Below are 72,089 nucleotides of genomic sequence, written 5' to 3' on the forward strand. Positions count from 1 at the left end.
AGGTCTAATTCATTAGATTAATAGATCAAAAGTGAAAATAAGCTTCAAAAATTCAGAGAAAGCTTATTAAAAATCAGCAACCTTTCTTGACAAAAGGTCTTAATAATAGTGGATATTAATGGCTTACATTTATTAAGCTCTTAATACATGCCACCCACCATTCTAAGTGCTTTCTGTGTATTAACTCATTTAATCATTTATGACCTCAATTTTGCAGAGGAGGAAATGGCTGTAGACCTCCTGAACGTGGACATATATATTCTTCGCTGCAAAGAGCTAACTATGAGCCCCAGCACTGTTCTAAGAGCTTTACATAGGTTATGTTTTTTAATCCTGATAGCACCCCATGAGGTGGGTATTCATAGCCCCACTTTACACACATGTGAGTATGTAAACACACTTAATGTCTCAGCTCCAAAGCTCCCCCAGTGCTCTAATGGGGAAGTATCAGAAGTCTTTCCATTAGAGGCAGAAGATGTGGCTTTCCATTACTACTACTGCTATTTCACCTGGTTCTGCAACTACCACCCAAGAAAGAAAGAATACATATGGAAATTAGAAAAGCAAAGGCAGAATAAGCACTGTGTGCAAAACTTTAACTTTACACGTTAAACACCTGCCAGTTCAATTAAGAAAATTCATTAAACAATTAAAAATACCTCAGGAAAATTGCTATACCTTAATGTGCAGAAATTAATAGGTTTCTCAGCAACTGTATGGAAGGAATGTTGGAAGTAATGACAACATTTACATCATGCCTAACAATGATGACGAGGTAGAGGGGAACCAGAAATAAATGAGGATTCTAAAAGGTCTGACAACAGTTGAAGATGTCACTGAGGGTCAGAAACACAGACACCAGGACTTCGATAAATAGAATGCCTTGCCATATTGATAGAAATTGATCAATTTTAATGATCTCTGTTAACATATATATGTAGTGCTTCTGCAATAAAATGAGCAACACATTTTTTTTTCAAGTAAATCTTTTATCTCAAAATTCCTACAGAAAAGCTGAAAGGCAAGAATGTCTTGACAAATTCTGAAAAAAAAAAGTTATAAGAGAAGACCAACCCTAGAGGATATTACACGTCATATACATCTTCAAAAATGAAAACAGTGTGATTCTTGCAGGAAGAAACAGGTAAATGAGAGAAAACAGAGAGTTTACAAGAAAGCGAAAATATTGTTATCATTTTCAGGTGGCATGGGGTAGCTTGCTTGTCCTCATTGCACCTCCTTACCTTGCCTGGAGAATAAAATTAAGAATAGTAACTGCCTCAAAATTTTGATATTAGTGTAAATTGAGATAATAAATGAAAATCTCTAAGAAGGAAATCTGGCCAAATGCAAATGTTTGATATATGTTACTTGTTATTATTATTGTCCACCTCATTATCACCATTGTCATTTCAATATTCTGAGAAATTTCAGTAGTGTGGGAAATTTTAAATTATTCATTAAATTGTTTTGAGACAACATATCTGGAAACTAACAACAAACAAAAAAATAAGCAGGGTCCTTACCTCTCTCCTCAATCCAGTGTTCTAGGGTTAAAAGAAATCTAAATCTCCATCAACTGGTAATTAAATAAATTTTAATTAAACCATTTCATGGGGTACTATGCAATGTAAAAAGACAGGCAGTCTATATGTATTGATCTGCAAACCATCCAAAATTAAAACAAAGATCATACATTTGTGGAATTTATTTTTATATATGTGTTACTGGTTTTCTCCAAATATATATTTTTCAAATATTTTATCCCAGTCTGTGACTTGTATTTTTACCTGTTTAAAAGTGTCTTTTAGTGAGAAGTTTAAATTGTGATCAAGTTGAATGAATCTACTTGTTTTCTTTTTAGTTCACTACCATGTGTGTCTTCTCTAAGAAATCTTCGCCAACTCCAACATAATAAATGTATTCTAAGTTTCTCCATAAAATCTCAATAGTTTTATGTTTTCATATTTCATTCCATGATCCATCTCAAATTAAATTTTGTATATGGTGGAAGGTAATAGCAAAGTTATTTATAAAAGAGATATCTGGTTGCTCTAGCACCATGTGAGACTTCCCCATTAAAAGTCAAACAACTCAATTGATTAAAAAGATTTTAAAATGGGCATATAAAAACAAAAAAAAAAAAGAAAGAAAAGAAACAAAAATAAAATGGGCAAAAACCCTAAACAAATTAAATACATATTGTTAATAATGTACGACAAGATGCCCCTCAGGGAAATGCAAATCAAAATCAAAATTAGATGAAGTTCAAGAGGAGAAGTTCATCTCTTATAATAGACTCAGAATAATGTTTACCTGCAGAGGGGGAAAAGGAAACTTGATATATTATTTCTTGATCTAGGTGACAGTCACATGAGTTTATATATGTGTAAAATTTCATTGAGCTACACAATTAAAATTTGTGCATTTTATTATATTGAAATTGTAGCTCTGTAAAATAATATTTAATAAACTGTTTATAATACTGCACAACATGTGTTACCATGAAGGGAAAATGAAGAGACCATTAAAAGTCATTGCCTCAAGTCCCCTTGAGGGCCTGGGGAAATATTAAACTTCCTTATGTGGGGAATTCCTGATATTCCTGCAAGCATTAAGTATCCCAATTTAAAAAGTCAAGCCCTTGATCTTGGGGCTTGCCCTTAAGAAACTTATTCTTGCAAAGGAGAAGATAAACCTACTTATAATTGTGCCCCAGAGAACCTCTGTTTTGCTCAGATGTGGCCTCTTTCTGTCAGCCAACTCTGCAAATAAACTCACTCCCTGCCCCTCTATGTGGGACATGACTCCCAGGGGTGTAAATCTCCCTGACAACATGGCACATGGCTCCCAGGGATGAACCTGGCCCTGGCATCATGTGATTGAGAATGTCATCTTGACCAAAAGAGGGAAAAGGAATGAAGCAAAATAAAGTTTTAGTGGCTGAGAGACCTCAAATAAGATGAGAGGCCAATTTGGAGGTTATTCTTATGCATTATATAGATATTGATTTTTAGTTTCTAGTGTATTAGAACAGCTATAAGAAAATATCTGAATCTGTTGAACGAAAATTCAGTAGACTTGATTCTTGATGATAATTGTATAACTATATAGCTTGTATCTTGTGACCATGTGATGGTGAAAACCTTGTGACTGGCATTCCCTTTAACCAGCGTATGATCAGATAAGTAATAAAATAATGACATAAATATATATAAATAATAGGGAGGATAAAGGGTATGGGATGGTTTGGGTGTTCTTTTTTATTTCTTTTTTTTTTCCTTTTTAAATTTTGTTATATTTTTGTTGTTTTTTTCTTTATTTTGGAGTAATGAAAATGCTTGAAAATTGAGGCAATGAATGCACAACTATATGATGATAATGTGTACCACTGATTGTATACTTTGGATGATTTATATGGTGTGTGAATTTATCTCAATAAAATTGCATTTAAAAAAAAAAAACAAGTGGTATGCTCAGGAAAAATCAGCTGTGGAGCCAGGGAGGCAAAAGAGGTCGCGCGATTTCCCAGGGTAGATACTCTGCCTACAGCCACAGCAGTGCATTTCTGCCTTCCTACCAAGCAAACTCTGTGATTTGAGTGTGCTTGTATGTGGACATTTGTGGATGCACGGGCATTGTGCGTGCGTGCTTGAGTGTATGTGTGTGTTTTTGAAGGTATGCTTTCACAAATTCAGAGAAAATATGCTTGTGCAATGCAGTCCTTGTTCTCTCTTGCCCCATGACTCAATAAGGCACGCCCATGTGACTAGTTTTGACCAATGAGATGTAAAGGAAAAACTACTGGGGGCTTCTGGAAGGACATTATTCCCACATAAAAAGACACACATGAAGGAAAAAACAATTCTTGTTTGGACTATGCTTCCTTCCTTTGGTGAACGTGATTCTAGAAGGGCATGAGAACGTGGTGGTCAGATTGCCATCATGAAGGAAAAGCCCAGGAGATTTCAGGGAAATCAACTTAAAACACTGACAGCATTAAGCTCTGAATTCAACCCTAGAATTCTTGTTAGGTGACACCAAAAATCTCCTGAATGCACTAAACACTTGTTCACAAGCAGCATCATTGTATTTTGATATGTGACCATTTCTTCTGTATAATTTGTATATCTCCTGCGTATTTTGAAATAGTAAAGTAACTACTTTGCAAACAATAATGTGCACTAGAAAGGAAAAACCCAGTCTACCAGTTGAAAACATGGTCTCTGGCACCGAAATAATTAGCTGAGTAATTTTGAGCAAGTGAGTTTTCTCATTGTAACACAGAGATAATTGTATTATCTAAGTGTTGTCTGGAGAAGTAAATGAAATAATATATGTTAGGCATAGTTCCAGGAATATAGTTGACATTTAGTAAATTGTGCTTACGGGGAAATTAGCCATAATCAAGTGATCTTATTTCATATACATATTTTAACTTAATTGTATTCAAATGGTAATTGATTTTTATCTCTTGCTTTGGGTGCTTGCTATTATGTTTCAAGCTTTTTCTGATATTGTTATATAGGAGTAATCACCATAGTTTATAAGGCTATATAATATTTCATCTAATGGATTTAGCACAACTTGTTTATTTTCTGTTTGGCATTTAATTTGTGTCCAGTTTTCCACTGTTTTAAATAACATCGGGAATTTTGAGCAAGAATCCACACTGGTTTTTATTTTTATTATTACTCTTTATATAACACTTAAACTCACTCCCCAACACACACACATATTTTGGTCTAATGCTTTTATTTTGTATACAGATTCTAACCTTACATATAAAAGCCCAAATTCAAAATATAACTCAAATTCATGTCTTCCCAGTACAATAGGTAAGACAGGTAAGACACATTTCCTTGAGAACTGGTATGGATTTATACATGCCTCCTCTACAAGAAAACAGTTAAGTGACCTTTTCTGAGAAACTTTGCTTTAAGGAAAAAGAAAAGGTTTTACGGGTGCCTGGAGAGCATTTCAGACTTTTATTCAATCTAGCACTTTCTGGTCTTCAAACCTAACCTCTGAATGCAGAGACATATCTCAGGGCACCTGGCACATGTGGGTGGGAAGTCAGTGTCTGGTACTTGAACCTTTGATGAATCATCCTAGTCCATCAGCAGGGTAACTAGATAAAGAGAATGCTACAGTTCTCAACTACTCAATATTTTCTGTTTTCCTCTGCCTTGGAGCTTAAAATACCCACAAAAGTCACTTGACTTAGAACAACTGGATGTTAAATACTTTGGAGATCATTGTTTGGGGAGGAGGGGTGGATGAGGATGTAAATCAGAATCCCTTAGAGATTGGTTTTAAAATATACATATCAGTTTCCACAACACCCCCCAAATATCATGTTATTACTTGGGGGTTAGAGGGTGGGAGGATGCAGAGAGAATACAGTGAAAAAGCATTGGGGGGTGATTCCTGGGTGCCCCATCCTATTTCCTGCGTCAATTGAGAACCACAGATCCTGCCAACACCCAGTAAGTTACAAGAGAACAACCTGTTGCTGGTTTGTTGTTTGAGTCACCGACAGAGCTGGAGGTGAGGTGCCAGTTGCTCAATTCATTCCCATTGAGATGTTCTTTTCACTGCCATCTTTACAAAGGAATTATCTTCAACTTATCATTTGAAAATGAAATATATTGTATGAGTTGCAATCAGTCAAACCTTAATAAGACTAGTCTCCTACCCAGATCAGCACTCTAAGAAATTAAAAAGAGGATGGAGAAGAAGGGAGAGATCTGAAGTAAGGATATTTCAGATACTTCAAGCATATTACACACTACAGGAAAATACTGAGCATTGGAAATAGTTTTCTTGGGAGTCAAACCCCAACATTCCCACTTACTGGCTGTGGAACCTTGAAAAAATTATCCAACCTTCCAGTTTCTTTGTTTCCTTGTTAGGCTATTAAAGATAATAACATCAATCCCAGGCTGTTGTGGAGAGGATTAAATAATAAATCGACCCTTAATTATTCACGATTTGGTATTGGTGGCACTTTCACAGACAGTCATTTGCAGACTTGCACTTAGTCAAGAAAATCTGAGTCTCAGGATGCCGCTCATTCCCAGCTGAGGTCCGACAAGGCACTGCTCTGTCTTCTGGTTTCAGTTCTCCTGTTGCAAACAGTGTTTAAACCCTGCTGTCAAACCTTCTGAAGGTAGCGATACTCTTTCTGCTGGGGCAAATGCGGGCAGTCTCTAAAGATCTGGTGCAACCAAGAACTACCTAGGGAATCACTGTATGCAACTTTAAGGTGTCTTTACATGGAAACATATCTAAAACAAGGATAAATATTGAAGGGTAGATGAATTTTTTTGGCCAAAGGCTCCAGAGACCTAACCCTGCATTTCTCCTAGGCACTCAGTATTCATAATTCCATATTCTAGGTGACTTTACAGAACATAACTACCATGAATAAGGAGAATCCACTGTAATTTATAGAGTCCTTCTCATTAGTAAGTAGAAATGTTAGTAGCCTTGATAGCAGTCATTGTGACAGGGTTGGTTAACTCCCCCCCACCCTGGCCTATAACTTGGTAGAACCCAGTGTGAATGGGGGTGTGGCACTTGTTGATCTCATTGACCTAGGACATTTTGGGGTACACAAAGCTAGCACACAGTCTTCTGGGAAAATCACTCATCATTATGTTGTGTGACCTTGGACAAGTAATTTGCTCTCCGTGGTGCACCTGTTTCCCCAACTGTAAAATGAAGAGATGGGACACAATCCCGAAATTCCCTTTGCCCTCTATCATCATGGGTGTGGCTGAGATTAAGGCACCCCAAATTCAGGATTCGTGCTATGACCACACTTGTGATGATTTTTTTTTTTCCTAACGAAGCCTGTCTAATTGGCAGCCAACGGACTGAACAAATTTGCATCCACAAAAACAGTAGGGATGAGACAATAAGGCAGGATTCTCACAGGCAACCATAATCGCATTCCATCCTTCCTCACAGCGCAGGTAGTAAGCACAGCTGGGTTGCCTGGTGCTCCTCTGCATTTATGGCATCTGAAAGTGTGCAGGTCAACAGGCACCTCAATGAATGTCCAGTAGTATTTAGACTCATGTTGAATTATCTATGAAATGGTACATTTCTATCTGGGTAGTACTGCTGTAGGAGAGAAAGCATTAAAGTGTAACCAGATCTCTTCTACACCCTCCCCTTTCTGAAAAGCAAATCAACCCATGGAGGTCTGAGGTTTTTCCTTACCTCCTCCTCCAACCCAGGGGACAACTGAAGATAAGCAATCCCTGACACTTTTTAGACCTGCGCTCTCCAATAAGGGTAGCCACTGGCCGTGTGGGACCATTTAAATTCGAATTTGAACGAGACACCTATGCCAATAAAAGAATTAAGACGGAGTTAACTGGAAAGAGAGACCAGTGAAGGGTATCTTGGCAAAGTTCACTGCTATCTACCTAGTGCCCCTGGAACATGGTGCTGGAGGGACTGCTACTGGCAGGGAGTAGAGAAGGTTTGAATTGTAGACGTGGGAGACCACTGCTAGCGTTTCTTGTGGCAGTCTTTATTAAACGGTACCCAAGAATTGGAATATATTTATCTTCCCAAATTAGTTAACCACACCCTCTTTGGAATAAAAGCATCTCTTGTGACTCCTAGGCCATTTTTTTTTTTATTATTATTTTTTGCAAAATGTTGCTCTACAGCATACAAGCTTGTATGCCTTGTATGTCTCCAGATATCCTTGTCTTCCCCAGATTTAAAACTCCACTATAGATCAAAAAGAAGAGAGAAGGGATCAAGATAGTTTTTCTCTACCTTTTGGGTGGGGCACGGGTGTCTGTGTGTGAGAGACAGACAAGAAACTTGCAGTCAGGGTGCAAGTCAATCAATGCTTTAAGTTTTTGCCTGGTAAACAGAAGTTGGATTATTCTGATGTTTATCAGTATTATTTTTCACTCATCATAAGCCTGAGTTTAGCCTGATTAAATTCTGCATGTGGAGAAAGATTGTTATCTTCACCAGAAAATGTTCTTTGTTTTGTTTCACATCAGCACTCATTTTGCCCGAGGTTAATGTTTCCCTGGCGATTGGTAAGGATTGACACCTGAAAGAAATCTCTGCTCTCCTCAGGGCTGGTCAGGCTAATGTTTAGCTACAAGCTGCACAGTTTTATGTTCTATTGGACCCCAGCTTCAAAAGGAGAAAAGAGAAGAAAAAGCAGCTACAAAGGCATGTAGCAATTTACAATCTTAACTTAGGGCACGTAATAGAATGCCAATATTTACTCCAAGAAGCACAGTTTGTTTACTGCTGCCGTTTCCGGTTTCAAAGGCTTTGGGGCATGCTGGTACCTGTCGCGGCATCTTCACCTCAGTCTCCTGCAGTATGTTCTAGCACATGCTCCCAATATTCCACTGCAACATTGCAACTCTACAAAGTCTTACTGTATCAAAAATTCACTGTAACTGTGGAAGACAATTTTGGATTGCCACTCTAATGGTTTTTCTGTTACTTCTGGAACAAATTATCACAAATTTAGTAGCTTAAATCAACACATATGTATTCTCTTACTGCTCTGAAGGTTAAACCTCAAAAAATCAAGGTGTCGGCAGGCTGCATTCCTTTTGGAGACTCCAGAAAACAATCCATTCCCTTGCTTTTTCAGCTGCTAGAGGCCATGGGCATTCCTTTACTGTGGCCCCTTCTACCATCTTCAAAACAGTAAGGTAACATCTTCTCATCTTCCTCGGATTTTCTGACCTCAGCTTCCATTGTCAGCTCTTCTTTCTGACTCTGACCCTCCTGTCTCCCTCTAACAAGGGTCCTTATAATTGCATTGGCCCCACCCAGATAATTTAGGATCGTCTCTTTGAATCACATCTGCAAAGTCCCTTTTGCCATGTAAATTAGCATATTCACAAGTTCTAGGGACAACTTTTGGGCCATTCATCTGCTTCCACAGTCACCTGAATTCTGGTTTTGAGACTTTTCCATTTGTTTCCATTGGCCTCCCTGAGAGAATTCTTACTAGATGAGTAGATGATTAATACTCCTTCAATTGGGTTCATAAAGCAACACTCACATGAAACGTCTTTTAAACTTACTTCGGTCATGGGAATAGAAGCTGCGTAGGACTTTTAGTTTCTGGAATATTAATTGAGAATTAAGACTAAAGGGAATAACATTAAAGGAAGCTTTGGCACAGGTCCCAGTAACTATTGAAAGTTCCGCAAACTATTCACCACTGAATTTAGGACTTGGTAATACCTGATATTGCAACTTGTATTCAAAATCTCCATCAAATTTCCAATACATTAGAAGTAAAGTCCCTTCCATTTAAATTGAAAAATGGAGGCCTGTTTGCATTCATATAATTATTTGGATCCTCTTTTGAGCTTTTAGAAGGGGAAGCTCAGAGGTATCAGAAGACTGAGATTGCCACAGAGAGAGAGGAAGGGTAAAAAAGGAGGTCTGGGAAAGAAGAGATTTCACAGCATTGTTGAAAGCCATCCCTCAAGGTCATTTGATGGGAGAGACCAATGTAATTTGAGAGAGAGAGGAAGATGACCCGAGACAAAAGGTTTCTCCGTATTCACAGAGAAATAGTTACTTGCACTGTTTGAGGATTGCACTAGGAAACAATAAAAAACAATGTAAGCAGAGATGTCAGCTGCATGCTCCCCTCCCCTCCTTCAGCTCTCCCTGAAGGGAAAGAACTGCGATTAAACCTGGGTATCTGCATCCTGATAGGAACTCTTCAGGCACTGATTCTGTGGGCTAGAGCTGGAAAGTTGGCAGGACCTGTAGAGAAAAACGCCGGAGATGTGTGTTACTCAAGCCCCTCACCTGCTCAGCCACCAAAATGCATATGATGCAGGATGACACATCTCACTCCTGGGAGCATGTGTGATGCCTCAGAGTCAGCAGAGGACCTGGTATTTGTAGACTTTGCAGAAGACCCCACTGTTGAAAAATTCCACTCCTTTCCAAACTGCACCTAGGCAAGCCTTTTGTGCAAGACTTCCTGGTGGCCAGAATAACACTCTGTAGCCTCTGCATCCTGCCGCAAACCCCCTTCCCCAGCTGTATATATTCCATTCCTTAAAAGGACACTAAGACCCACTACTCACTTCTCCATTGGCTCAACGCCATTCCTTCTCAGTTCCCACCCCGACAGTCCCCCGGGGCCAATCATCACTTAAACCATCAGCTAAACCCCTGTCCATCTTTTCTTAAGCAGGCTGAAGCTTTACTTCAGACCCCCGCTATGCTAATTGCGCCTTTCCTTCCAAACCCCACCATGCTGATGTGTAAATAAACTTTCCTGCCTGAAGTCTATTAGTCTCCGCGCCTCTATGACCCTGCGCCCCGAAATTTCTAACACGCACCACATCACTGCAGGGACATCGTTAAGGCTCTTTCAGTTTCTGTCCCTTTTCCCTGAAAGAAGAGGCTTGGTGTGAGAAAGGAAAGAGGAAATGCAGGCAAATCCCTGGTGAAAAGAAAATGCTCATCATCAGTTCCCTTCTTGGTTCCTTGTCGCACAAATACAATCTCTCGTATTTTCAGGAATTGTACAATCCTTTCTTCCCTTCTCCCGTCATCTCTCAATGGAGTAGTCTGCCTACTCACAGCATAATACCTATGACAGATCTCAAATCTAACAGGAATTCAATTGACAGTTGCTAAACCTGCAGCTCATCTGCTTTCATCACGGGGAATGTGGCTCTTTTCCTCCACAGGGCTGCTGTAACTCCACAGCGCCCCCTACTGCTGCTCCATAGTCCCCTCTCTTTGGCGAGTCCAGGCACCCAAGGGCACCTTGGAGAGGAATGAGTTGTGGAGTGTCCCCAGGCTCCCACACCTTCCACCACGGGGCAGGCTGCCTGTAATTACCTGGTTGCACACTGATTGACTTCAAAGTTCAAACATGCCTTATATCTCCCTGCCCTAATGGGAAATTTATGTAATCTGCTCTCACTCCCGGATTTTATGTGCCTGCTGCGTGTTTCTCTAGTCCCACCTGTTGTAACTTATAACCTATCTTCCCCATGCCATCTCAAATTTAATTAGGTATAAAGTGTAAGGCTAAATATAAAATAAATATATATTTAGGAGTTCTTTCCATGCACAATTAAACTGCCCTCATCAAGTCGTATTACTCAGGGTCAGATTCTATTCAGTGATAGAGATAAAGGAACAGTTTAAGCAAGGAAATGACCGAACATTCTTTCCTGAAGACAGGATAACCACTTGGTTGCTCCTGTAACTGGAAAGAAAGGCAGATTCTGCCTCTCCTACAGTAAACTTTTTTCCTCTAGATATGTAGGAACCCACCCCTTCTCAGAGAAATCAGAGTTCCAAGGGCATTAATTAAAAATGATTTCAACGGATATACTCTTGCACAGCCTCTCTCTCTGCAGAGCCCTTTGAAAGTATACCCGGAATTCAACCACTTCTCTCTACTTCCATTGCTACCACCCCGTTCCCAGACATCCACATTATCCCTTCCTGGGGTGGTTGCACTGACTTTTCCCTGGTCTTTGGATGCCCAACCTTGCACTGCTCTCTCCATCTCCAACCCACAGGTCAGATAAACTTCAATCAGATCCTGGCATTCTTCTGCTCCAAACTCTCCCATGATACCCAGTCTTCCAGCATAAAAGCCTGAATCTTTCAAATGACCAAAAATCTACTACTCAAACCAGTCCCTCACCCTCAGCTTTGAGTCTCTCTTGTTCTTTCCACTGCACGGCTGCGGTCGCAGTTGATTCGTCTGGGGGGGGGGGGTGGCGGCCGGTTGCTAAATCCTAGGCTCTCAGGATTGCTTGGAGGGCACCGGCGGCAGGGGCTCTTTCCCGGAGGCGAGGGCGAGGCGGGGGACTTGGCCAGGTCCCCGGCGGGGTGGCGTGCAAAGTATGGAGGGCGGCGAGAAAGGAACAGGCGGGACACGTTTCTTTTTAGGGTGAAGAAACCAAGAGAGTTTATTAGGGGAGAGTACAAGCTTATCTCGGGCGCTTAGAGGGCGGGGTAGCTGTAGAGGTTAAAGGCTTGGATTGGTTCTGAGAGGGCGAGGAGGTTGATTGAAAAGGGGCGAGAGTTGCTCCGGTAACGGTGTCTGGCAACAATGTATGCGCACTGGTGGTGATGGGAGTTGCACTGGCAACGGGGAGTGTCCGGGCAAGATAAGGGGGTGGGGCAAAGGCGGTTCCCTCCGGCAAGCCTCCCCTAACAGTGTTATTTTGGGTGAGGAAATGGGGCCTGCCTCCGGCCTCACTTTCCCAGGCCCGGGGGGCTGCGGAGGGCGCTGTCGCCCGTGCCCACCACCCTCCCCAGGGGCTGATCAGGTCCCCCAGCCCAGGCCCGCCAAGTTGAAGCACGTAATCAGTGTCCCGCATTTCCCCCTTCTTTTCTAATTAAAGGAAGAAGCTTACCGGAGAGGCCCGCTAAGGGATGAGGGAAGGGGGAGGCCGGGGAGGGGAAAAAGGGGTTGACGGTGGCTCAGCGAGGCTGGAGTTCGGCGTTGGTGTGGCGCCCGGGCACTCGACAGGGGCATTGCTGCTTGCGGGATGGACGAGGGTGGGGGGTTTAAAGTTGGAGGTTCAGAGAAGCTGGAGCTCGAGGTTGGTGCGATGTTCAGGCGATCGAGAAGGGCCTCGCGGTCGGCGGGTTGACCGGTGGCGGTGAGGTCGCGGAGGGTTGGTTGTCATCTCGGAGTAGGGAGCGTCAGAGGTGGCGAGTCGCTGGTACTGGACTTGCACGAACAAGGAGAAAATAGCATCCGTTTGTTTCCTTACAAGCTGGACAATTCTGCGGATAATGCAGGGTCCTAAGGTGAGAGCTAGAATAATCATTAGTAGGGGGCCGAGGAGAGGGAGGAGGTAAGGGAGGAGGGGGGTAAAGATGTGGGACCAATAGCTGGTGGCTTCACGGTCTCTTTTGCGTTGTTCCAGTCCCTCTCGGACCTTCTTTAGGCTGTTCTCGGCGAGACCCGTGGAATTGGCATATACACAGCACTCTTCTCCTAGGGCGGCGCAGAGGCCTCCTTCTTTGAGGAGGAGAAGGTCGAGACCTCGGCGGTTTTGGAGCACTACCTCAGAGAGGGAATTGACAGAATTTTTAAGATGGGAAATAGCGTCTTGTAGGTGACGAATGTCCTCGTCAACAGCCGCCCTGAGGTGAGTTAGGGCGGAGCCTTGACTGGCTAATGCAGCGATTCCGGTGCCAGCGCCTGCAAGACCTAGGAGGGAGGCAATCGTGAGGACGGTGATGGGCTCTCGCTTTTGCAGTGGGGCAGAAGCTGCAGTTGTTTCCAGGCGGAGGAAGAAGTCTTCCTCGCTATGGTATAGGACCCTAGGGATGAGGACAATTAGGAGGCAAGTTTCATTAGTTGTATTGAGGGTTTGCACGTTAAGGCAGGGGGTAAGCCCTGTAGAGGAGCAGAGCCATTGGGAGGAGTTATGAGGGATGAGAAATTTTGCAGAGCTGCTGGGAGATGAGTAGTCGGCGCAAGCTGTGAGGTTGGGAGAGTTACTTGAGCGAGGGCGGATGCACTTTCCTGTAAAGGAGACTGAATGAAAGGTTAGGGGGACGGCAGAGGTATTCCAATTGCATTCCGCGGGGCTGTTCTCTGTGTTTTCTGAAAAGGAGAGGTTGGAGGCAACTGGCTCATACAGGGGGGAGGAAGTGGAGAGGCAAAGCCAACAAGAGGAGGTAAGATTGGGGTTGGAGGAATTCACTGAGGTGAAGGCTGCTTGGATAAGGCTGAGGAGGGGAGAAGAGTAGCAGGCGGGGGGCGGACAAGGTTGGGGTGGTGGTGTTGGCAACGCGCCGTTTGCAGCTGAGGTGCGGTTTCCGGGTGTGCTGCTTGTACTCGAGGTGTGGCTGGGGGGCTGTGGAAAAAGGGGGTTAATGACTTGGTTGGGACCTATGCCAGAGGGGTTTTTTTGTACAGCCCCCTTTTTTACAAGAATAAGGGAACCTGGGTCGACTCCTTTCAAATAAATTTTGAAGCCCCAGGTTCGACCGAGTAACCAGGAGGGATCAGTGGGGAGTTGCACTGTAAGATTAAGATGTGTGCAGGATCCCTCGCTTTCTTGGCCAAGCCAGTTAACTGTAGGGAGTTTGCACCCTGTAGGGGCCCACTTTAAGGTAAGGTATACAAGGGCTTGGAGTGCAACTAATTTGTGCGTGGGAAGGGGCCACTGCTCCACCCATATAGGTTCCTCAGTATCCCACTGCAGAGGAACGGGCGCTGGAGGTGTTAAACGAGCAGTGGCGCACATTATTGGGGGGGGCTGCGTGGTAAGCACTGCCCCAGAGGCGGCGAGGATGTCCCGGCCCCATAAAATTTGGTCTATGGTGTGTAGAAATAACGGGCGGAAGGTGCCTGAGTGGCCCTCTTCATCCTCCCACTTAATGGGCCCTATGGCCTGAAGAGAGGTGGAGGTACCAGTGGCTCCCACTACCGAGGGACCATCGAGAACCATGCACATGGTGGCATACTGAGCGGGCATGCAAGAGACTTCTGCCCCTGAATCGAGCGTGCCCGTGTACCATTGCCCCTCTATTCTTAACTTACGAGTAGGCTTCTCTGGAGTGATAGGGACTGTCCAGAGAAGCGTTTTACTGCTGGTGAAGTGATTAGTTTTATTAGAACCGGCCGGCACGCTGCCTCTTAGGGGCGGGGCTGAGGCTTGCCCCGCTTGGAGTTTAAAGCTTGCTCAGTGCCTTGGCGCTGACTGCCGTCAGGGCACCAGGGATAGCAGAGGTTTTTTAAGCTATCCTTGCTAATATCTCTGGGGCTGCTCTTGCAATCGCGCGCCCAGTGATAGCCACGCTGGCAGCGTGGGCAGGGAGTGGGAGGGGGGCGCCCATTGCGCTGCATGAAAGGCGGGCGGTTGACTTCTGCATTGGGGCACTCCCGGGCAAAATGACCGCTCTGCCCGCACTTAAAGCAACCTGTGGTGGCGGCTAAGGCGGCAGTGACAGCGCCAGAGACAGCCTGGGCTAGGGACGCAGAAGCTGGGTCAAAGGCGCTGCAGGCGAGAACCCAGTCATCTAGACTTTTTTCCCGCAAGGGGAGAATGGCTTGCTTACAGGGGGGGTTAGCCCCTTCTAGAATGAGTTCCCGGGTGAGAGCTAGCTGGGCTTGGGGGTTGCTAACTTTTCTAGCGCAGGTTTCTTCGACCCTGGATACGAAGGTGGCGAAAGGTTCGTTTGGCTCCTGGAGGAGCTTGGTAAAGTTGTCAGGTCGACGGGCAGAGCAGTTGGCAAACGCGCGTAAGGCGATGCCTCTGAGGATAGTCCAGAAGGTGGCAGGGACATTAATATAAGCAGACGCATCTAGAAACGCTCCCGTGCCTAGATAGGCTTCGGGGTGATGATAGACTCCAGTGGCTGCGTCTTGCTCACTTTGCTTAGCTGCTTCCGCCTGGAAGTGAGCACGCCAATCAACAAACTGGCCGGGGTTAAGAATGGAACGGGCAAGCGAGGCCCAGTCTTGGGGGATGCAAAAGTCCATGCCGAGATCCTGCAGTATTTGGGAAGCGTATGGGCTACCTAACCCGTCCTCCTTGACGGCCCTGCGAAGCTGCTTGATAGTATCAGAGTCAATGGGATACCAGTTATACGGTTTCTGTGGTGTGGGGGTAAGGTTAAGAGGAAAGCAGCGAAAAGCACGAGAGAAAGGAGGACGCGCTTGCAGAGGGCTTGGCGCGGGAGTGGGGGTAGGGGGAGCGTTGCCCCAAGGGTTGCCTTGAGGTGTAGAAGGCAGCCAGGGGTTGTTAGTCGGCAGGGTGGGAGGAGCGGCGGCAGCTGCCGGTAGCGGCTCCGAGGGGGAGCTCGCCGGAGGGGGAGGCGGAAGTGGGAGGCCCCAAGCGCCGCAAGACGGCGGCGCGGTGGGAGTGGCTAAGGCATAAGATGGTGGACTAGCTCCGCCCTGTGAAAGGGCGGGGTAAAGCGCTTGCGGTTTCCGGCCCAGCTTAGGGCTGACGTCATCGCCGGAGCACTTCCTCCCCTCGATGGAAGAAGAAGGAGGAGGAGGAAGTTCGCCATCTTGGCGAGGCTCAGTGTTATTTTGTTTTTTGGGAGTCACTTCGAGCACGTTGTTAATCTGCTCGACTAAGGACTCTGTGTCTGAATCGTGGTCTACATTAGTATCGCTGTCTGAATCTGTTGACTGGGTTGATAGGGCCTCCTTGGATTTAATGGGGCCTCGATCAGGGGGGAGGGAGCCTTGAAGGCAGGAGCGGACGGTTATTAAGGTGGGGAGCAAGCCGGGAGGGAAGCGCTTGCTCTCATGTTCCATGGCGTTGGTGACCCGATCAATAAGGCGATCATAAGTAACAGGGTCCCAAAGATGGCAAGTGGTGAGCCATGGGTTAAAGGGCAGCAGGAGGTCCCAGTATACTTGCAGCTGCCGGACAGACACCTTGCAGCGATGTGTGTCTAGGAGACCAGCCAGAGCACGAACTTGGGGTGCTTGGCGTGCAGATAGTCGATTACCCATAGCGGAGTGAGAAAAGAAAAAGGGGGGTTGATTATTGAGTAAAGAAACTGAGGTAAACCGTGGTCGCGAGGCCGAAGGAGACGGCGAGAATAGAAGGCAGGAGCCTCTAGTAGCGAGAGCAGTTTGGGGGGGGCGGTCGCAAAGAGGCACACCGCGCAAAACAAAGAAACAAAGACACAAAGGACCACAGCAAAGTAATGGAGGGGAAGAGGGAAAGCTACTGGAGGAAGAGTGTTAGGAGGAATGGGGGGACATAGGAAGAGAAGACGAAAGGTAGTCGGGGGTAAGAGTTAGGTTAACGCGGGAAAGGAAGAGCGGCCCGGGCGCGGAGCGGCGTGGGAGAGGCGGCTCCAGACGTGGAGCGGCGAGGGAGAGGCGGCTCCGCGGGGCGGCGAGGGAGAGGCGGCCCTTACTTTGTAGGCGAGGAGAAGGGGAGCTGGAGAGGCGTCTGGGCGAGCGGGTGGTTTTACTGGACCGCTGCGTGGAGAGGACTTTTAATTCCAGGGGCCCCACGTTGGGCGCCAGTTGCGGTCGCAGTTGATTCGTCGGGGGGGGGGGTGGCGGCCGGTTGCTAAATCCTAGGCTCTCAGGATTGCTTGGAGGGTACCGGCGGCGGGGGCTCTTTCCCGGAGGCGAGGGCGAGGCGGGGGACTTGGCCAGGTCCCCGGCGGGGTGGCGTGCAAAGTATGGAGGGCGGCGAGAAAGGAACAGGCGGGACACGTTTCTTTTTAGGGTGAAGAAACCAAGAGAGTTTATTAGGGGAGAGTACAAGCTTATCTCGGGCGTTTAGAGGGCGGGGTAGCTGTAGAGGTTAAAGGCTTGGATTGGTTCTGAGAGGGCGAGGAGGTTGATTGAAAAGGGGCGAGAGTTGCTCCGGTAACGGTGTCTGGCAACAATGTATGCGCACTGGTGGTGATGGGAGTTGCACTGGCAACGGGGAGTGTCCGGGCAAGATAAGGGGGTGGGGCAAAGGCGGTTCCCTCCGGCAAGCCTCCCCTAACAGTGTTATTTTGGGTGAGGAAATGGGGCCTGCCTCCGGCCTCACTTTCCCAGGCCCGGGGGGCTGCGGAGGGCGCTGTCGCCCGTGCCCAACACCCTCCCCAGGGGCTGATCAGGTCCCCCAGCCCAGGCCCGCCAAGTTGAAGCACGTAATCAGTGTCCCGCACACGGCCTCTTCGAACAAACAAGGCCTGCTCCCCACAAACAATCTGCCAACTCCCTGTCTCAGCTGTTCTGCATCTTCTCTCAAATAGCACGTTCTCATGGAGGGCTTTCTTATTTACTCTATTTGGAATTAATCTTCCACCCCCAGCATTTTGTTTTCATGCTATTATCATAGCATTTAACACAAATTAGCATGTCTTACTTTTTTATTTTTATTTTTAAATTTTCTAGTATCTCCTGTTCAACAGAAAGCCCATGAAGACAAAGGTATTTACTTGTATTGTTGGTGTTGAATATCAAGGCGTGCTGCTTGGAACAGAATAGATCCTCATTACATTGTGCCTGAAAGAAGGAATTCATAGTAGTTGTTTTCAAACTTTAACAAAAAAATCCTGGAAAAACACTTCAAAAGATGTCACAAATGAAAGCTGAAGACATAAAACAGATAAGAAGAGCTATTCTTGTAAGCCGTGACCATCATAATTCATATTAACTCATAAATGGCATGTCCTGTATCCGGGCTTTGTTCCCAGAAGTTTACATATATTTAAACATTCTGCCTACACAATAACCCAATGATGTGGTTACTATTATTCCCCCAATATACATATATGGAGACTGAGGCACAGAACAGAGAGGTGGGGACACTTTCCCAATGTCACAGAGCTATGATGATAGGAAGCCTGGAATTTGTCTACTCATCGCCTCACTCTGTTTGCCCGGCAAGGTCTCAGCTTCATGGGGTGATGTCTGAGACACTCACAGAGCCCCTATATTTGTAGGTTGGAGGTGGAGTGTGTATGATCTGACCAGCTCACTCATCTCACACTTGTACCTCCATGTGTGTTTGCCTGTGTTGTTTCTTCTTTCTATGATCCCCATTTTGTCCTCATCTGCTTGGTAAACCACTTGCCATTTTTGTTGTGTCCCATTATTTCAAGTCTTTACTCTGAAACCCCATAGAGTTAACATTTCACTCAATAAGAAGTATACATTTATCACTGCAGTGTTCACACTGATTTACCATTACTTGTTCATGAGTTCTGACTCCCCAGTGAACCAAGGGCTCCTTGAGATCAAAGGTGTGTCTTAGTTGCCTTGGAGTCCCCAGAATCAAGCATCAGGCCAGAAATCCTAGAATATTTTAGCAAATGCTCGTTTATATGTACTGAACTGACTTGCCAAAGGTCACAAACCTGGGGAAGAGAAGAGATGGGATCACACCTCATAGCACTATATTATGAGGTTGTGATAATGCCAGAAAAAATAGCTTACTTCTCTCTACCTCTTTCACTTTAGACATTCAACAACCCATTAAAACCCATTATCCATCTCCAGCCCTGTCATGTCTCTATGGCAACTGCAGACACAAAGCCAGACATTCAAAACTCCCCAGAGCTGGAGTTTTGAAAACATAACACTTCTAGGCCCAGCCCCTTGGTTACAGTCCCAGTGAATATGCCTTTCTCTGCTACTAACAGAGCACGCACCTCTAATTGGCTTTGGCAATAGGGGGTTTATTATCAAATAGAATACGATGTCCAGGGGAAGTACAGCTTCCCAAGTCAAGGTGGCCAAGCAGTTTCCAGGTCTCACCCATTGAAACACAGCAGCCAGTATAAAAGGAAAGTCCCTTTAACACCTCTGTTTTTCTTTAGGAGGTATCACATGAAAAACGAAACTGGCCCTAGGTAGGGACAGACATTTTATTCCAAAGGATTACAGCAATAGATGAAGGGTATTATTGTAATATGGAGAATGCTTCACCATGAGGTCTGCAACCCTCTCAAAGATTAAGCAGAAAAAAAATTTTTTTAAATGTTTTTTTAAATTTTTTATAGAGAGAGGAGCAAACAAGGCTAGAAAGAGCCAGGTGTGGAAGTGGGGTGGATTGGATGGGTGGCATGATCGGAGAGTAGATCAGAGAATGTTTTATTCTGATCTTTAGCCTCTTCTCATGCTGTGGTTGGGCCAAAGTTCTGGGGTCTGGGGGAAGGAGAGAATCTTTCCCAAAGTTTGGACAAGTCAAGAGAGCAGTTATTGTGCACATTGATCAGTGGGGTGCAGACAGTTCAATGCATCTTTTATGAGGCAAAAACTGAATTTGGAGAATCTGTATCTGGTCTTGTTATAGGTAGACAAGGTAAACATCGTCAGAGGAAAACCTTTTTACCAGAAGTTCAATAAGTGGACCTCCCATCAGGACTCACTGCTTACAATCAGGCCACATGTCAAACTGTAGCTGTAAGGAAGGCTGGGAAAGGGGATATTGGGGTGCTTTCTAGCTATGAAATGCCAGCAGGGAAGAGCTGGAAAGAGTGAGGACATTTCTGGAAGTATAACCAGAAGGGCCTGCTAAGTTCTAAATATGATCTCCATCTTCTTATTGACCCCAAACAGTTTTCCAGGACAGACTAGAATAGAGAGAGCCATACACTTGTTTAGGGACCAACCAACAAGAGGAAAAGTGGGCATTACTGCTCCAAATTCGCCTTGTTCGCTGAGAGTCTACAGCACTTAGCACAGATCCTGACACCGAAAAGGCACCCAATAAAGATTTACGTCTTCTTAGGTACTGATGAAGGCAGAGGGGTGGAAATTGATCAGAAACTTGAGGTTAATTAATTCCTGTGATTAATAAGAGGCAACTAGTTAGTTGTTTCCAGTATATTTATTATCTGAATTCTTAAAATTTACATCTTCTTCTCAGGGTTTAGAAGTTCTGGGTAATGATTATAGATGAAAAGGGGTCCTCTTACAATTATGTAACTCAGGAGATAGGCTCAAATGACAAGAATTTCTTAAGGCTCCCAATAGCCAGCTAGGATTTCCACCAAATTTTAAAGAGGTCTGTAAGCAATGCCAACTTACATTTGTAAAATGAATCTAGTCTCCAACACTGCACATAGAATAAAGCACAAATCCATCCTACTGGTGTTTGAAGGATTCCCTTTGGTTGATCCTGGGTTTCCTTTCTGGCCAAATCCCTCATTCCCTGCACCTGTCCCTCCCTCATGAAACAGACACATGTCCTTGCCCTCATGGAGCTGGCATTCTAGCTATAGAAGATAGACAATCAACAATAAGCATAAAGAAAATGTGTGGTGTTTTAGAAGGATCTATGTCTGCTGGATACAAAGACAAATGTAAAGCAGAGCCAGGACTCTCTGGTCTGCCAGGGATGGGGTGGGGTGCATGGATGATGGGATTAAATAGGATCAAATCTTCACTGAGAAGATGCAATTTGAGCAAAACTTGAAGGAAGGGAGTCAGTCACTGAACAGGTTTCTGAAGAAAGAAAGTTCCAGGTTGGGGAAAGAGCTAAATTAAAGATCTAAGGTGGGTGAATACCTGATGTGTGAGGCTCAGCAAGAAGGCCAGGGTGGATGGAGCTGAACAAGGGATTGAGAGGGGGTGGGAGAGAAATGAAGTGAGGTGTCAGGCGGGAACTGGTCGACCCGACTTCTACTCTGAGGACGTGGAAAGCCAGTAGAGGATGTTGTACACTAGGTACATGCTATGACTTTCATTGTAAAGGGCCCACAGCTGCTCCACTGAGAAAACAGACTGTAGGAGTGACAAGAGTCAAAGCAGGAGGCCTGTTAGCAAACTGTTGCAGAGATCTGAGGGTAGGAGCAGGGGAGGTGGTTAGAAAGGATTAATTTTGGAGAGTATTTTGACATAGTATGTCTTGGTTTACAGGCTGCTATGACAAATACCATACAATGGATTAGCTTAAATAACAGCAATCTATCAGATCATGGTTTCGGAGACAAGAAGGCTCGTTTCCTACCAGAGTGGGTAGCATTCTAGCTGGCAGCAATCACTGAGTTCTTTGGCTTTCCTGTCACATGAAGTTGTCCTCTCCTTTCTCTTCTGGTTTCCGTTGACTTCTTCCTTCTGGCTCCTCCCTGTGGCTTTTTCTTTATAAGGCCTTCAGTAATAGGATGGAAACCCACCCTAACTCAGTTGGCCATACCTTAACTAAAAATAACATCTTTAAAAGGTCTTATTTACAATGGGTTCATACCCACATGAATGGGGCTTAGAACATATTTATCCCCTCATCCCTGTGACATAATTCAACCTACCATATAGAGACAAATGGCTTCCTGATGGATTAGACATGGGATGTAGGGAAAGAAGAGCCACGGATGACTCTGAGGAGTAACATATGACACTGCTGAGATTGTAGAGGCTATAGGCTTAGACATATTTAGCTTGTGAATACAGTAAGACATTCATGTGGCCATGCCCCTGCCCTGTGGTGGGTTGAAATGTACATCCCAACAAACAAATGTTCTTAATCTTAATCTGAATCTCATTCCTATGAGTACAGACCCATTGTAAATAGACTCTTATGAAGGAGTTATTTTTAGTTAAGTTATGGCCAACTGGACCAGAATGGGTCTTAACCCATAGTACTGGAGGCCTTATAAAAGAGAACATGGAAGTCACAAAAGACAGAAAGGAGAGGGCACTTAACACATGAAGGGAGAACAAGTAAATAGTCAAGAAACCTCAAGGATTGCTGGCAGCCTGTAACAGAGTGACACAGAATGTGGATGAAAGCAAGCTTTGCCAACATATGGATTTTAGACTTCTAGCCTCAAAACCAAGCTAATAAATGTGTGTTAAGCCAATCCACTGTATGACATTTGTCATAAGAGCCTGGCAAAATGCATGGGCTTATATACTTCTTTCCATCCAGAATCAACTGTCTTCCATTCTTTCGTGTCTAATTTTTTATCCTTTAAAGCCTACGTAACTCAAAAGTTAGTTCTGGAAGCCATCATTTATACACAACACTTCTATAAAACAAACAAACAAACAAACAAAACTGTTCTTTGTTTAAACTGGAGTGATTCATTTATTTATTCCTTTATTCTTTTTTTCTTTCTTATCCAGTTCTCATCTATTCAGTGACAATTGAGCAACACTTGGCTACCCACACTTTTCTGGAAACTACAGCTACAGTGGGTAAGGAGACCAGCAAGATGGTTCCTTTTGTGGGACTGTCATTCTAACTGGAGGAAGGAGAAGAGAGTCAAGAAATAAAATGAAAAGGGAATTTCAGATGGTGACACTGCTATAAAGTAAATAGATCACGACATTGCGATGACAGCATACCTTCATAGCATAGTCAGAGAAAGGCTTTCTGAGGATGTGATAATTGAGGTAGACAGAAAGGTGGGGAGATGTCAGCACAGATGTGGGAATGTGGGTATGGGAGTGAAAAGCGAGTGCAAAATCAGTGACTTGTGAAAGAGTTTGATATGTGTAGGGTGCTAGCAGCATGCAGGGCAGTGAATTTAATCACAGAGAACAGGGATGAGGTGAAAGAGGGGACACAGGATGGATTGCACAGTGCCCCATGAACCACAGAAGGAGTTGGGAGTTTATTCCAGAAGGCAGAAGAAAGCCATCTCCTCTTTGTACAGGTTACATGGAAATTGGAAAAGAAAAAATAATAATTTTTCCTGGGGCACAAAGAAAAAAAGATGTCCCCATTCCCTTTTTTAGAGCATTTTCTTTAGAAAATTTCTAATTGTGAATTCTTTCTCTGCCCCTTTGAGATGTATGTAAATCTTTTTAAAAGCTGAGTGAGACTTGCCAGCTTTGTAACCCAGGAATATCTTTCTGAAGGACCTAGGAGCCATCTCTCTGAAATGTAAGTATCAAGAATAGAGCACCATTAGTTTCCCATTTCCATGGGAGTTTAACTTTTGAGTGCCTGGTTCCAACTAGTAACCATCTACTTGTCATAAAGATACGAGAAATTTTATTATTCATTTGGATGGAGGCAATTAACAAACACAAAGTCCACCCCAGTACCTGGTGAGTTAGGTTGACCCATGTGAAACAAGTGGTATAGTTAAGTCCTCTTACTTGAGGACTAGTTATCATGTATCTGGAGAACATGTATGGAGTGGGTGGAATCTGTTTGGCTATATAAATGGGTGAGATTTTCCTTTCTTTCTTTGCAATCTCATTAGTGATTTGCCTATGAAGCACCACATTCTAAGTAAAGGTTTATTCAATAATATGATTTTTTTCCTACTATCTTTGTGGAGAGGTTTTCTGGGCACAGAAAATTGTATTTCCCCAACCTATTCAACCTCTTGCATATGCCCTAGCTATATCATCCCCAAATCTTCGCAACAGCCCAAAAAGTGGCTATCACCTCATTTTATGGATAATGGAAATGATTCTCAGATAGGATAGATAACTCCCCCCATTACAGAGAAGGCAGGACTCTAACCATGTCAGCCCCATGCTGGAGGGACACAGCTGAGAATCACCCCTGAGCTGAGATCTACTTCCCCTGCACCAAACCCTGGCCTCTCTGTGCAGTTCTCAGGGTAATTAGGCATAAAATGAATACTTACGTTGAGCCAGATAATGCTATTTTCTAAAAAGGAATAATGAATATATGGAATAAGTTGTTGAACAAAGAGAATCTACTGGGGCATGTGAAATTAAAATGTTGCCAGAAGGTCAAAATTAATTTCGGAAACGGTGGTGGAACAGAGAGTTTTGCAAAAAGAAAATTGAGAAAATAAAAACGGCATGAGCTCAATGAATAAAAAAGGGCAAACATCTATCCAGAGGTCTTTTGTCTTTGCTGGAATTCATTAACTTTTATTTTGCCTTCAACTCTTTGAAAAAGTTCTGCCTATAGGAATTCCTTAATTTGGGCATAAGGTGACCTACAGAGGTAAAGCAGAGTTTGGAAGGGCTCAGAAGCTGAGCACAGCCTTGAGGGTTTAAGAAAACACAGGGTGCTCTGAATCTATGGATTGCTGTGAGGAGGACTGGGAGGAGGGGTTTTTTGGTGTTGGACAGGGTGATAATGACATGCTCTGCAGAGGCAGAATCAATATTTTCCACGAAAGCAGATGCCCACACAGCACACAGCACCCGGAGTGTTTTTAATACTTCTCTCGGCTGCCTTCTCTCCTGGCCATTGACAAAGTCTCACCCCTGGAGACTTTCTCAACTCCAAGATTTGGAGTTTTCAGATTTTCAAGGATAATGTTCACCTCTTCCCATTACCATCAAAAATGTTTCAATATTGCTTTCATCAATAAGTGCATGATCTCTAAATAAAATTTATAAAAAGTGTCAAAGGAAAAAATAATTCCCCATAACTTCACCATGCACAAACATCATGATACAGCACATTGAATTTCTTTTACTATTTAGAGTATAACTATATAATTATATATGTATAGTTGATTATCCTATATATGCTTCTATTTATTTATTTGTTTTTTTACTTTATAGAAATTCTCATTACCTGCATTTTAACAGGATTATATAGTGGCTAATAGCACCTTCTCTGAAACCAGGTTCCTTGCAACTTCCCTTTGTATTGTTCCACTATCTCTTAGCAATATGATCCTGAGCAAATAAATAGAAAAAATAATAGCTCCCTGATAGAAAGTGCTTAATGAATAATCTCTCTCATAATAATAATTATTATTGTGATTATATACAAAATATGTATGTGGATAAATTCTCCTATGCCGAAAGGTTCTGGTTTAAGAAAATGTTATGTTCCTGGGGTAGTGTGGAGGCTGTATGTACCCCAGAAAAGGATCATGTTCTTTTAATCCATTCCTGTGGGTATAGACCTATTGTAGGTGGAATCTTTCAATTAGGTTATTTCAATTGAGATGTGACCCATCCCATTCAAGATGGGTCTTAATCTTCTTACTGGAGTCCTTTATAAGAGAATAAAATACACACATAAGCTTAGAGATGAAATTAAGAGAAGCTCACAAACAGAAGCACCAGAGAAGCTGAGAGAGGGAGCCACTGAAGCCAGAAGCTGAAAGCAATGAAACATAAGAAAGAAGGACTAGCAGATGTTGCCATGTGCCATGCCATGTGACAGAGGAGCCCTGGATGCTGACAGTCTCTGTTAAGAACCTAGGTATTGTACCATTGATGCCTTGAGTTGGATATTTTCATGGCCTAAGAACTGTAAATTGTAAGTTAGTAACTCCCCATTGTAAAAGCCAACCCATTTTTGTTATATTGCATTTCAGCAGGTTTAGCAAACCAAAATGGCCCCCTTTAAAGCCTTGCAAAAAATCCTCATCGGTATTTGAATGGCAATTTCAAGTTGCCAGTACCCACCATTCTGGGCATCTCAAGCCCAGGGCTTCCTGCTGCCAATGCTTGCAACTCTTAGCCTGGGGTCTTTCTCTAGCCTCTAGAACATGCATGTTCTGACCTACATTAGTCACAAGTGATACAGAGTTGATACCTCTGGAAAAAACCCCAACCAATGACAGATGTGTAGGACAAATAAGTACCCAACTTCCCAATATTTTGGTGCAATGACTGTGAAGCATGCTCTGTGCAGTCTCCAAGAAGTCCCCAGAAGGAGTGAGCCCCAGGTGTCCCCAGTGGTAACTTGTTCATTAACTGTCCTTAAGTGGCTTCCTTCCCTTCTCTGTCTCACTTCATTGCTCCTCTTACTGTGCTTTCTATGATGACTTCTGAAATAAACATCTTGTCCAACCTTTGCCTCAGGCAATGGCCCTCCACTGTAAAGGCTTCTGGGAAGGTCGCCAGTCACACTGTTCCAGAGGCTTCCATTCTTTCAATTGAATACTGTTACCAGAGTCTGTTTTAAGTGGAATGAAATTCAGACAGATAGAGAGAAAGCCACTGGAAGCAAGAAGCTGAAGGTCAATGAAACCCGAAAGAGAAGGGAGAGGCCAGGAGAACCCAACCATGTGCATTGCCTCATGACAGGGGAGCCCAGGACCGGGGTTCACTGCAGCCAGCCCCAGAATGCCAGTCTTCAGGGAGAAAGCATCACCCTGGTGATGACTTGCTTTGGACTTCTCCTAGCCTCAAAACCATGAGCCAATACATTCCCATTGTTTAAGCCAACCCATTGCATGATATTTGCTTGAGAAGCCAAAGAAACTGAAACACCTTTTACTGACAGTTAACATATAAGCTTTCTATTTTAGCACATTCTTTTGAAAGATAAATTATAATGATCACCTAGTATTCAACTGAGGGAGACATCATAATTTCATTTACCAATACCCCATTGTTAGGCATATGTTGTTTACAAACAGAAGCATTAAAAATATGGTCAGAATAAATAAATGCCCTTGTGTTAAAAATTTTACAACTCCAGTATGATTTCCATAGTTGGATTCTCAGACAAGAAATTACTGAGTCAAAAACACAGGCTCTTAAATATCTCTTGAATACATATTGTCAAACTGATTTCCTATAATGATTCTAGCAAGGCAGAATTCTCTATTTCTTCATATCTTCTTTATCACAAGGTTCTCATTTTAATTAACCTAAACTAATTTCAAAGAATAAATTTATTTCTTATAATCTGTTTTAATTTGGGAGGTAGAATAGCATGGTGTTAAGAGCACCTGCCTGGGAGTCCATGAGTAACATCCCAATCTCTTGGATTAATTTACCACCTTAGTTTAACATGTGGTATTTTCTGTAAAGGCTTCTGGGACAGTTGCCATTCACTCCATTCCAGAGGTTTCCACTACCTCAGCAGTGCTTCCATGGCACAATGCCCACACTTACCAGTAGCATTTATATCATAGCAGTCTACTAGACAGGAAAACAGTTATTCTAGTTGCTATAATGCAGATTACTTGCATTTCCAATGCTCAGCACAGAGTAGGAAATCAATGTCTATTTAAGAAAATGAGAGTACTCAGGCCAATTTTGATCAAGGATACGGATATTTATAGTGTTCCACTTAAAAATATTATTGATCATCTACTATGTACCAAACATCTTATGTGAAGGTTACTCAGTCATGATAATGATTCTAGGTGTTAGGAATTGCCAGCTTCATTTATGGAGGAAACCAATGGAATGAGCAGATCAGTTCACCTCTCTGAGCTTCAGGTTTCATTCTGGTAGGGGGGGGATCTGGGGTTTCCGGCTTGCAGGACATCGCATCCTGTGCAGAGCCACCCAGGGTATCAAAGACGGGCAACAGGAGCCCCTCAGCACATGCCATGAATAGGGTGGACACCAACTAAATGATGAGTTTAAAACATGGTCCAAATTAGATGGATTTAAATGATTCCTTCACTTTAGAAACTGTTTATGTTGTCTCTCCAAACTCATCTCCTTCCACAGGTGAACTGTTATGACAAACAATATCATAAGCCGGCCTCAAGACTCGTGTTCCCGTGGCCTAATAAAATGACCATCACATTCATCAACCAACCAGCCATCCCTCGTGGCTCATGGACCCCACCTTATAACTATAGCACATACTGTGATGTCACCACCCCCCTCCATCCATCAGAAATGACCAATAGGCAGGACCTGTTTTCTGCAGCCTGAGCTCCAAAATGATGGGCCATTCCTTTCCCATCTTTGAGAAAGTTATTGCTAAATACTGAATGGCAGAACACCCTCCTGACTGCAACATCTTGGATTTGGGATGTGGCAGCATTATATTGCCATCAGAAGTATCTTTAATTCAATGATTGCTATGAATGATGCTTGTAAGTATTTTAATCTTGTAAGTCAATTAGTAATGTAAGTTCACAATTTGGGCTCCATATTTTACAGATGTGGAAACTAAAGCTTAGATGCTGTGGTAGGTTGAATTATATACCACAGTTTAGACACCTTCTTCATCTTAATCTGCATTCTTGTGGGGTGTGAGCCCATTGCAAATAAGACCTCTTGAAGTTGTCACTTTTCTTTAAGGTTTGCTACAGTGAAACAAGGTGGGTCTAAATCCAGATTACTGGAAGCTTTACAAAGAGAAGGCTAGAGGAGAAGCAGCAAATCACAGGGAACTTAGAAGAAAAAGGAGGGGATATCACTATGTGACTGAAAATCTAAGGAACTCCATGCATTGACCAGAATGCAGCCAGCACCAGAACACTGCAGTCTTCTAGGAGAAAACAACTCTTGCTGATACCTTGAGGTTGAACTTCTTGCCTCTGAAATCATGAGCCAATAAATCCTTGCTGTTTGAGCCAACTCACTCTATGATATCTGTGATGTCAGCTCACAGGCAAACTAAGACAGATGCTAAATGACTTTATCCAACTCATACAGCTTGGAAATGGGGTGGGCAAGCTTTGCAGAGCATTCTGTTTCTTCTAAACTCATTATTTTAGCTACTACATATGAAAGCCAGAAACCCAGAGGTGAGGACTCACAAGAAAAGGAGGCAGAGGACTCAGCTGAAACACCAATGCTGTAAATGAAAGGGAGGTGTGTATCCCAAGGAGCACCGGAGCAAAGAGAGACTGGGAGGGCACTTAGTGAGCTCTTTCCTAGCCTCAGCCACCATCCGTGTCCATCCCTGCACAGGGCTGCAGCCAAAAGCCCAGAAAGTCCCTGGCAAGGTGGCATGCTTTTGTGCTTTGTTTTGTTTTGTTTTCTCATACAAATGGAAATGGAACCACTTAAGACCCCAGCTCACAACTCATTCTCTCAGAATGGCCTCATCTGGATGCAGCTTCTGCCTCTCCCCCTTCCCACTTCCACTGTCAAGCACCATCACCCCAGAAATATTCTCTCCTTGACAATCCGCCTCCTTCCTTTGCACTTTATTTAAACCAAAAACAAATCAAGGTCCTTTACTTTTATATAACCAACAAAAAAAAAGAACTAAATGCTTCTCAGAAATTGGATTCAAGTGTGCAAGTTGAGAGTAACATGTTTATATCAAGTCAGAAATGAAAAAGGGCAGCTCTCTCCTTTCCAAACACATCTTCTCTCACAAGTGCGTTCTGGGGAGGATATTGTTTGCTAAACCTGCGCCTTTACCCCTTGCTTATTAATTGGCCTGATGTCTTGTTATAGGCCTTGTTCTAAGAAAAACAAATCATTTTCTTCATGTGGTGACACAGAAAGTGTTGGAGATTGAATCACTTCCCCCTGACAAAAGGTATGTTAACTCCTGGTGCTATGAGCACATTTACAAATGTAGGACCTACCAAGCCGTTAGCATTAGTTAGTGTGTCAACACATCTGTGAGTCAGATCATTGAAGATCCCATTTAGAGAAGGCCAAATTGAATCAGGGTGAAACTTAATCTAAATGACAGGAGTCCTTATAAGCAGAGGAAGTTGGACCCACTAGTGGAAGCAAGGAGGACACAGGAGAAGACAGAAGGAGACAGACAGCCACGTGATGGAGGCATGGTTTAATGTCAACATGGTTTAATGCCAAGCCACTACCAGAACGCTACAGACTTCTGAGAAAGCACGGTCTGTCAACACCTTGATTTTGGCGAACCTCTTAATCTGTGAGACAATAAATTCCTGTTTCTTAAGCCAACCAGACCATGGTATTTGTTCTAGCAGCCCTGGAGAACTAAGACAGGGTAAAGGACTAGACTAAGCTCACGCTTGCAGTTACTTTGTCAGTTCAGAGAGCCGGCTTCTCCTGGTGTCCATCAAGTGGCTGAACTCACTGTTGGCAGGTTCAAAGAGGACACGAACCTTGCTGGACCCCTCCCAAGGAGGCTTCTTGGGAGCTGATCCTAACCACTGAATTGATCTGTGCTGAGATAGACTTAATGCAAGGAAGCATGGAATGGGGACTCAGGGGATGGGAATCCCCCCTCTTTCACAAACTGCATGCTTACGGCCCACCTACCGATCACAGATAAGTGCATCAAAACAGCCATCCTTGACTCCAGTTCCCCAGACCCAAGAGGTATGATTATTTTCTTCTCTATATTTTTTCATGATTAATGTATTATTCATATCTACTATCCTTTCTGGACTTTTCGTATTTTCTCTGCATGGGTTCTGTGTGCTACATACACCACTGGGAGCTGGGCATATAGTCAGGAATAAGGCAAAGACACCACTCTTAAGGAATTCCACTTAATACAATGTAACGGGCTGGTAGCAGCCTGTGAGTATATAGACATATGCACACAGCAAGAGGAATTTCAAAGACCATGTAGCTCAAAGATGCTCATTTCCTGGAAACAGATAAAACTCAAATTAACAAATTCATCTGCCATGAGATAAGCACTATATTCCAATAGGAACGAGAAATAAGATGATTTCTAAAGGACTTTTGAGATAAACATATCAAATATCTTACTAAATATGAAAAATTAATAAATTTAAAATAACAAATACGTTCAAAATTATAGCGACAGATGGCAAAACTTTCAAAGCATATTATATGCTTAGTATTTGAATTGATAATAGCTAAATAATAATAGATTAGGTGTTTTGCTTACTCTGTGTCAGATACTGTATTCAATGATTTACATTTATTACCTCATGTAACCCTCAAAATATTCTTATAAGATGGATACTACTTTCATCTTAATTTTATAGCAAAGGTACTAAGTCTTTGAGTATCCAAATAATGTCTTAAGATTCCAGTTGGTACAAATGGATCCATCTAGGAATCAGACCCATTTAGTTTATAGCCTTAAGAATTGTCTTGTATTGTCTGCATATGTTGTTTCTGTTTGAAAACGCATGAAATCAGCACCTCTTCTAAAGAAACTCTCTATTCTGCAGGAGGGATTGAACCTCAGCACAGTTGGTTCAGCAGGTCATACTCCTTCTTAGTGGCCTTCACTGGGGCACATGACAGCCTCTGCCCCTTGACACCCGGCCTTGGTCCCCAGTGGACCTACAAGGAATGGACTAAGATACAAGGAACAGATTTCATTACCAACTCTGCACCTCATAGGTACGTTAATTAATGTCATTGGAATTTAATTTCTTTATCTATAAAATGAAACAAACAAATATATATATATATAAATATATATATATATAAATATATAAATAAATAAATAAATATATATATATAATACATATAATACATATATATATATGTATGTATATATATATATATATGTATGTATTATTTCCAGTAGTTTCTAGATGTTAAATGAGAAAATGTGTCTAAAATATTTACTCTAGCATGTATCGGGGGTACTTTAAGATCGTCAAGCCTTCAAGATTTAATATAGAGTGGGCTCTAATTGATGGGTCTCAAGTGATAATATGCTGAGACGGGGCTGTTCATGCCCACTGGGGATGAGGACGAGACCCCCATTCCATGAGGCTCACTGCCTAAGAGAAGTCCCTGGACCAGAGCTGAGAAAAGTTGGATGGTTGCTAGAAATGGGCATAGTCAGATTTTGTAATTATAATAATAAAGCTGATAAAATTATTATGTGCTAAAGCAATTTAACTGCTTTTCTAATTTAATGCTCAGCTAACCTCCCTAAGCTAATCCGATTTCATTGATGAGGACACTGAGACGCTATGTTAGGTAAATCTCCTAACATCACCAAGCTAACAAGGGGCCCACATCTGATTCCATTCCAGGCTCTCTGCCTTCATGTACTTTATTATTAATGTATACTGTACATCTAAGGGGGTTCCTGGGGCCCAAACCAGGATACTAAATCTTTCCATGAAATCCCAGAAACAACCTCATGAATAAAGTGATATAAAACCAAGGCCAGGAATCAAGTAAATGTGGAAAAGAGCAAGACTCAGAGTAAAGATTTTGCCTATGAATTGGCTTCAATATTCTGTAGTGTTCAAAGCTCACTTTGCTTGTTCTGCATTCCTAGTGTATGGATGGGGCAGGCTTGGTAGAGCCCAGGCTTGGGAGAGCTTGGGTCAGATCATATTAATGATCTGACCAGTAGGGAAACTTCTGGAGCCACCAGTCTACAAGGAGCACTAAAGTATGCATAGAATAAATAGGAAATAGGATGCCAGTTAACTTGAGAGTCTGCACACAACACAGATAAATGGTGAATTATGAATTATCTTATCTCCCAATGAATAGACAGAATAAGTCCCTTGTTTTGAATATTTTGCATGGAACAGGAAGAAATTATAGGCCATTTGTTGTAATCCACTGACTTGAGAGGGAGGTGATTCCTTCCAACTAGATCATCCTTCCTTTGCTGAGCACAACCAAAATTCTTCTTTGTCATCAACACAAGCATTGGCCACTCTTGAAGATGATTTGAAGGAATAGATGGGGAAGGCAAATAAAGAAGCTGGGCGGAGTGAAATTGCTCATGCAGAGAAATTGAGAAGCACGTGTGAAGGAGTGTAGAGGAAGAGTTGTCAGAAAAAGTGATCAAGAGTCAGAAAACCTGAGCACTGGAAAGGAAAGAGAAAACCTGGGAGACTTAGCAGCTGTGAAGCTGAAAGGAAAGGCTCGATGGAAGATATTGCAGCTTCAAAGCTCAGTGCTGGGCTTCTGCATTGCACTCTAGTTCTTCACTGCTCCCTTGTACTCCTAGACAAGCACAGTTTTGTTTGGGGAAAGTGTGAAAAAATGGAGAAGATAGCCTATATAAGAGTAATAAACATAAGTGAAGAGTCATTCAATCTAGATTCATTGAAAACCCAGTTTCTCCCTGTTGCCTATTTAATAGCACGTTGGGTTGAGGAGAGAGGAGGTTTCTGAAGTTCCCAAGGCCGTCTTCATGTTCAAGGTCAAACAGCTTGGTTTACTTACCATAGGCCTATTCAAAGGACTCCACTGTCAGTCCTTTCAAGGTGCTACTTAAGAGACCCCTAATGCGTTGTGTTTAACTAAGCCAGGGTCGTGATTAAAAGAGCAACCCCAGGCAGTACGGCATGATGTTTCACTCATAAGAACGGAGCTCTTCCAGATACACAGGATTTTGTTGGCTCTGCGTGTTTCTGGGGGATAATTAATTACACTGAGAATTGGACAGCAGGTATTGGAAGGTGGCATCTAAAGGGAGATGCAGCCGGGATTGGCAGCAAAATGACAAAACCCTGTGGGAATGTCTTGCTTGGCCTTCCCCCCAGTCACCCCATGGAAAGAAAGCCCTGAGAAGCATTCTGTGTTGTATACTTTGAATGTTATTTTTCTCAGTATGAGGAAGACCAGTAACTTTTTTCTGAAACAGAAAGCAAGATCTTGAAGAAGGTATGGGGCTATTTTTAAAACCATAAAATGACTGTAAAGGAACCTCTATTAGAAATCTATGTAGAAGGAAGTTACAGTATTTATGCTCCAATATGCCTCTCTCCAGAAACTATGCATTATATAATGGTCATAAAGGAGAAAAACAGGGGGAAAGGAGTTTGGTATGAACAAAGCTCTATAGTTCCTGGTGAAAATAATTACAGCTACTGTAATAGGGTGTAGAGTGAATTTTTTCCAGTAGCCCTGTAATTGGCAATGAAGGCCTATATTCAAAGGAGAGGCATCAACAAATGGAGCCAGATATAGCACCCCAGCCCACTCCCAGGGCTTACAGAGGTGGCATGGAAATGTTTCTGGAACAATCACTTACCACTGGATCACTTTTCAACTCTGGGTATATAATGAATAATTGAGAAAGGACAGAGGGGAAGTGGAAAGGAGTAGCTTTTTAGTATCTTAAGCCTTGTGGAGAACAAAATATTCATAGTACAAGTTAAATTGCTCTTTGCTTTCTCTGGAATGCCACCATGACCACCACTGTACCCCTAAAGTCAAACAATGATAGGCGGTGGTACTCTAAAGCCAATCAGACACAAAAGTGGGTGGGCTTACAAGAAAGGGACACTTATCTCACTTGTCACGTGAGGCTCATAGAGTTAAAAATCTACAGGGTGTCCTAATGCTTCTTCAAGTACCACCTGGTGACAGAGTTCTTGGGAGATTGACATGTGTGCCCTGGAGAATGTAAATGAAGATGATTGCATGTTTCTTGCCACATGATTTCTGAATGTGGGAGGATTGCAAGAGTAGTCCTAATCAGTAGGACTCCAAGGTTCCCAGAAGGCATCAAAGCCCTTTGTGGTGCCCAAAGCTCCAGATGAAGAGACGAAGAGGTGATGCTGGAGGCAAGAGAGGCATGCTGAGGAAATGTGGACAACCCACCAGAGAAATCCCATACAGCGTCTAGAGGAACAACCCTATGTCCATCAATGCCTCAAACCTCAGGGGAGAGTGGGGTGAGAAATGACCTCTTCCCTCACCCCAAACCTCAAAAACAAGATGGAGGGTGAGGACAAGTGAGAGAACAGACTATTCCCAATCTCTACCTCAAGTCCTTTCCTCCTAAGTCCAGCCAAAAATGTAGGACATAAAAGCTTTAAATCTGAAATGGGGTTGAATTTATGAACTATCCTTGACTGAGTTTCAAACTATAAATGACCAGAAAGTTATGGGATTTCATGATGCCATTCTCTGGTGGGAAAATGAGCTTCTACTCAGCTAGGTGAAAAACAGAGAGTAGAGAAGCAAATCTAAGGTTTTGCAAAGCTTAGACTACGTATTCTGAGAAACTCCATGTTCTAGATGTTTCACACAGAACTCAAATCCCAACAAGCAGTATTATTCATTCCATTTTGCAGGTGAGGAAAGTGGGAATGAGAACCCCACACCCAGCGCCACCGGGACGTAACTCAGATTCATATATACTCCATCTTGTGTACTTTCCACAACAGTTTTCTCTGGTTTCCTTGACCTAAACCTCAAGCAATTTCTTTGAGATATGGTAATATGAACATATACATATCTAGCCAATGGAAAAGGGTTTTAGACTCAATTCAATATATTTTAAATGTTTCTCCTCCCACACTCCTCACCACCCCCAGCTACTCAAACCGAATGCTGACAAAGGAAGTTGTGTCAACCTCCTTGCTAAGTGTGCTGTGTACTTTCACCGTTTACCTATAAGGAAAGTATCTTTATTTTCATTTTAGAGGTGAAGATTAGAATACTTAACTTACTTTCCAAAAGTCAAATAGTTGATAAATGATGTATCCAATAGTTGAAGCCTGGTTTTTCATTTTTGGTATTTCTTCAAAAGATGCCAATTAATGCCTCAAATCGAATCTCCCTGAGAGATAAAGCACCTATTATCTTACTTGCTTATATCTTACCCCAAATACCCTACTAGACATTTTTTTTTTCTCAAAGCCAAACAAGATTCTGCTTTGTATCAAAGGGAGAAAACCCAGAGACATATGCTGGTTCTCTGCTACACTTTCTGAAGTTCACTGGGAAATGAGAGGTTCACTGATAGTGACTGTAGAGATGCCAGTCTAACTTAGCTATTTAAACACAATAAACCCTTCAAAATCCCTTGCTCCAGGGAGCATCACAACCAGTTATGGTCAACAGTGCTTGGTTCACTCACTGGCCTTAGAATCTCTCTCTGCTTTGTCTCTCTATTTTCTTACTATGGTCTTATTCCCTTGCTTCTCACATGTTTTTTATCCTAGACCAGTTTCTCCTCCATTTCTTAGTTCCCAAATAGTCCCTGTACTCAATAGTTTGAAGCCTGGGCCTTGACCTTGAATTGTGCAACTTCAGATGACTCAGGAGACTCTGTGGGGTAGCAAGATCTGTTAAGTAACCCTAATGGCACACTGCGTTTATGTCTGTTGGTGTAAATTTCCACCTGTTGTATCAGTTGGCCCTCACAATAACTCTGTGCATTAACAAGGTGTTCCGGTTTGCTAATGCTGCCGTTATGCAAAATACCAGAAATGGATTGGCTTTTTTAAAGGGGGTTTATTTGGTTACAAAGTTACAGTCTTAAGGCCATAAAGTGTCCAAGGTAACACATCAACAATCAGGAACCTTCACTGGAGGATGGCCAATGGTGTCCTGAAAACCTCTGTTAGCTGGGAAGGCACATGGCTGGCGTCTGCTACAAAGTTCTGGTTTCAAAATGGCTTTCTCCCAGGACTTTCCTCTCTAGGCATCTGGGGTTGTTCTCTTAGTTGCTCCCAGGTAAACTCTCAGCTAGCAACAGTGTTTTTTCAATGGCCGTCTCCAAAATGTCTCTCTCAGCTGCTCTCTCAGCTCCTTCTGTCTGTGAACTCTTTTATAGGACTCCAGTGATTTAATTAAGACCCACCCTGAGTGGGAGGGGCCCATTTCCCCATGGAAATAATCCAATCAAACTTTCACTAACAGTTGACTGAGTCACATCTCCATGGGAAAGCTCAATCAGAGGATTCTAACCTAATCAAAACTAATACATCTGCCCCCACAAGATTGCATTAAAGAACATGGTGTTTGAGGGGACATAATACATCCAAACTGGCACAGAAGGTCAGCATCATTATCTGCATTTGAGGAAAAATGGGGACAGTTAGATTTAGTGATGTTCAACATCTTTTCCTATCTGAGTCCCAGGTCTTTTTAGGTCTCCCCTGATGAATTTGGTTTCAGTGGCTTTCCCTGTATCTTGATGGGAAATGTGCTCTCCCCCCCGCCCCTCCAGTTTGGGTTTTTATTTTCAACCTCTGAAAAAGAGACTGAAACTGAATGTTGATTTGATGTGATCAGTATGGGAAAGCCACATAAGATAATTGAATAATTTTCTAATCCTGTATTTGGTGTTTGGAAAAACAGACACACAAAAAGCATTGAAGTGTGTACCTAGAAAGTAGCTATAACTATCACTAATTAATGATTTCAGTAAACGCTGTCAAGCAAATGTACAGTTGTCGAAACACAGATTGTACCTGGAGAACATCGCCCTCTTTTAAAAAGGCAATTAGAGAGTATTGCATTGTTCAAAAAAGTCATGGACAAAAACAAGGAGAATATACTTGAACACCAAGGATTTTTTCTTTCAAATTATTTCATAGAGAAAACTTTTAATTACCACAAAATTCCAAGCAGATACTTGCATTTATAAACTCACTTACAGAACTGAAATCAAAAAATGTTTATTGAATATTGTTACATTTATAATGAGCATCTACATTAGTCCGGACACTATTCCAGAAGTGGTACATGCATCATCTAATTAAATTTCACGAAAATCTCTTTGTGGCTCTTACAGAAAAGGAGGAGGCCCAGGGAGGTCAGATACAGTACCACCTTGAGTCATTTTTAGATCTGTGGTTTCATTCAGGGCTGAAAGCCTCCAAAACCTGTACCATTTGCATTCCACTGGCTGCCAGTGATAGATTTTTCTCATGAATTGGAATCACTTTTATACTTTTGCATGTATCTTCCTTCCTTCCTCTTCCTTTATTGCTCCATGAAATGATGACCAGAAAAAAAGGATGTCCATATTTTACACCCAAAGTGTGAGCCCCAGGTATATTATTTCAGGCCTCAAAGAAGAAGTAAATCACACCGTGCATTGTCATTCATGAGGGGAATGACCCAAGCACATTCAACGATGTGATGTTGATGTCAATTGTCATGATAATATTGGTGGTGCAAATGATTGTGGCAACTGCACCCTATTCCTTGGGTGAAGATTATTAGAGGGATCAGATATCACAATGAAGGGAGAGCCTTAAAGCTGTCGTGACTCTACACACCAGCGTTCACTGATGGCTATGCTAGCAGGAGTGCTGGGAGCTCAACAGCTTCGCTGTGAAAACAAAAGATGTTTCTTTTTTCTTCACCATTCTATGAGGTGCAAACCTGGAGGGTACATATAAATTACAAGAACAGGAAAGGGATTTGTGAAAAGATCTGGGGGAAGTGTAAGGATTTGAAGTTTTGAGATGTGCTTGACTATAAACTGTTGCTGAAGTGTAAGAAGTGTAACTGCAGAGAATGAAATAAAAAGTAACTAAAAAAATATAGTGAAGAAAGATCAGTAACAACATCTCTTCCATCTTCTTATCAGAGCAGGGAAAGAAACTTACATCTTATATACTATCCTTACTTTTCAATAAAAGGGTCCATTTTCTGTATAACATTGTGTTGCTTTTTGGTAGAGAAACGACAATCTGAAAATATTTTAAATCATGCCTGTAACAATTAATAATCTAATGGAGACTCGTATATGAAATTACACAGGGTTATATGTTTTCCTACTATACTACATTGTATTATAATGTGTGTGCATGTGTGTGTGTGTGTGTGCGTGTGTTTAATAACACTGAATAAAAGTCATTGACAGAAAAATTTAGGGGCTAATCATGCCTTGATGCTGATAGACACCAAATCACTATGCCTACCCCAGCCCATAAGCCTAAGACTCAATGAAAATGGGGACCCCAAAGCATATTTTTGAGAGTTCAGTCCAAGCCATTCCACTTGATATATCCTTGACTCCATTTCTTGGGAACTTTCTCATCTCCTTATCCTCTGACCAAAAAAATCTTGAAAATTGACACCATCTTTTGGGTTCTGAGCACCTCAGATTTTCCCCCTTCTTCTACTGTATTTCTCCTGACTTCTTGGGTTTTATTACTTGAGGCTAAAACAGTTTCTTGCTTTAGACCTCACAAACTAAAGACAGTAGAGTATATTTAACTTGTTTTCTATTTGTACTGGACTGACGCATCTTAGCTGGCTGGCTGGCTATCCAGGACATGTGAAAGACTAAAATATCAGGCTGCATCGATATGTACAAACTTATTTTTAAGTAGCATGGTGTAGTGGAAAGAAAAGTGGCTTTAGGAATCAGAAATATGTGGGCTCATATTCAACTTCTGCAGGTCTAGGGAAATTTTGGCTTCTTACAGCTGCAAAAGTGACCATTTTTAAAGGTATGCTCCAAATGGAAGATACCACAAAGGAAAGGGTGGACAGGTTTATCTATTATCATTTGAAAGAGAAAGGAAGTTTCTATATAATTAGTAAAAACAAAAATAAAAGGCAAATGGAAAACTGGGAACAAATATTTGCATCAAACATTGACAATTGAAGGGTTGTCATATCTAATATGCAGGAGCTCTTATAGATTAGTAAGAAAACCACTACTATTCTGATAGATACATGAGGTGACAAAAGACATGAATGGACAATTCCATGGAAACAACTGCAAATTATCCATAGACATTTGAAAAGAAAAATCCTCCAAAATTATAAAAGGATAAAATTAAACATAGTAGTGGGATCCCATTTTCACCAATACCAATTTTGTTTTGTCTCGTTTTGTGTGTTTTGTGGCCATGGTACGCACAGACAGGGAATTATTTCTTTCCATGGCTGGATCCTCATTGTAATTTGAGTCTCTCAAAGTCATCTGCTCAAGAGTTCTCTGACCATGTCACCAATGTTGTTTCTTATCATATCCCTGTTCTCGTATCGTCACAGAACCCATCACTATCTGGAATTATCTTAGGTTTGCTAGTAGTTATTGTGTACCCTCTAGCTGGAATATATAATACTGAGAATATGACTCTACCTGTCTTTTATCTAACATCTAAAAAGAGTATAATTACATTGTAGGACTCAATAAATTCACACTGAGTGAAAAGCTAGGCAGAATGTATTTTATACTTCTTGATCTCAGTTCTGCAATATGTATCAAAAGCTTTCAAAGTATTCTTATTTTGACTTGGTAGTTCCACTTCCACAGATGTATACCAAGAAAAGAATCAGAAGTACACATTAAGATGTATGTGCAACAATCGTCACCTCAGTTATTATTTATAATAGCCAGAAAAAGAGAGAAAGTAATGTCAATGTCCAAAAATAGAGCAATAGGTAAATAAATTATGGTGTATCTCTATTATGGAAACATATGCAATCATCAAAAATCAGGGAATTATTTCTGTCTATAATAGAGATGTGGAAAAATATGCAATCATCAAAACTCATGCTTTTGAGAAATATTTTATGACCTAAAATGCAAAACAGAAATAAAACAATGATCCCAGTTTTACAAAAATATGCATTCAGTAAAGATATCCCATATGTCTCCTAATTCATTGGCCTATGATGTCATAATTTCTTTTACACCAAATCACAATTATCCCAGTGCTTGTCCACCTTTACTGAAAGAATTCCTGTATTTTACCATGTGAATCCCCCTGATCATCCCGGGGCTGCCTAGTGGTTTTCTGTCCCATTAATCCATCCCAGGTGTTGCTTGCTGTCTCAGGTATCTACCTAGTTCTTTCTGACATGCCAGCCTTGCAAGGCTGGAGTACTTTCAAAATTGTACCACTGTGAGCTCACCATAGGTTGAACCCTTGCCTTTTAATAGCACAGTAACCATCTGCCAACAATATTTAATGAGAAGGTACAACAGGGATATTGGAACGAACGTACAATGCAGAAAATGACCTATAAACCCTTCTGTCTTTCACTGTGATCCCTGGAAACAGACTCTGAGAATTGGCTGCAGAAAATGTATTGAGAAGTGTGCTTGGAAGATAAACCTTCTCGTGAGGAAGACAAGACCGAGCAGAGAGAGAAGGTGAATTATTAATACACTTGCAAATGAGAGATGAGCTGATCCTACAGGGAACTCCAGAGCTCTAGAGTCCTTCAGAGTAGTACCAAATCTATTTTTAATTCCTGTCCCATCTCGTTGGATGCATGTCTTTTTGCATTCAATCATGCTTTGGAGGACTTTAAATCCATTGAATCGTCTACCTTATAGGTAATCTGCCTCTATTCATGAGACACATTAGAATTGTTCTTTAGCATATCTCTTTAAAAATCTGAATACAATGAATTGGATGTAAATGTTACTTCTTACTTACCTGTTTGGCTCTCCATAATAACTTTCAAATGAGGTGTTTTATTTTCAAACAACTCTAAAATTCTCAGTGATGATATTTTTAAAAATACTTCCTCCCCTCCGTTAATTTTTTCTTGGCTTTTGAAAACCCTATTCTAAAGATGTTGTCACTTTATATTTTATAATTTTTATCTCGATGCTTCTCTCATTCTTTCCATCTCTTTATCCTCCCTGGTTCCTTCTGGAGAGTTCCAATAACATGATATTCAAGCTCACTCTATCTTCCTTGGATTTTGCCATATGGTTCTTCTATCCATTCACTGAGTTCTTTATTTCAACGACATGTCCCCATGTCTAGTAGTGCAACCACCCCACTTTTGTTCGACCACTGTATCTTCTGGTTTGGGCGAGTAGGTGAGGGTAACTGGTTAGTGGAGGTGACTGCTCCTTTGAGCTCCTGAGTTTCCAAATTAGGAGGACCTGAATCTGGCCTTGATGTAGACACTGGCCTCCTGGGCATCTACCTTGATGCTATGGTTGGATGGTCAGATGAGATTTTGGGGTGCCTGATGGAAGGAATGAATGTATGCTGTGTGAGAATGGCATATATGTTCTAAACAGTGGGCACACAGTGGTAGATTAAATCTGTGCCCTCAATTCTTTACTTCTTCTCTTAGAAGAATTATATTCAGGTCTTTTTCATGACTTCATAGTAAACCACTTTCACTTCTCTGTGCCTTGACTTGCTTCCATGCTCAAATGTCAGCGGATGTGACTTGATCAAAGCCTTGTATGTGTGGGCACATTTGGCTTGGTCTCTTGTAGTCCACTGTTCCTCCACACCATGCCCCAGGAAAGCTGCTGCTCCAGAGAACATGGAGAACTATACAGCAGAATTGGAGGCAACCCAAATTGTGTAATCAACTCCAGCTGAGCCACAGATTCATGAACAATAAACATAGTATGTGGCAGCATTATGGGTGACAGCTGACTAGTCTGATGGTGTGCCCAACTGGTTGTTTCTCATGGTTGTGTGATATGTTTCATGTGGATAATACCCCCCCCCCGAATTTTTAAGGATATTAATTTATTTTATTTTATATTATTGTATTACCTATTATTCATGGTCTTCGGGGTACATTCCACTACCTACTCCAGAGGGGCTGTACCTTTCCAAGAGCTGTGTCCCTTGGTTGTACTTAGTGCCCAAGGCTCTGAGAGGAGAGAAGGCTCAGATGGGTAGTGGATGCGTCTACTGGGATTTGCTCCCGCAGCTGTCCATGCCAGAATCCTGCCATGAACTTACTCTCCTGTCTCACACGGAAGCTGGGATATGCCTGGGGTTTCTCTCAGGCTAACATTGCAAAGAGGTCGATGTGGATCTGCTCAGGGAGGGATTCCAAAAGCATATTTAGAAAGTTCTCCAGAGTCTGATTCCCTGCATGAATTTTTTCTCTCTAAGCTGCCCATGCATGCTGGGATACAGCTGTGCCTGCTATTTTTTTTCTCACGGAAAATTCCTCTTTCTTTCATTTTTCTCTTTGTGTCTGGAAAGTTTATATATTAAGGTATAAAATGTGGTTTTGATTATGATTCCTTGCGCACTTGCCTTTAGGTTGTGAAGGCTTAATTTGAAAGCTGTGAAGTATTCCTCAAATATCCTAAAATGTCAAAAGTGACTGAATGGCAACAAAATTTACAAAAGTCACAAATATAGCTCCAACTAGTACTTTTTAAGTTTCCTGTAATTTATATTTAATGTATGTATAGGGTCGACCTAGGAATTCAATTTGTTTTCCCAGGAACATTAATTCTTCCAGTTATTCATTAAAATGCCTTTTGCATGTATTGCCTGAACATTTTGCAGTGGTGTCTCCTATTACTGTCTTCCTGGTTGACTCCTTCAAATAAATACCTTTAACTCCTTGTCTTGTAAAGGTGCTGCATATTGAGTTTGCTTATACACTCAGTAGAACACAGACATATATATAGCCGTCTCTTCTATATATTTGGATTTAGGCATGTCTAATAAAATATGCGAATAAATGGGAAACAGAATTCTAATCCACGAATAAATGTAATGAAAATTGTTAGAATCAAGATGCTGGGATAAAATTATAATAGAGTCAGTTCATTGTCAATAACTTTCTTTGTAAAAGCATGTCTTGTTCTGGCTCTGTTATTTCCAAGTGAAATATAATCTCATGTTCAGGGTGGAGAGAGCCACCATTTATGACCTTGAGTTCATCATCAGGACAGCTCACAGGAGCTCTGTGTATCTCGATTTTCCTCCAGCCCTACAGATGGTAGGAGCTTCATGAAATTAATGATTGGGTACCAGCACTGCCAAGCCTTCCTACACTTTGTATTCAAGTTCCCTTATTAAAACTCTCCAAAATATTTAACGGAATTTCTGGAAATCAACTGATGAAGCCTACATCTACCAACATCCAGATCCACTGAATAGCCTTGGGATTTCAGGTTGTAAAAGCCAGTATTTGGATGGGCGAAATTATTTTTCACCTCTCAAAACTCTGTGAAAGTATCACCTCCTCCAGTAAATAATAGAAAAAAGGTGCATATTCTTCTTAGCTAAAACTTTTTTACATTAAATAGGAAAAGTTGAATAGAAACATAGGAGAATGCATGTATCCACATCACCTCCCACACCAAGCCCCTGTAATTAACATGAAAACTATTAATAATATTCAAACATGTAACCCAAAACATTGGTTCAGTGTGTCTGTACACATGTGTGCATGTATGCACACAAGCACAGTGGGAGGAATTCAGAAAAGGGAATACAGAATACTTCAAGTTGTGGAAGGAAAAAGAATTCAAAGCAGGAGGAGAGAACGACTGTAGAGTTGGATACAATTTATGGTTACAAAGCTCAAGGGTTCAGGAAAAGAATGGGGTTCCCTGCAAATCCATTTGGTTAAGGATGTGCATTCAAATCTGTTTCCATAATCTGATCCAGTAACTCCTGTGATCAGAACTAGCCACAAAGAGAGGTGAAAAAGAAAATATCCAAGAACAGGATTTGGGTTCCTTTTAAAAAGCAATCTGAGGGTAACAGATACCCTAAAAAAAATTAATGAATTTAAGGAAAGAAAAATATAGTTCCAAGAAAAAAACATGAAAGAGCAATCTAAAGTAAGTGTTACAAGCATTCTCGGAGAGAGCAGAGAGAATATGTTATTCAAAAAACAAAAACAGGCTCTATACCATTAAAAAAATTAAAAAATTCAGAAAATTTAAATGTAATATTTAAATTTAAAAAATAGCACCAAGATGGACTAGGTAGCAGAATTATCACAACTAAATTAGAATATTGAAAGATGGATTGTTAGAAAATAGTTCACACAAGTCAAGGATCATGAAGAATACACACACAGATGATCCAGAAGTTCTTAAATATATCTGAAGAGTAATTTCAGAGTGATCAGATTTGCTAAGGCTGTCGGGATGCAATATACCAGAAATGGGTTGACTTTTAACAATGGGGATTTATTAGGTTACCAGTTACAGGTCTAAAGCCATGAAACTGTCCAAATTAAGGCATCAACAAGATGATACCTTCTCTGAGGAAAGGCGGCTGGCATCCAGGGCTCCTCTGCCACATGGGAAGGCACGTGGTGGCGTCTGCTGGTCCTTCTCTGCTGGGCTCTGGTTTCAAAATGGCTTCTTTCCAGGCATTTTCTTTCTTAGCTTCTCTGAGTTCTCTCCAAAATGTCTCTGCCTTTTATCGTCTCATGGAAGACTCCAGAAAGGGGATTAAGACCCACCTTGAAGGGGTGGGGTCACATCTCCATGGAAACAACCTAATCAAAAGGTCCCACCCACAACAGGTCTGCCCCCTCCCCTAAGATTGGATTAAAAGATCAGAGGCTTTTCTGGGGTACATAACAGATCCAAACCAGCACACAGACCAAGAGAAAAGAGACACTAAACAGGAGAAAGTAATCAAAGAAATAATGACTAAAAATTCTCAGAGCAGACTAAAGGTATTACCAAATTCAAGACAGAATCAATGAAAACAGTATTAATCACTAAACAATGGGTGATAAAATTTTAGAACTCTAAGGATAAAGAAAAACTATGAAAGATTTCAGAAAAAAAAAGGAGAGAAGAAAAAGATTATTTAAAACAAATTTAGAATAAGATTGGCATCTTACTGTTCATAGGTAACACCAAATGCTAGAAAACAACTGAGCATTTATTTCAGAGAAATAATTTTTCAGCAGCAAACAAAAGGGACAAAACAAATAGATTTTCAGGTATGCAGAGATGTTACCATTACAGAGGCTCTTTCTAGAAGATAAATTAAAATTAAATAATGCATTTAGGAAAAAGAAGTGGTAGAACAAAGAAGAATGAAAAACAGTATGATTATATAATAGTATTACAATAAAAGAATTGCTGATGCATAGTGTAAAAGGCAAATTGCTATCTGGAATAAAAATATCACAGATGATCTCACTTTTGTGACGTTTGATCAGTAAAAAAGGAAGAATCACAAATAAATAACATTAATCACAAGAAAGGGTGCATGAAAGTAGATACAGAAGAGATTAAAAAACATAAAAGATCATTACATAAACTATTATATCAGGATATTTTAAAATCCACATGAAACAGACAACAGAAAAATGATTAAGAATCTCTGGAAACTCTGAATATGTTAATATTACTAAGATAATTAAAAATATAGAGAAAATTTATCCCTAAGTAAAGCTGAAAAACTGAATAGATTTGGTAGTAAATTAAAAGTTAAAAGCTAACAAAGCAAACAGTCTTTTCAGGGAACAGATAAACCCTTACTATAGAAAATATTTTATAAGTTAAAATATATTTTTTCAAATGGAAATAACCCTAACTCAGAATATAAGACTGGCATGCTTTATACAAAAATTGAACAAGATTAGCACTCAAAATAAAATTGAAGGGTCAAATTTGAAGTTAATCTTCTAACTTCAAGTTATAATGGAAGAAGTATATGATCATATTCTGATATACATACATATAATTATTAAGAAATTGATATAAATTAAAAGCAAAAACAAAAACAGCTTTTTTGTAAAATAGGAATAGAAAAATATAACATATTCAAATCTATGATGTTATATGTCAAGCTTCAGTCTTAATGATCAAAGAAGAGAAGCATCCCTTTTAAAAAAATCAGGAATAGAAAATGAGAAATAAATGGAAAATGGGAAATATATAGAAAGTTCTCACTATTTGCAGATGATGTGGGTGTCTACCTAAACAAACCCAGGAAAATCTTCATGAGTTGTTAAAATTAATGATAGATTTCAGCCAAATGTAAGATCAGTGTGCAAATGATGATAGGTTTGCTAAGCTCCAGCAGAAACTAATTTGAAAATTCTATAAGGATCTGAATTGCAGTAGAAATAGAGCTGTAAAATATCTACTGTAGAAACAAAGATATGAGTGTGTGTGTTTGTAGACAAAAATAAATATATTAAATGAATATATAGTGAAAAATAAAAATATATGTATTTTTTCTTGAAGACCTTATAGGAACAAAAATATGTCTAGTTTCAGACTTATCTGATCCATGAAATGACACAATATGGGAGAGTGATTTCTAAAGATTTTTGAGGGACAAAGTTTCTTGCTAAAAAATTTGGAACAGGAGGGAGCACTGAGGATCCATAATGGTGAATGGGAGATGACCCTTATGAGAATTGAATGATACTGGATATAAAATCTACCCAGTGAGGGGAGACCCTACTGTAGACTCTGAAAACCTGTGACAAGCTAGATCTGAGTTGCTTTTTTAAAGTTAGGAATTACAAAGCACTGCCTTTTCTGCGAAATATTCTGGAAGAAACTCTACCCAGCAGCACTAGGAAGTCTTAAGTACATTTGCCAACCTCCAGTGAACACAGCTGGGAAATGTGCTACACACAAAATATAGGAAGTCTGGGCTTATACCTTCCGCTCCTGTAGAGTCCACATTTAAAATAGCAGCATGGTACAGGGCCATCAAGCAAATTAGTTCTTACATTTCTTTGCTCACCATAGCTTCTTAAAGTTTACTCCTTCCTTCTAAAATGAAATTAAAATTGCTCTCTGGTGAACAATGAAGGGGACAATCCTTTGGCAACAAATGCAAAGAGCTCTGTAGGAGGCACTACCCCAAGATATAGCACACTAGAGTCCCCCAGCAAGAAAGCTCACAGGGAAAAAAAAATTAATAAATAAATTACAAATCAATGGAGGACACAAATACTCCAAGGGCTTTTTCAAAGGATGAAATAGAAAAAGACTTGCACCTTTAAAATGAAGGTAATAAAATTATCTTAAAACAAATTTAAAATAAATATTGTGTGTGGATTAGAAATTATAAAGCAAGAAGAAAAGGGTTAAAAAAAAGCAAATAGAATTATAGAAATTAAAAATATGATCATAGAAAGAAATTTAAAAAAGAAACCTCAGTGGATGGTTTAAGTAGCAAAGAGAGAATTACTAGATTTTGAGAGATCTGAGGAAATCATCCAGAATCAACAGAGAGAGAAAGAGAAAGAGAGAGGAGATAAAGAATATGGATGAGAATTTAAGAGCCTGGGAGAAGACATTGGGAAACCCAGCACACATAAAACAGTACTTCTGGGAGGAAAAACTATTGCCAAAAAGGAGGATACAGAATGTGCAAATAAAATGCCTTGATATTTTCTAAAAATGTAGATTCATGTTGAAGGAATACTGGATTCTGAGCAGCATAAATGAAGAAAATTCCACAGTTAGACTATCATATGATGGTACAGAACTTCAAAACAAAAAAGACTCTTTAGCTGTTTCAAGAGAGAAAACACCACCATATAAGGAAGTAGAATACAACTGATTTTTTTTTATCAGTAATAATAAATAACTGAAGACATTGAAATAATATCCTCAAGTTCTGGCAAAAATAACTCAATCAATAATTCTATGTCTAGCTAAACTATATTCAATAATGAGCATACATTAAGGATATTTTCAGAAATACAAATAAAAGAGTTCACTAATCAAACACTTCCTGAAAGAACTATTAAAGAAAGCATTCTTCCAAAGGTAAATAAAACTCCTAAAGAAAATGAGGGCTTTAAAAAAAAAACAAATAAATAAAAAGGAGAAACTTGTTAATTTAACATTTTAAATTAACAGTTGTACAGGATACCTCTGAGATATTGCGCGTTTGTTTCCAGACCAGAGCAATAAAGTGAGTCACATGAATTTTTTGGTTTCCCAGTGCATATAAAAGTCATGTTCACACTATGCTGTGGTCTATTAAGTGTGCAATACTATCATGTCTGAAAAAACAATGTATATACCTTAATTAAAATGCGACTCAGAGTCATGCAGTAAGCATATGTTATTAAAAATGGCACTGAAAGATTTGCTTGCTGCAGGGTTGCCACAAATCTTCAAATTGTAAAAAGTGCAGTATCTGTGAAGTACAGCAATGTGGAGCACAATAAAATGAGGTATACCTCACTGATGCCAATGATGTTGATGATGATGACTATCAAAAACTTTGGGAAGTCTGAAGATCAGCAAGAGCTAAAATACTAAAAATAGGTTATCAACTGAAAGGGTATATTATTGAAAAAGCATTCTAAACTCATTGTAAGATTTGCAAGGGCGATAAAGCTATTGATTAACTAAATGCTGGTAATTTTATGGATACTTGTATCAAATTTAAGGATTAGCATACAAAACATCAACATAGATTATCTGATTTCTGAAAAAGTTGAAAAATCTGAAATGAATGAAATTCAATAGGTCCAATACAAAGTAGAAATGGGGTGAAATAAATAAATAAAGTAAAAGCATAGTAAAGAAGCAATTTATTATGGCAAAATAGGTAAAATTAGAGCAGGAACCACAAAAAGATGAACAAATTAAACTCACATGTTCTCAACATCTATCAGTCTGGATAAAAATTAAGTAAGTGTGTATTTGTCACTAATTTTCTATCACTGGGAACTGAGTGGTGGACTCATTTAAGATTAAAGATGATATCAACTACCACATTTCAAGGGCTATGCTACATACTTAGAAAAAAGGAATTATCTTAAGACTTTATGGGCTGAAGAAGGAGACAAACATGTAAACAGAAATGTTCAGTAGAGTATAATGGATAATATGATGGGCTCAGTTAACTTAGACCAAAACAGAAGACAATTTGGGGTGAGGCAAATGGATGGCATTTATAAATGAGCGGATGGGAGGCAGGTCAAGAAGGAAGACCGGAAAGGACAAGAACATTCCATGGGATAAAAGTCTGAACAGGTGACTGGAGACCTCACACAGAACGGCCTGTCCAGTTGAGTACTGTGTGCTGTGTATGCAGTTTGTGTTGCTGGAACATGAAGTACAAGGGGAAAGCAACAAAAGCTATACTCAAGAGTAAAGCAGTGCTTGTATTACAAGGGGGAGGCATTTGAGCGAATATGGGTAACTAAAAATGTCTTCTCGTGGTGATCCTAAGAACCTCAGGAGATGTGTCAAAAAGTGAAACACTGATTGACTATTTACCCTAGGGCAGACCACATAAGTGAGCTCACTCGAATAATAATTTGATCTCCTCTTCACTCTTGTTGTTTGATTCATTAAAGTTCACCCATGACCAGAAAATGAATGCAGTATTTTATTCCAAGTTATATGAAGGCTTTTAGCTAAGATAAACTACAAAGAGTTCAGGGAAAGGAAAAAAAAAAAAAGGTTTTGCCTTTAATATAAGCTAAATGCTCTGAAATAAGACCACTAAAAATCATAGCTAACTTTTTTTGATGGCTTATTATATGCCAAGTGTTTATCATGCATTAGTTATGCCTACAACAATTTTCCTGAGATAGTTACAGCTATTGTTCCCATTTTCCAGATGAGGAGACTAAAACTGGAAGCAGTTAAGAAACTTGCATAAGGTTTATAATTGATAGATACAGGCTTCAAAAATTCAAAGTAATTTAAAGTCCGTGGTCTTTTCCATTATAATTCATTGCCTTTTCATGATGTTTTGAATTTATAAATGGATTATAACATTCCAATCCTTTTATGCTTATGATTATCCTGAGAATATAAAGAATTAGAAAAGCTTCCCATTTCAGATATATGGAAAATTAAACGAAAAACAGCATGGAGTTTTACCAAAATCAAGTGGATTAACATAGAGTTGGAATAGAAATTGATATCCTATCATATGAGAACTCTCTCTGCACTAGAGCAAGATGGCACCTTACAGTTAAGAGTGTGCCTTGCTCATTTTTGTATACGCCAAAGGTCTTAGCATCATTATACCTTGACTTAACTATTTGTAGGGGCTCAATTTGAACAAATGAATAAAGAAATCAATCAGTGACCAATGATTCTTAAGGCTTGGCAGTTCTTCTTTACTGATCCATCTCATTAATTAAATAAAAAAAAACATTGAATATAAAATTTATTAGGGCACTAGGGATACAAACAATGAATCAACTTTGAAGACCTATCTACTAAAGCACAGCAGTGGTTAGTGGCGTGCAGGAAGAACTTCTCCAAAGTGAAGTGGGGAGTATAAAACAGGTGTGCAGGGAGAAGAGCAGGCTCAGGTCAATTCATTGTAAATCATTCAATAAAGGCATCACTGGATGGGTTTTTACAACCTCAGCACAGGAGTGTCATGAATGCAGAGTTTGGGAATATGTCAGGCAGAGGTATGCACATATTCAAAGGCACAGAAGTTTTATAGTGTGGATGCAACATAAATAATGTGGTGTGTGTGAAAAACTGCATGTGGTTCAGTAGCATGGAGCATAAAGAGCCTAGAGTGGGTGGTAGGATTTGGAGTAGATGGAGTTCAGGTGGAGAATCTTGTAGGCCATTCCAAGGAGATTGTGTCATCCTATTAGGGTATATAAAAAAAAGTTTCAAATAGAAAATTTTCTCCACACACATACACACACACACACACACACACACACACACACACACACACACACACAAATATATACAATTTCTTTTATGACTAAATTCCAAGGTATACTGTTTATAACAGGCCATGGCACATTACCAAGCAAAGCCTTGCATGCATCTCTTTCGGTGTTAATGAGAATATTTGCTGGGCTTTCCCCTATAAATATCCAAGAGGCTTTCTAGTGTCAAGAAATCTTATCAGAGAATCTCTCCAGTCATAATAGAACCCTTCTGCCACTATCTCGTTCCATATATTGTCAGCAATTTTTTAAATTTTTATTATTTTAAGCGAGGACTAGTTTAGATAATGACAAAGTCCTAGAGTAGTTTGGGTGAAGCCTGTCTGTTTCCCAAGTGGTACACAATCATCAAAAACAAAGCATCAGCAGAAATAACAACAAAAGAACTTGAAAATGGTGTAGGTAAGCTTGAACCTCCTCCAAATTCTACTGGCCAGGGAAGTGGAAATCCTGATGAGTGCATGGCCAGAGGAGAAGGGTCCTGGTTAAAGTTAAACTTGGATTAGTAATGGTCCATGTTACTTTAAGGCAAAAACTTCCAAGATGAGGAACCAGAATAATGTCAAACAGGACAAAGGTCATAGCCAAAACAAGCATTATTATTTTTATACAATTTTATTGAGATATATTCACATACTGGATAGTCATCCAAAGTGTACAATCAGCGGTTCACAGTATTATCATATAGTTGTGCAGTCACCACTGTAATCAATTTTTTGAACATTTTCATTATGCTAAAAAATTAAAATAAGAATAAAAATAAAAATAAAAAAGAACACACAAAGCATCTTATACCCCTTATCCCTCCCTCTTATTTATTTATTTTTTGTCTTTGGTTTCTTACTCATCTGTCCATACACTGGATAAAGGGAGTGTCAGTAGCAAGGTTGTCACAATTATACAGTCACACCTTAAAAACTATATACTTGAGGAGGAGCTAAGATGGCGGCATAGAGAGGAGTGGAAGACTGTTAGTCCCCCCCAGAACAATTCATAAATGACCAAAAAACTGGTAAATAACCTGGAATAACAGCGGGAGACAAACATGACTGCCCACTCATCATCCACCAACCTGAATTGGGAGGAACGCCCAAGATCACAGCATAAAATCTGTAAGTAAAACTGCAGACCCTCACTGAGAGCCGAGAGCTGAGAGCCCCTCCCTCACGGAAGCCTCGCGGTGCTAGAGAGCAGCACTCTCTCAGCCCGGCTCCAAGTGAGGTTTTAATATTAACTGCTCAGTACAGACAGCAAATCCTCAACAAGCAGACAGAGACTTTTGGTGACAACTGACCTTGGGAGAGTCGGGGGACATATCTGTCTCAGGACAGGGAGCCCAGAGGATCGGGTGCTATCTCTGGCTGACAGGTGAACCTGGGAGTTTTTCTGTCCCTTTCTCTCTCTGTGGAGAAAACCTCAGCTATTCTCAGCCCGCAGCGCTTTGCAGTAAAGACAGCCTCCGCCATTTTAAAATCAAAACACTTCGATCAGCAGAGTCACAGAAACAAAGAACTTATTGATATGCAAATGACATCTCTGGAGGGGGCATAGCTTACCAAGAGGAAAGGGAGGGGCCCAGCTCTACTGTCCGTCTTTCAGTCTTTCTGGAACCAGACCCCAAAGCCTGGGGGAGGAGAGCCACAGGCCACACCCTCTTACACAGGCAGTGACAGGTGCATCTGCCTGGCAGAAAAGCATAGGTGTCTCAATCCTCTAAGAAAAGCCATCAGGGAAACCAGATACTGAAATATTACCTCTTTCTGTGACCTGAGCCTGTTCTCATCTGGAAAACCCTGACTGGGGTGGCCTAGGAGGTCAGATGCCAGACAACAGAAAACTACAACCTACACTAAGAAAAACGAAACTATGACCCAGTCAAAGGAACAAACGTACACTTCAACTGAGATACAGGAATTTAAACAACTAATGTTAAATCAATTCAAAAAGTTTAGAGAATATTTCACAAAAGAGATAGAGGCTGTAAAGAAAACACTGGGCATATATACGGCAGAAATTGAAAGTTCAAAAAAACAACCAGTAGAATCTATGGAAATGAAACACACAACACAAGAGATGAAAGACACAATGGAAACAGACAACAGCAGATCTCAAGAGGCAGAAGAAAACACTCAAGAACTGGAGAACAAAACACCTGAAAGCCTACACGCAAAGGAGCAGATGGAGAAAAGAATGAAAAAATATGAGCAACTTCTCCAAGAACTTAAAGATGAAACGAAGTACAAGAATCTATATATCATTGGTGTCCCAGAAGGAGAAGAGAAGGGAAAAGGGGCAGAGGCAATAACAGAGGAAATAATTTCCCATCTCTTATGAAAGATATAAAATTACAGATCCAAGAAGTGCAGCATACCCCAAACGGAATAGATCTGAATAGACCTACACCAAGACACTTAATAATCAAATTATCAAACATCAAAGACAAAGAAAATATTGAAAGCAGCAAGAGAAAAGGAATCCATCACATACAAAGGAAGCTTAATAAGACTATGTGCGGATCTCTCAGCAGAAACCATGGAGGCAAGAAGGAAGTGGTGTGATATATTTAAGATACTGAAAGAGAAAAACCACCAACCAAGAATCCTATATCCAGCAAAGCTGTCCTTCAAATATGAGGGAGAGCTCAAAATATTTTCCAACAAACAGACAATGAGAGACTTTGTGAACAAGACACCCGCCCTACGGGGAATACTAAAGGGAACACTGCAGAGTGATAGGAGAAGATGGGAGTGCATGGTTTGGAACACAATTTTGGGAGATGGTAGCACAGCAATGTAAGTACACTGAACAAAGATAGTTATGTATATGGTTGAGAGAGGAAGATTGGGAGCATGTGAGACACCAGAAGAAAGGAGGAAAGATAAAGACTGGGACTGTGTAACTGGGTGAAATCTAGAGTGTTCAACAATTGTGATAAAATGTACAAATATGTTCTTTTACAAGGAAGAACAAGCAAATGTCAGCCTTGCAAGGTGTTAAAAATGGGGAGGCATTGGGGGAGGGATGCAATCAATGTAAACTAGAGACTGTAACTAACAGAATCATTGTATTGTTCTTCCTTTAATGTAACAAAGGCGATATACCAAGGTAAATGCAGATAGGAGGGGGGTGATAGGGAAGGCATGTTAGACACTTGACATTGGTGGTGTTGTCTGACTCTTTACCCTACTTTGATTTGGGGTTGCTTTTCCTTTTGCTACTTCCTGGCTGTCATTTTTTTCCTCTTTCTTTTCCCTCTCTACCTTCTTTGACGCTCCCTTCTACCTTGTGGAAGAAATGTAGATGTCCTTATAATAGATAGTGGTGAAGGTGGTGAACACATAAATATGTGACCATACAGAGAACCATCGATTGTTTACTTAGGATGGAATGTATGGGGTGTGAACAAAACCATCTTAAAAAAAAGAAAAATAAGTTGATGTCAAAACCTCAAGGGCAACATACTGAGTGAAATAAGCCAGACACATAAGGACAAATATTGCAGGATCTCACTGATAAGAACTAATTATAATATGTAAACTCATAGACATGAAATATAAGGTACCAAGATATAGGACGAGGCTTAAGAATGGGGAGTGGTTGCTTAATATGAGCAGAATGTTCAACTAGGATGAACTTAAATGTTTGGAAATGAACAGAGGTGTAGGTAGGAAGATGTGAGAATAACTAACAGTGCCGAATGGCATGTGAATGAGGTGGAAACGGGAAGCTCAGAGTCGTATATGTCACCAGAAGGAAAGTTGGAGGTCAAAAGATGGGAATGTATAAAACTGAATCCTGTAATGGGCAATGTCCATGATTAACTGTACAAATATTAGAAATCTCTTCCATGAACCAGAACAAATGTATGACAATACAACTAGAAGTTAATAATAGAGGGGCATATAGGGAAGAAATATATACCTATTGCAAACTATATACTACAGTTTGTACTATTTCAACATTATTTCATAAACAGTAACAAATGTACTATATCAACACTACGAGTCAACAACTGAGGGGGGTTGGTTAGGGATATAGGAGGATTCAAGTTTCCTTTCCTTTTTCTTTCTTTCTTTTTTTTTTTTTTTTTTTTTCCATCTTTCACTTTATTTCTTGTCTGGAGTAATGAAAAGTTTCTAAAAATTGAACAAAAATTAAGTGTGGTGATGGATGCACAGCTGTATGAGGGTACCAGGGGCAACTGATTGTACACTTTGGATCTTTGGATAATTGTATGGTACCTGAACAATCCCAATAAAAATGAAAAAATAAAAAAAGTATACAAAATAATGTTTTGAAAAACCCATTTTCCATTGCCTAGTTTAAAAAAATAAAAGTTACAGATATTAAAAAAAAAAAAAAACTATATACTTACACAATAATTTTCCAGAAATAAGGCTACTGGATTACAGTTCAACAGTTCCAGGTATTTCCTTCTAGCTATTTCAATACGATACAAACTACAAAGGGATATCTATATAGTGCATAAGAATAAACTCCAGAATGACATCTCAACTCCATTTCAAATCTCTCAGCCACTGAAACTCTATTCTGTTTCATTTCTCTTCCCCCTTTTTGTCCAAGAAGGCTTTCTCAATCCCGCGATGCCTGGACCTGGCTCATCCCCAGGACTCATGTCCCACATTGGCAGGGAGATTTATACCCCTGGGAGTCATGTCCCATGAAGAGGAGATGGCAGTGAGCTTACCTGCAGAGATGGCTTAGAAAAAGAGGCCACATACAAGCAGCAAAAGAGGTTCTCTGGGGCATAATTATAAGCAGGCTTAACTTCTCCTTTGCAGTCACAAGCTTCATGGGGGCAAGCCCCAAGATGGTGGGCTTGGCCCGTTAAATTGGTAGACCCAATGCTTGCGAGAATATCATGAATTCTCCAGGGGGAAGTTTAATATTTCCACATTTTCCCCCAGTCCCTCAAAGCTTGGCGAATCCTTTTTTATTCCCTGCCCAAATTACTCTAGGATGTATCAGGGCTTCACATTATCCTGTACAAACCAAAAAGATTTCACTCCCTATTTAAGTTTCCATGTAACCATAGCATTCAAATAAACCAACCATACAAGTTAAATTATATCGTGTGCTACAGAAAATATAAATGTTGTGCAAAATAAACATTTCTTCCTTTGGTCTCACACAGAAGTTGAAGTTTTAAAACACAGTCAGTATCATTCTTTACCCTTTATTCTGATTGGCCTGACTCCTAACAGATCGACTTCATTCATATCTCTAATTGAAGTCTGATCCCTTTTAAAGCTTTTTTAGCAGTTGCTATATTGGATAATACTGGCTTTCATGGCTGCAGAACTCTAAAGCATAGGTTATCAGGGGGAGGCTTGCTGTAAAGTTTCCTAGACTGTAAGTTTTTACAGCAGTCACATCCATTCCCGAGTTGTAATGATTATTTCTAAACTCTGAGATGCTGAGTTCTTTGTGTTTAACCTGGTTGGTCTCTGGAACTTCCAGTATCGACATGACAAGCAAAGCAAAATGAGAGTTGCAAATAAAAAGTTTCACACAAACAGCAAAATGAGAAGCCAAGGGAGTTTAGAAGTAGAATCAAGTCAGATGCAAAAAGTAGGCTGAAAAAAGTGGCTCAGAACTAATGATGGAAGAGAGAAAGCTTTGCTGACCCATTTCTCTTGGGGATGGGAAGAATGATAGCTTAGATGAGATGCTTACAACAAGAATGGACAAGAAGAGTAAGGAAAGCATAAAATACCAGACCAGTTTTGGGGAGTAGCTGAAAGACATTCATGTAATGGGAAGGTAACTTCTGTTTGGTCTCCTCCAACTTCCGGAGTGGCCAAGTATTTAGATAACTGACCTGCTGTGCGGGATCCATATTCATTCTGTGCATTGTGCCACACTAGCCTGCCCCCCACTTTTCATTATGACATGTGGTGGTCTGTACTGCCTCAACTTGGTTATGCTGGACTCAGTTTCAGTATTTTCTTTCCTGTGCAGTACTGGGTTAGAATTGGTCAAAAGAGAAACTCATGTGAGATTTGGAGGTTGGTTTGATGGCCCTCCTTGTTAGATGCAGTGACAGGTGCAGAGGTGCTAGTGAGAGATAGCCTGTCTTCACTTTCCACCAGCACTGTGTTTGGCTTTTCTTCCAGACTGTGTATCCCATTGAACAGCAGCAGGCCCAGCCCACCACCAGGTACTTGCCTGCAACCCTGTAGAAGAAACAGCCATGCAGGAAAATTGACAGCATCCCACAGACTTCTCCATGGTCTCCCCTTTATGGTCCCACCCTGGCAGCTGGATTCTCCCTGGGCATCAGTTTCCCAGATTCCCCTTTAGGCACTTAGTGGTGTTTCTCTGTCCCTTTAATTCCTCCTCTGGGCCCTTACTTCTTAAGCTTCACCCTCAATTATGCAAGGTCTCATTCCTATAATTAATCCTCTCCCTCTTAATACTCACAGTAGTTCTGCTTATGCATCTATGTTACTTCTTAATAGTAGCCTCCCATTCTTCACTGGCATGCAAGAATGAAGCATTGGAGATGAGTTGATTTCCCAAATCAACAGAGGTCATTGCAGGAGAGAATATTTAAATTAAACATGTTTGCATTAGAAACACGGGCTTTCCCCTCCCCATCCCCCCCAACATCCTTCATCCTCACTCCTCTTGTCCACATCCATCCAAGTCTCACAAACACTCCTTTTTAGAGTTTATCTTTGATTGTAGGTTCAATGGAGGCAGGAAAAATCAAGGTCAGTCTCAGCAGGAAGCTCAGCAGCGGTGCATACAAGTCATATAAGAAAAGTAATTCATTCTCCCCATGCTCCCAAGTCAGTAGTCCTGCCAGTTTCCCAAGTAGGAGTTTACCAATAAATGTTCCTATTGGAGAGGTCGAGGCTGAGAAGAATGAGAAACTATTGTTCTGGTACCACTCAAAGCTTGACAGTTGAGGACAAGCTGACTCAGGTAAAATACAAATTAAGAAAAGCTTTCGATTCTTGACCTTCAAAGCACGGCCTACTAAGAACCTTAGAAAAGCCATTCAATGGTTTTTCTATACAATAAAGATTTGTAAACTACATACACCTCACTCTGAGTAAGAGTCAATAAAATCTCAATTAAGAGTGTCAAATGCAATAAATAGCAAAGCCGTAAAAATGCTCAACAATTCCACATCTCGAATCAACTTAATAGGAGCAGGAGGTCGGAGCCCCAGCAGCAGCCGAATTTGCTGAGCACTTTCAGTGGAAGGCACTGTTCTCACTGCTTTATGGTTAGCAATTCGTTTATCCCTTACAACAACCCTCTGAGTCCTATGCACCATTATCCCCATTTGGTAGGTGAGGAAGGGAGTATCAGAGGTGTCCAAGGCCATACAGCTGGTGGGTAACATACCTTAATTAAGTCCCATGCATTAATCCAGGACACCAAGGCACTTCTCAATTCAGTTAGAGACACATCACCGAAGACGAGCTCTGCTCTCATTGATACCTAGCAAAAAAGGAAATATTGAAAAGAGCCAACATACAGAAATGTTTGAGTAAAACATGAAATATCCATATAGTTGAATATCATAAAACTTAAGGCTCCTATGTGGAGCCTTATAATTATGTGGCAAATCCTTATGATAGAGTGTCAAGTAAAACTTGTATATGCAGGATGATATCAAACTTACAGAAATACATAGAAACACTATTGAAAGGAAAAATACCAAAAACAGGGAGTGGTTATGAGTTGCTTTCTATAATTAATTTTTATATTATCCAATGAGCATGTTATTTTTATAATACTGTGTTTCAAAAGGCTAATGATTTAAGGGAAAAATAATTAGACTCCCTAGAAATCCAAAAAGATGACTTGCTGCTGCTATTTCTTTCCCCTGAGGATACAAATAAATTTTTAAAAATAGTAAAAGACAATTTTCCCCCAAAACCTAAATATCTTCATGTCATTATTTAAAATTAAGAGACATGGATACCTCATTTATACTTGTTAGAATCTCATATATATATATATATATATATATATATATATACACACACACACACACACACACACACACACACACACACACACACACATGTGCAGTACATTCAATATTCTGGAATATTTCTAGAATATTCTATATTCTAGAGTAGATAGATGATAGATTCTATTGCTATTGAATGCTTAAAAAGTTAACAATTAAAAGACTCCTTTAACAAACAGCAAATAAAACCCTGCCATCATGACCCCACAATACTGTTAAAAATAAGATGGCTTTTCAAAGTAACCCATAACAAACCTTCAGATTCCGGGGGCGTCTCTGCCTAGTTCCTACCAAGTCCCCTTTTGTCCATTTAGGGTCTTCAGGAGCAGATGCCCTAAAGTCTCATTATCATTGGCATTGTGTCCTAAGTGCATCTGCGAAACGGCCTTTTCTTAAAAGCCGAGAGAGCCCGTCAGCCCAGGACTGGGTGCCGGCAGGTAACTCTCGGATGATCTGTGGGGTGACCCAGACGGCTCCGGCTCCCAAGTTCTTTAAGCCTCGGCTGCCGGTGTGAGCTACGCCCTGGGTGTGAAAACAGCTTCTAAGGACCGATCGTGTCCTCTCCCACGTTGTCAGTTTCCACCCCTGCACGTGAGACCACCAGATTCATTCATTCATTTCATTCCATAAATCCCTGCTCCACTTATTGTCTACGTAACCTTGGGAGAGTTACTTAATTTCTCTGTGCCTCAGTTTCCACATCTGTAAAATTAAGATAGTAAGGACATTTTCTTCTTAGTTATTGTGAGAATTAACTATGTAAAGTACTTAGAACTGAGCCTGCCCTATATAGTAAGTGCTTTCTAACTTAGCTGTTGTTATCATTGTAGTTAAACATTTGTTGAGTGTTTTCCAAATGTCAGTCACCGTTTTAGACTATGAGGATACAACAGTGAATAAAAAAGGCAAAAATAAAAATCCATGTGTGCTCGTGGGAGGAGGTAATAATAACTTTTAAAAGCCAAGGTAAAGGGGTCGATGCTTTATCTGTTCACGTAACCTAGCTATTCTGAATCTGAGATGCTGCAAGAATCCCTCATTGAGCTCAGAGTTGGTACCAACCCCTATAATGGAAAGAAATCTGGAGAAGAAATACTGAGGCCTGGGCTCTGGTCTCAATTCTACCTTTTGCTGCTTCTGTGACTGACAATTCCTCAAGTTCCATGATCTTCAGTGCTTACCAACCACTGGTCATACAAAGCCTTGCCCTTCCTCCTTTACTGAGCTAAGGATTCCAGGCAGTAACAGACGCACTCTGTAACCCTGGGAAGTCCTATACACACAAAGCTGTTCATTGTCTAAAGAAACTCCCTGTTTGTGGTTTAGCAGCCAGCAGCAGATCAAAGGCTGTGGGAGAGTAAGTCAAGTTGCCACATGGAGAAACAAACAGAAGAGCTTAGCTTCATTTGAAGCAAACATGAAGCTGACCATGCAAATGAAAGAGTCTTCCACTTTATAATCATTTTCTAGAGTGTTCTCTGCACTTCCCATCATTTTTTAATGCATTAGAAGAATGGCACTTTGGTTGATAATAGCTCTTTTCTTCCCAGTATCCAAGAAATTATTTTCTTGCAATTGCTGGCAACAATTGACTCTACAGTTCTCAGATCTCAGAAAATGTTAAAACATAGAAGAGTGCAAAATCAATCAATTAGCAAAATTGAAAAACAACAATGTGAGGGAGAAGACAGAAATGCATGAACCCTCCATCCATGAGTGCACAATCTCTTTAGAGAGTCCAAGTACTTGGAGAAATACAGAGCCCCGATCAACGGAACCCTGCAGGACCTGGACTCCTTGCGAGGGTAGCTCCAGCCAGGGAGGATCAATGCAGTTCCCTGAGTCCTTCCTGAGCTCCACCTTCTCTTCTCCTAATTTATTTCTCGCTAAAGGAAGTAATAATTCCTTTCTCTGATTCTCACCCATCCCTTCCAGATACTTCTATCTTTTGCATGTATAAGGCCATATTATTTATTTGGAAAATGTCTCCCCCACAAATTCCTTGAAAATGGAAATGAATACTTTTATTCTGGTAACTTTTAAACTGTGAACCATGTAGGCATTCATAGATACCCAAAGAATTGAAAACAGGACTCTAACATATTTGTACCCCAACATCAATAGCAACATTATTCCCAATAGCTAAAAGGTGGAAGCAACCCAAGCGTCCACGGAAAGAGGAAAGGATAATAAAACAATGGTCCATACACACAATAAAATATTATTCAGCCATACAAAGGAGTGAAGTTCTGATACATGGGATGACATGGATGACCCTTAAAGACATCATGCTGAGTAAAAATGCCAGAGACATAAAAGAACAAATATCGTATGATCTTACTTATGTGAAATTCCCAGAATAAGCAAATTCATAGAGACAGATGGTAAATTACAGTTTACCAGGGACTTCTGGTGAAGGGAAGGGGGAGTTATTGCTTCATGGGTATGGCGTTTCTGTTTAAGGTGACAGAAAGGTTGGGGTAATAGAGCTTGGTGACAGTAGCACAACCTTGTGACTGTAATTGATGCCACTGAATTGTGCTCTTGAAAGTAGTTAAAATGGGAAAATCTGAGTTTTATATACATTACTACAACAAAAACTTTTCTCTTAAAAAAGTAAACGTCTAATGAAAATAGGGTAGGGAAAGGCCTTGAGGAGTGGGTAAAATTAGGTAAGCAAGAGAAAGGTCATTTCAGGGATGAGGGAACAACAGGTTTGACTTCTACATAAAAGTGGGCGGGAGTTTGGAAACTGAGATGTCTTCTGCAGAAAGTACCTATTGAGTAGCATCTGAACAAGTTGAATGGAATCATGGAGGGTCCTCCAAATTTTAGCAAAATAAAATTATCTAATGTGGAGCAGAGCAGGATAGTGTGTGAGGGTCCTCTTTGGCCTTCTTTTTTTAAATTTTGTCCTAAATTCAAGGCACCATGTGTCGATCATGAGCAAATGACTTTTCTTTTTTTTTTTTTTTTTTTTTTTTTGGTGGGGGATTGGATATGTGTTAAACCAAAAAAGGAAAACTAACATAATCCAGATTAAATTTCTTAGGTCTACTGTATTGGACAATTCTGGAATTTCTGCCCAGTTTGGTTATCTCCATTAACTGCCCACTCCCACAATCTCTAACTGAAAACCTACTAATCCCTGGATCAGGATTTTAGTTCTTGGGCAAAATTCAATAGAATTAGATAGAGGGAATTAGAGATTGGGACTGAAATAAGATCCTTCTGCTTTGATAACTGGAGCAGTAAGAAGCTCAGGAGTCATAATAGATCTTGCTGTACCTCCTGAATCAAAGAACCAGAAGAAGGCAGAAGGAGACATAGAGAAGACAGAAGCAGATTTGCAAAGTAAAACAAAGATGAGACAAGTCAAAAGAAAGTTGCCTGATGCCTGGAACTTGATTCAAGTCAGTCTAGGAGACTTGGCCACGTGCTTTCCTTTGACTTTGTGAGAATGTCCGGTGTCCTAGTATAGGTTACCTCTTTCTATTTGGCTATCTCACGCTGTATTACGATGTTTGCCAGAAAATAGCCGTGCAAAAATTACAGGAATTATGTGGTATGGTTTCCAAATCAAAGACAAAAATATCAAGAAACTGATTTCATAGGCACACAAATTTGAGCACGTATACTCAAAATAACTAGTTAGACTGGGAAATGCAATGCACCATTACACATAATTAAGAAGGGGGTTACAGGATCACCTTTACATTTGCTTCTTTGCTGTAGAAGAATTTGTAATATAATATAGCCACCATTATTATTAATGTGCTTTTTTTTTCCTTCCAGATTTCCTATGTTTCTTTATAATTGGTCAGACCTTATGAATAAGTCCTCTCAGTTAATAACATGCCCATGGGCATGTGCCTACAAGGATTTGGGGATTAGGTTAAGGCCAACCCATCTGGGAAGTAATAGTGCTGCCACAATTTAATAATAGGCAGCTGCAAGGCACAAAGTGTCAAATAAAACATTGATTCTCATAATAGTAAACCATAAGGGCAAGCCTCATAACTAATGTTTAACTCTAAAGCACAATAGCAAGTGTCAACTGAGGAATGACTGATTATAAAAATGGGAACTTGCATTGCAACCAAATTTAGAGGGAAAAATTTAGGAGGAATATAACCCTAAATGTCCATTAGTTTTCCTGGAGAGCTGACAAAAGGCCAAGCAAACAAACCAACCCAAACGAAACACATGACTGAAATAGATTAAAACAGACAAAATAGGACTGCCAGATCACTCTCTTAGGATGGTGTGGGAGATTGAATTATGCACCCCAATTTATTCATGTTCTTGATCTTAACGCGCCTTTCTGCAGATGGGAACCCCTTGTGAATAGACCTCTTAATGATGTTAATTTTTCTTAAGGTGTGGCCCAACTGAATGAGGGTGGGTGGGTTTTCATCTGGATTATCGGTGGCCTCATAAAGAGAAAGCCACAGAAACAAGAACTCAGCAGGCACCCGGAAGAGAAAGGAGAGGACACGGCCATGTGATGGTAAAGCCAAGGATGCCCAAGGATGGCTGGTGAGCCAGCTTCAGAATGCTGCAGTCTTCAAGGAGAAAGCATGTTCTTGCCAACACCTTGATTTTGGACTTCTAGCTTCTCAGCCCATGAGCCAACAAATTCCCGCTGTTTCAACCAACCCATTGTATGGTATCTGTGATAGTGGTCAGGCAATCTAAAACAGATGGCAATTGCTACAATTGTTTTTTAACCCAAAATAAAATACTCCCCAACCATGCTGTAAACCAGTTGAGGAGAGATTCTTAGATAGAGGCAATAAAAGAAGAGAACCTGAGTGGATTTCTCAGTCTTTCATCATATGACTTCACTGGGGGTGAAGCGACCACCAAGATCACTAAAACCAGAATGGGCTGCTCTGGGTGGATTATGTTCACCACGACTCAGCTCTGCTGTGGGGATGTGGGTCGACCCATGCCCATTAGTTATCCATTCATCCACATGTTCTTTTATTCAGCAAATGCTTATTGAGCACTTATGCTGTACCATTCAACAGTTTGAGAGACAAGGGAAAAACAGGCAAACCAAATGAATACAAATCCTTTTTTCACGAAGCTTCCATGCTGGTCAGGTGAGACAGATAATAATAAAGATTATTAGGGGAATTATATAGCAGATTTCATTGTGATTAAATGTTATGGAGAAAAATACAGCAGGGAAAAAGGGAGAGTTAAGGTGAATTTCAGTGCGGTCAGGAAAGGCCTCACTGAGAAGGTTGAATTTGATTAAAGACTTAAAGCAGATGGGGGAGCAAAGCATTCAGCTCTCTAAGATGGATGGAAACAAGGGAACAACCAGAGACCAAGCCCTGAGATTGATTTTTATGACGAAGGACTAGCAGTGAGGCTGGACAAAAGTGAGAGAGAAGGAGAGTAGTTGGAAGTGAGTTTGGAGGGCTGGATCATATAAGACTCTGGCTTTTCCTCAGAGGCACATGAAAGCCACTGACACCGGGGCATGAGCTGATGTAGCAAAACGGCTGCACTCCACCTGCTGCATGGAGAATAGGTAAAAAGGAGCAAGGGCAGAAGCCAAGAAGCCAGGTAAGAGGTTACGTAGTTATTCAAGGTGAGCTGTGAAAATGGCTTGGACCACAGTTTCAGCAATGGCGGTGGTACAAAGTCATGTGTGTACGTATCTGCATGTGCATGTGTAGATCTCTGAAACATATTCCAATGGTAGTGCTTTCAGAATTTGCTGATAGATTGAGGGCTGCCTGTTAGATGTCTAAATTGATGTAGTAAGTATTTCAAATTAAGTAGGGAGATCTGTGCTGAAAGTGTAAATTGAAGTCATCAAAATATAGGTGACATTAAAGGCCTTGAAACTGGACGAGATCTCTAAAAGGTGTGAAGAGAGGAAAAGAGATCTAAACACTGAGATTTGGGGAATTTCAGATTTGGAGATTGAGGAAATGACAAATACAAATTAAATTCTAATAAAGTACAATGAAAATTATAATTCAGTGCTCACAGGTACTTTTCCCCTTCTTTCTAGCTTCACAGGTTGATAAAGGATATTTCCTTTTTAATTATCAAAGATCATGGCTTGGTGGGAATTTTGACATAGAAGGATGATGATAGGAATAAGTGTCACTCAGTGGCCATGTTATCCTAAACATCGTGTGAAGTCATTTAAGGTGTATAATAACCTCCTAATTACCTCTATCATCGTTGTCTTTAATTCACTTTCCACCAAGTTACCAGAATGATCTTTCTAAAACAGACCGACTTGCGTGCTTCAGTGGCTCCTTCTTGATGTCAGGAGAAGCTCAACCTCCTTGTCATGACACACAAGACTCCATCTTCTCTCCTCCACCTTCCTCCCTGAGATTGCTTTCTCCACTTTCCTGCTGGTGCTCTGATTTCCCCTGATGTTTCATTCTCATTTATCAACAAGCATCCATACATGGTGCTGAAAACTGGGAAAACTCTTTTACTCCTGTTGGTCTTGACAATCTGATGTGTCCCTTAGGGACCCCTCCCTGACCTCTCCAGACTGAGTTGGGTGCTTTCTCAATACAACCCCTGACATCCCTTTCTACTCTGTGTTGTGGAATTACCAGGGTAATAAGGGAAAAAGTATATACAGGAAAAGAGTGGTTCTCAATCTGGAGTAATGTGCCACCCACCCCCAGGGGATATTTGGCAATGTCTGATGATATTTTTGAGTGGATAGAGACCAGGTATATTGCTAAACATCTTACAATGCATAAGTGAGCCCCCCACAACAAACAATTATGCAACTCAAACACATTAGTGTCAAGGTTGAGAAATACCCATGAGAACCAGTAGAGGATCTCTTGCGGAAAGCAGAAAGCACTACAAGAAGACAAGTCTTGCACAGGGTGGGGGCATGGAGGAGGCTGCCCGTGGCGATAAGGAACCCTCTGCTGAGGGTGGACATGGAAGGGGACAAAGTGTGATAATGAGGGTCCTGGATGCATGAGCATCTGGAAGGCAAATGGTTCTTAAAGACATTTCAAGAAGTTTTCAGTATGAGATGCTGTAGGAACATCTATGCTGGCCCTTTAAGGAAACATATCATAGAATTCCAACTTGCATTTCGACAGTTCTTGAGCCAAACTGCTGTTCCCTTCTAATTCCACAGCAAGAAGAGAAAGGACCGCAGAGCATGGGGTCAACTCTATTGGAGTTAAAGTTAGCCCCTGTCTATCATTTCCAAAGCCTTGTGCTCTCTTAGGGAGTAGACCACGTCTTATTGCCTTTGAAATCACAGCGCCTACCATAGAGGACAGCACGGATTAGGAAAACACTTCAACGCTTTACACGTTGGGACCAGGCCCAACGTGTAAATTTTAAAGTAGTGGCTGGCATTCTCTTACCTTTCTTTCCAGTGACACTTTTTAGTCTCAGGAGTTTCTGTTGTGCCCCTCCAGGCTATGCTTAATGCCATACCCCAAACCCACACCTCCCTCTTCTCTCCTCTGTATCCCATTGAAACACTCCCATTCCAGGACTCTGAACCCCTCACCATCTCACCACTCCCTCCGAAATTTGAAAGGGAAAGGTTTTAAGATGCTTTAGATATAATTGATCTACTTATTCATTCTAAACTTAGAGACACAATATGTTTCTTTTACAATTTTTAAAATTGTATTTTAAAGGAAGAGCCTTTGGAGTTTCCGATGTATGAGAACAAGTGACTGAGGCAACAATGTAGAAATATCATGCAAAGTTGAAATATACAAGGGAAATATTTGGATAGCAAGAAGATATTTCAATGATATCCTTCAAATTAATTCTTGTTGGGGGCTGCATACAAAGCAACCTGAAAGACTATGTTGTTAATTCAGTATTTCAAATCTGATATTGTCACATTCTCTGGAAATAATCCTGATAATGTGTGTGTGCACATATGTGTGCATATGTGTAGTGGGTGGGGTTCTTACCTACTTGTATTATAGGTTATGTAGGATATACTTAAACATATGCATATATATACATATGCATATGCATATGTTCTCTAGCAGCTTTCTTCTAAATTCTCCCTCTTTTGTGTCTTCTGAATTCAGTTACAATAGCCCAGGGTTTTGAATTGCAATACTGGCTGTGCCATTTGCTATATTTTGGCTATATTAACTTTACCTTCATCATCTCTAAAATGGGGCTAACTATACATTTCATGCAGTCTTGCAAGGATTATGTGTTTCAAGGCATCACAGAGACAAAGGCAGGTAGACTCAACCAAACCCATCACTTTGTCTGTGAATGTGATCAGGAAGAAATCCAGTAGGAATGAAAAATAAACAATAGAGAAGGATGAGATTTGTTTATATTCAAAAAGCAGATATCCTAACACTCAGAGTTTTCTCTTCTAAATGTGAACTCTAAAGCGCACTTTTCATACCTGTGAATAAAAAGATAAAGATATGGATATTTAGCGCAACGTTTCCTAACACAGAAAACTGCAATAATCCTAAATGTCCATTTATAGGGGTAAATAATGGGTAAATAATTAGCGATATGATCATACTATACAGCAGTTAAGGGGACTCAGATCTGAACACTAATGTCCAGTAAAATGACAACCTCTGCAGAGGGAGGAAATGAAAAACAAGCAGATCAAAAATGGCAATACAAAAGAGATTTCTACTCTATCTCATCTATTCCTTTAAAAATATGGAACAGATATTGCTAAACATAAAATTTGCTACATCTCGATCACACTTTTCTTGAGAATTTTCACTGTGTTTAAAATCTGCTGGTATGTGTTTGTGAGTGCAAGAGGGACAGAGATTCCTTTATTTGAGGGAAACTCATCTGTCGTGAATTAAAATAACACAGGGGCTTTTTGTCCCGCTGTACTGCCTCAGCATGCAGCCTTTCTCTTAGTAGCTAAAGAAACCCCAGAAACTTAAACCTTATTATTAAGTCTCTCAGCGACCACCCCTGACATCTGCTTATAAAGATAAACATCTTCCCCTTCTCCTCCCCACATCCTACCTGGGTTTGCACCCCACTCGAAAGTAAAATACTAACTCCCCATTCCCCACTGTTGCTCGACCAAGGCTCCACTCATATGAAATCATAAAGACATCATCCCAGGTCCACTGGAAACTTTTGCTCCCACCTGTACAGTCGAGCCTGCACACCTGATGTGTTTCCCCGTGTGACCTCCCTATTTTGGGATGTGAGGACTAACAAACTTTTCTTTCACCCATCTCTGGTGTCCATCATCCTCACCTGACTACCAATAAAGAGATCCTTTCAACTCACATCTGATTGAGGTTTGCTAAAAATCATCAGAGACCATGCTTGCCATTTACTGAGACTTTCACTAACTTAACCTTAGAAAAGGAAATAGGTGATTAAACCAGGAAACCTGATATCAATAATCGGCCATTAACTGATTCTTATTTGCCTCACTCCAAATGTTTTTCTCCAAAAATAGCTGAACAACTCACTTAAAATAGTTTTATTTCCTTAATTAATATGTAGTGCACAGTCAGCTTTATAGTTGCATTATCTTTTTCATTTCCTCATTTCAAATATTGTCTTTGATTTCTGTGATTCTGTATATTAGTTAAAAGTGTGTTTTGGCTAAAAAGGGAAATCTTAGTTTGTCTATATGTTACTAGAATAAAAATTAAAAAAAAAAAACACCTTAGGACTGTACAACACAAACAAGCCATGGACTATACTTAGTAATAAAGTTATAATAATATTCTTTTGTCATTTCGAACAAATGTACTACTCTAATGCAAGTTGTTAATAATGGGGGTATATATGGGAACCCTATATTTTCTGCATGATTTTTCTGTAAACGTACAACTTCTCTAATAAAAAATAAATGTGAGGTGGGTTTTTTTTTAAAAAGTGTGGTTTTAATAAGATAATAATTACTATCTTATTTCCCTGTGCTTGGAATTATGATTATTTGTATTAGGCCCTCCAGACCCTCTCTTTAGATTTGTGGTTCTCAAGCTTGTCTTTTCTAGAATCCCACTTGGGCCTCCTCAAAATTTCTTACTCAGTAAGCCTAGTATAGTTCTGGGGTATCTGAACCTTTGAAAATTCCCCAATACTATACTTTCCTATGGTCAAACTTGGAGATACACTGACAGTGTAATTCCCCACTCTAACCAGGCTAAATCTTGCCTCTTCCTTCTTAGTCCTTTTCAACCCTCCAGCTTGTCATTTACCACCATAAATCACTTGTCCTTCAAGTTTCAGTGTAATGGCCAGCTTCCCCAGGAAACCTTCCCCAATACCCTGCTGGAATTAGATTCCCTTACTTTCCTTCCCGTATTGCTTCACAATCATCTGGAATTCTCAATTAACGCTGGCTCCCTTGAGGATAAAAAGCTATATCAACATCATCTACATCTAAATCATCTATATTCACATCTACATGTAAATGTATATCTGCATCTGAATCTATATCTACATCTATATTCAAATCTACGTCATCAATATCTACATTGAAATCTATTAACTATGTCTACACCTACATCCTCTATATCTGGATCTGCATCTAAATCTATGTCTAAATCTATATCTACCTCATCTATATTTGCTTCCACATCTAAATCTACATCTACCTCTATATCTACGTCTTCATCTAAATCTATATCATCTACACCTAAATACACATCTACATCTACATCTAAATCTCTACCTAGTGTATTTGGCTAACCCTAGTCAATCTGTTGCTATGCAGGTTTACAGACCACAAATAAAGAGTGAATACAAAACCAGCACCCAAATTCAAAACAAAGTGAAAGGAAACCAATTCCCACCCATTTAACTTTTCAAGAAAATCTTTATTTAATACAAGATAATTAAATTAGTAATTATCACAATAGAGCAGTACTTCATTTGTCTCGCGACCAAACTTCTGACATCCTCAAATACCCAGATAGAAAGGAAGGCCTCCACATGTCCAGGCACTACACTGTAGACAGATTTTCCTTCGGATTCCACCGAAAGTATGAGATTTAAAATCAAACTAGACTATTCTTTATTTGTATGCATTGTTATTCCAGTGCCAGAGACACATTGTTTAAATTAGTGTAGTAATTGTATTGAATTTTTATATGGAGTACAATAAAAAGAAAAGGAAACTGACAAACTGAGGATTATTTGCAACAAGATTAGCACAAAAGTCTACTCAAGGATAAGAAGGCTAAGAATTTACAAATGAAGAAGTACAAATAGTCAGTAAACCTATGAAAAGATACGCAATCTCATTTTACTAAAACTTAAAAATGATATTTTCTATAATACTGTCAGACATAGGAAGAAAGCAGATATTTACCATGAATAGTAGAATAAGCCCTTGTGTATTACTGGGCCATTTCCATTGTTAAAAACTTTCTGAAGCACAATTTGGATATACCTCTCAAAGTCTAAAAGTGTCCATTCCTTGTTTTTCCTGTGCATAGAGATATACAGCAACCTCTATAAAAATATTAGTAAACAATAAAACCTACAAAATAAACTAATAACAAAATAATTGTTGAATGAAAGATGGTATTCTCATTGAATGGCCCACACTGTACCCAATAAAATAATTTATGGACCTATATTTATTACTTGAGGATTAATATTTATGGAACATATCTTCAAAAAGGAGTGGATTTTTTAACATATGCTCAGTGTTAGCATACACTCACGGTAACTAATAATAACTATAATAATAATGATAATGTTGTATGATGATTTTGTAATTAGTATTTAGCCCAACACCAGAGCATGACAGTCGGTCTCCCAATCTAGTGCAAAGCCCTTTCGAGGACACCAAAAGCCCTTTCAAGGACGCATTCATCTGTGCACAGTGACATTGCTAAATAAACAACCTAAACTTTTCAACTTTATCATTTAAAAGAAAAACATAGTTATGCTGTGCCCTGTCACTGACTTGAAGATGATCTAAAAATTTTTTTTTCAGAATGTTCAGAAAAATTCAAAACTGAATTGAAAACAAAGAAAAGGCATGTTTATAAAACTGTTTGTGAATGAAAAGGTGATTCTATCATTTTATTCTAAGGCATTCATTGTGCTAATCCCCTTTATATTATAATGGTGCTAATATAACTGATGAAAGTCTATTATTTAGTTGCCTTCCTTGATGAAATAATAACCATATTGAAATGAAAGTGCAATTGAACTAAAATTCAGTTAATAAATCTATTATATGCCTTTGAAAAATTCATATAAGAATCAAGACATATTTCATCCTCTTGCTGAATTGTAACTTTATGATACATTAAAATAAATACTTCCAGTCAAAATACCTGACCCTTTCCCCAACCTCCCTGAAAAATGTAATCTATAACGCACTTGGTTTTTGAAAATTCAGACGGAAACGGACCACCTGAAACTCTAACAAGCTCTTGAGCTGTGTTGGCTCTTCCTGCATTTTCAGGAGCAGATGACGTAATTCATTATTTCCGCTGATATGTTCAGAATCCTTGGCCAACATCTTTGCTATTCATTTATTCAATCTCGAGTAATCTGTGCTTAATAGCATGCTGGTGCATGTCAGAGTGAATAATTAAATATGGTTGTTGTCATTGACAACCAGTAGTGATGGTTAAAAATGTCCCAAGAAAGGATATGAACATCGAGGTGTTTATATTAAACAAAGAAGTTTAGATGAAGTAACTGTTCCAGATAATGGCAAGAAAATGCTACCACTCAAATTGCACACTTCCTCTTCAGAATATTAGAAATATTAGAAGAATTTATTCCATTTCCTTCCTTCCTTCCCTCCCTCCCTCCCTCCTTCCCTCCTTCCTTCCTTCCTTCCTTCCTTCCTTCCTTCCTGGCTGAGGGGATTAATTCTTTACGCAGTCAGGGGGGTTGACTGAAAGAGTGACTCCGGCTGCCTGTTGAGGCAAGATGGGGAAAGGGGATTGTTTTTGAATAGGGCAGGAAGGGGACAAACCTTTGAAATAGAATATAGAAGACAAACAATGACCTCTAGGTAAACCTAGAGAGAAAAACATATTTTGA

The sequence above is a fragment of the Choloepus didactylus genome, chromosome 9 (genome assembly GCF_015220235.1).
Source record: "Choloepus didactylus isolate mChoDid1 chromosome 9, mChoDid1.pri, whole genome shotgun sequence".
NCBI lineage: Eukaryota > Metazoa > Chordata > Mammalia > Pilosa > Megalonychidae > Choloepus > Choloepus didactylus.